This window comes from Sphaerodactylus townsendi, linkage group LG03 (genome assembly GCF_021028975.2).
Source record: "Sphaerodactylus townsendi isolate TG3544 linkage group LG03, MPM_Stown_v2.3, whole genome shotgun sequence".
Classification (NCBI taxonomy): Eukaryota; Metazoa; Chordata; class Lepidosauria; order Squamata; family Sphaerodactylidae; genus Sphaerodactylus; species Sphaerodactylus townsendi.
The window spans coordinates 82,615,777-82,687,865 of NC_059427.1; the positions used below are offsets into that span (position 1 = coordinate 82,615,777).

The 72,089-nt window shown below is 41.5% G+C and overlaps 1 protein-coding gene across 4 annotated transcripts; it reads right to left on the reverse strand.

Moving 5' to 3' along the window:
- Window positions 1-469: 469 nt before the first annotated feature.
- RUFY1 (RUN and FYVE domain containing 1) lies at window positions 470-35,037 on the reverse strand. 4 transcript variants are annotated; one of them, XM_048490157.1, is made up of 18 exons: window positions 34,459-35,037; window positions 28,062-28,232; window positions 27,060-27,177; window positions 22,486-22,587; window positions 22,165-22,288; window positions 20,768-20,829; window positions 20,188-20,253; window positions 16,871-16,940; window positions 16,082-16,183; window positions 15,517-15,633; window positions 13,830-13,997; window positions 12,424-12,521; window positions 11,018-11,137; window positions 5,658-5,787; window positions 4,729-4,823; window positions 3,450-3,498; window positions 2,795-2,872; window positions 470-1,199 (listed from the first exon to the last, which is right to left on the reverse strand). In XM_048490157.1, exons 1-18 carry the CDS (start codon window positions 34,727-34,729, stop codon window positions 1,056-1,058), a joined length of 2,085 nt encoding a protein of 694 aa, XP_048346114.1. In that variant the 5' UTR covers window positions 34,730-35,037; the 3' UTR covers window positions 470-1,055. The 4 variants fall into 4 exon arrangements, with proteins under 4 accessions (XP_048346114.1, XP_048346113.1, XP_048346116.1 ...); XM_048490156.1 differs by having other exon boundaries at window positions 28,062-28,235; XM_048490159.1 differs by having other exon boundaries at window positions 28,062-28,235; window positions 34,508-34,639.
- Window positions 35,038-72,089: the final 37,052 nt, after the last annotated feature.

Below are 72,089 nucleotides of genomic sequence, written 5' to 3' on the forward strand. Positions count from 1 at the left end.
ATCTTACCCATTTCCCTCTTCTGGGCCAACTGGATATTTTTTATCACAGTACCACATCAGATGTAAATCTCAATTATTTTTCAAACTTTCTGTCTATGAATGTGTCAAAGCTTGACTTCCATCTTACTTTCTCCCACGTCCCTGCTTTCAGCTAATCTCAGGTTTATCTAACTCTGCAAAGCAGAATGCATACTATCAGCATTATATTAGTACTAGACTGCACACAATGGAGCAGGAGTGGCATATTATGCAAACACCCCCCCCCCCAATCACACAACCCATTTCACATGTCTGTAAATATTGTATTTGTTGCTTTCAAGAGCGTGTAGCTTGTATTTGTTTGCTTCCATTGCACATACCTTACCAGATGGGCAAGACTCTTCATACTTCAAATCAGTATTATACTAGCTGCAGGTTTTATCTGTAAGAGTTCCTTATGGATAACTATTTGCAAGAAGGTGTGGATCAATTCTATTTAAGCATTTTTATTCTGTAATTACTATCTGTATTTTATATGCTCTTCAGAAACACTGGAATCTATACATTCAGGCACATTCATTTCTATATTGCTTTAAAAATGTTATTCATGGTGACTAACTTGAAAATGTTGACATTTTTATCGTTAACTACATACAAATCTAGAGGCATTTTCAAGTGAAATTATTCCAACCCATGAGAAGTATATAGTGTTCAGAAAAGTAATTTTTGTTTTAGAGATCGAATGTACAAATGTAAAGTACAAAGTTACATGGAAACAAAATAGTTCTCTTATACTGAGGAAAGCTAGAAGTGTAACTGTGCACCTCAGACTTTCAGTACATTGAGCACATTTTATTTCTGGCACTTGGTCTATGCAAAATATTTAACTTTCATAACTCTGTAAGCTAATTTTATTACAAATTACATCTTCCCTTGTCCCATTGTAATGTAGCAAACATTAGTTCTGTAAGAAAGCTGTTTGATGCATAAAGAATGGTGAAACCGTGATCCCCCTAAAGCCCATTAAACATTTGGCTATTTGTCCAGTCTTGATTTCCTTGAAACAAATCAACATCTTATGAAGCATTTGATGAACATCTCTGAAGCAGTAAAGTGTGACAAGTATCACAGACGCGCACAGGTTTTGGATAGGATGGAAGTGCAAGTTCATTGCTGGAACAAGTACTGCAAAAGATGTCGCCACAGTTTCGACAATGGTGCTGCAGGAAAATTACAAACAGGATTAAAAACAAGAAATTAGAACACTCTCAGAAGAGCCTACCCAAGTCAAGGAAATCAGTTGTGCTTAAATGTCACAAAAATAAATGAAACAAGTTAATCATGCCCAGAAATGTAACTGACTTTTTGGGTTGCTGGGCATGACAGCTTTGGAGACAAAAACAACACAAAAGCTTCAGATCAGGGATTGAAACTGGAGATGAATTCTCTGTAAAAAAACCTCAACTCCCAGTCCATGGACTCCAATGAAATTCATTTCACAGTAAATACACCTTGGTTTGTACCCTAGTAACCTATTGTGTGTTCCCTACAGCAGGACCATCCTAAACACAATAACTTAGAGAACCAGGCAAAGCGTTCTCATTGAACTTGACAACTACTACTTCAGTACATTTGGAGCCCAACCCCATTGTTCATTGACAGCTCTAAATCCAACAAAAAAACTTGTCATGCAAAGGCCACACACTGGAAATATTCCAGTATGATACTGCTGAGTTATGGAATGCTTCAAGTTGTCTACATGTATGAATCAATGCAGTCACCTGGAACTTTTATTCAGGCAGCTGTTGACATAGAGAATGCCACACACTAGACCTGTTTTGCCCCAGGAAATCCAGTGCAAAATTTACACCCCTTTGTGGATAGTGCTCACATGCTGGATGATTTTTGTTGGCTTCTATAGGGCAAGATTGCACTGGTAAGACAAGCTAAGATGCTGCTTCTATTCAGTTACTGAAAGCTGGGAGAAGGGGAAATCCTGAAAAGAGAATGGGGCCCAGTTTATGGAGCACAGGCTTAAAAAGCACCAATGCTATGCTTAGTTTAAATCGTTCAATACAAGACAGAAATGCCTTAATAAGCAAACACTTCCTGCTTTCAGTGCCTTCACTAAGATGACTGTTCCTGTCATCTCTACTGAAAGACTGGCACTTATCTCATTTACTTTTGGACAGCCATGCTTGCCTGCATCATGGATTAGAAGGAGCAATCTTTGGTGTAAGGATCTCTCCCCATCCAAGAAAGTTTATTTGTGGGATCACAGAGGTTGTGTGGTTTAACAGCCATGGGAGTTTGGCGGGGGTGGGGGGGAAGCAGGCTTCACTGAAGAGGGGGAAACACTACAAAATGTTCTGTCCACCACCTTCCATCTGCACTGTTCCCACAGGTCTATTATTCCTCACAAATCCTGCAACTCTGGGGATCAACTATCTAGGGATCAAAATGTACTACTGGAGGGAAGGGGAAAGTTCCATATCCATCAATATTTTCCACTGATAGACTGCTAGATCCAACCCAAAGATTTGCAACAATGCAATTGATGAAATTATTGGTAAGCGCTATTGTAAGTACTTGCTAGTTGTCAAACCAGGGATCCAGACTTAACAGTGATGCTTGCAACTCTACATTTGACTGGTATCGCCCATTAGTTAAAAGAATTAGACCTTGGGCCCAAGTCAACTTTCACCCAGTTCATCATGCCCTAAACTCTGTTGAAATTCTACTCTTTGCTAGGAATTATGCCTTGAAGATTGTCCTGTTTCATTTAGTATAGGTTGCTCTGATCCATTAACGTTACCTTCCTCCTAGAAATGGAGAACTCTTTCTCACATTGTTTGCAGTGGGTTGCTTCATCATCTTTTAGCCAGGTATGGCCCTAATTTTTCAACAAACAAAAAAATTGTTTTCAGTATTTAACTTTAAACATACAATACAACAATAGTAAGAGGTTAAAAGGCAATTTAGGCAATACTATCTCCTAGCTGCCTCCGAAAGCCAGCCACAGGCAGGAGCATTTAGCTTTCTTGAGAGATAGGGCCAAATAAGTAGATTCCAGTCCAGTAGCACCTTAGAGACTAGCAACATTTGGGGGGTATCTGACAAAAGAAATCTCTGACTTTCAAAACTTCATGTCCCCCAAATCTTATTGTTCTCACAAGTGGCTACTGGAATGGTATCTAGCTGTTCTACTGTAGACAAACATGGTTACCCTCTCAAACCATCTTCATGGAAGGTCAAATAATAGTGTCAGTCTATAGTTATTTCGTGATTGTTAGAGAAATTCACATTTGAAAGACAGGAGGGATCAAGTAGTAACAAAACATGCTTTTAGGGCAAGGTTGATAACATTGCAGCCTCCAGTATCTTGAACTGCCATGTGCTATAGGGAAAGATGCAAATAAAATAGTAGATGTAAGGAAAGGTGGATCTTATGGCTCTTAAATTTAGAATACCTTTAATGCTTTATTTACTTCTTTAATATCTTCCATCTTAAGTTTGGACCTGAAAAAGGAAGCACCTGTGTTACTATTAAGCATGGTATTTAAAGTACTTCTGTTGTCAAGTGAAGTTCTTCTTTCAAAAAAGGGAATCTACCGCCAATGGAAGATTCCTTCCTTAGCAGAAAAGAGCCAATCTTTATTAAAATCCTTCAAATTATTTCCATATTGCAGGTAAGAGATATAACTTTTCAATTCGTATGTAGTCATTAAAAAAGGTCTCAATTTTCTGAAATATCCTAAACAATAAAAGGCTAATAGATGGAACGTTGTGACGACAAACCCCCACAAAGGACTCATTTGGAACAAAGCCATCTGAATCCTGCACGGAGATTGGCCCATCCTCCCATGCTTCCTTTCTCACCTTTTCTCCAGGCTGCCTGATGCCTCCAAACCTTTTTAATGGTTCTTTGGGTGCCTGGCACTTCCCAGGTCTGCTCCTGGCACTGTCCTGCCCCCTCCCCCCAGACGTCCCCATCACTGCCTGGGCTTGCCAGATGCCTCCCGTTGCTTTCCCGGCCCGCCACATGCCCCTACTACTGCCATGGCCCACTGGACTCCTCCTGGCACTTCCCCAGCCCATCAAATGCCCCTGCTGCTGCCCCGGACCACTGGACACCTCCCGCTGCTTTTCCAACTCCCCCAACAACATGCCCACTATCTCCAGCCCCCTCCCCATTTCCCCTCTCTTAACCCTCTTACTGCTGGCAGCAAACAGAGAGGTAAGTTGGGGGGGCGGAAAAGCAGCTGCAGTGGGGGGGGGAGAGAAGGCAGGCAGGTAAGGCAGTGCACCTCCCCCATATCCCCACTAGAGTCCATTTTATCAGGCCATAAAATGGGCTTGGCTTCCAGTTTCTAGAATAAAACACATTTCAAACTTAGGACCAAAAGGTGCCTTGCAAACAACCCTTGCTTATATTACAGAGGTCAAGAAACCTCTTGCTCGCCATGCCGCAGTTTTGCTAATTAGCAAAGATTCTACTGCATGTGGGAATCCTCCTTCTCATCCACAGTGTGTCTGCCCAACCTCCACCCATTTGCTACAGGAAACCCTGGTGAAGCTGCAGCAAACACAATTGGCCTTCCAGCATAAATGAAATCATTAACGTATACCAAATTGTGTAGATTTCTTTGTCCATTATTTTCTTGCTGATATGTAAATTGGTCAATAATACAACCTCTTTAGTAATGAGAGATTTTTCAATATTGACAAGAATTATTAGGACATAGTTACTGGCTAAGGTGAAGTCCCATTTCTTGAAGGGCTTGTTCCTGTTCTTCACAGTTTTTTTCAAGCTGCTGCTTCTCTTCTTGCAGTTTCCGTAATTCCTATTAAAAAGACCCACAAAAAGAAAAAGCTGTATATTCTAATTAGGAAGGCATATTTTTCTTCCTCTTCGGATTACAGCAAGCAGAAGGAATCATTCAATTACATTACAATAAAGTAATACATCACCGCTAGGACCAGTGAACACTGGATGGCTATTCATAGAAAGCTCTTGTGACATTTTGGAGGACTAACCAAGTAGGGCAGCTACATCACTGTATCCAATAGTGAAGCGTCTGATCCCCAAGCCAGGTGATAACGGCCACAAAAACCAGGCCTGATGGAGTAGAGGTTGCATTCAAATTAAGTTTTATGCCAATGGAAGCAGTTTCTGTCACTGGCACCGAACTGGAATGGAATGAGTAGCAAATTTGGGAGTCTGCAGCAAGAAGGGGGACTTGGCAAAATTTTGTTGTAGCACTGAACTAGTGATAGTCTACAGGCGGTGAGTCCTGATACAACTGGTCAGTCATTTCATTGAGGGTATTAATTTCTAGGCTTGGAAGTCCTGAACAGCATATTTAGTATCTGAATTTGATGAAGCCTTTAAATTTTTTAAAAATAAGCTTATCAAAGCATCTGTAAAAGAGAATGAAGACCTTAAAACAAACACATTCATTAGATTATTTGTTGTTTCAAGTTGCTGAATACTGAAAGTTATTTGCAGTTCATCATCAGCAACTGAGTTTTCCTGAACCAGTAACTTACCATGATAAAACCTTTAGCCTTGAAAGACAAAATTATCCAGCAGCTAGTTACTTGCTGAAAGGTACACACACACAAGAACATTGCTCCCCATTATTTCCCGGTTAATATTTGGTTTCCAAGCCATGTACCTTTTTCAGCCCTTCCACCTGCTGCAGTTCTGTTTTGAGCAAGGTGGTAGTGTCCTTTTCCTGATGCAACTGTTGTTGCAGCATCTGTCTTTGTTCTTTCTCAGATTTTAATTCTTTTTCAAGAGTAGAACTGTTAATAATAGTAAAGGAGTTCGTTAGAAACAAAGTTAGTTTCCCACCAGTACTAATGCTGAATTGGATATTCTAAAAAATTCCTAGTGAGCTATAAAAGTATGAGTAGCATACTTTTTCTTGTGTCACTGAAGAAGCATTTTCCATGCATGTGTACAAAACAGCTGAGGACCAGGAAACTGCTTGAGGCAATCCCTCACCCTCTTCTCTCATTGGTGCCTGCCATGCACTGGTCAGACCCCTTTAAAATGCACAACAAGACATGCATGTTCATGGAGGCCTCCATCCTTTAGCATCCTTACAATGAGAACTACACTGGCTACACTTTAAAAACATTTTTAAGTGAAATACTTGTACTGTCTGTAGATAGCCTCCATGGTCAACTGTCAGAGTGGACAATTCTACAGAGCCACAAATAAGAAGTGTTAAGAATTCTCATCCCTTGTGCTAATAAGTGCTAATAATTCTCATCCCTTGGTTGCAAGGAACCTTTCACTGGAGAGAGAACTAAATTTTCTTACTGGTTAATAACTTTTAGCCAGAGATGGGAAGTGGCCTGGAAAAATCTAGAATTCTATTTTATAGAAACAGCAAAAGACCAAATTCTTATGAAATCTGAACTTTAACCATTCAATGGAAAAATGCTCGTCCATTTTTTGTGCACGCAGACTGGTGCCTGTCTTTATAGTGAGTTCCTTTACTCTGAGAACAGAGTGAAAACGGGTTCAATTTTGTACCAGATATAATTTAGTCTAGACAAGTCCAGTAACCATTTGGACTATCTCTTTGGTGCTGATCAGCCAATTAGAGACATTAGATTTTGGCAATCAGTTTGTGCATTTTCAGTCTAGTGCTCTAAGATGATCTAGAAGCTAGGTGACTGTGTGTGGTGGATGCTTCATGAGCTCTTGCCCTTCAAAGGTATGTGTGTCTTAGGGAAGCAGATTCTGTTCCCTTTTCCTGAGTCCCCACCACACGTAGAAAGCAGGAAGCATTCATTTTTTGCATTGCTGTCTGTAATAAAGTAGGCTTCCCATCTATCTCCTGGTTTTAAACGACAAATGAGTGACAGCTTGCAACATGAAAGATCTTTTCTGAAACCTGTTCCTACTGCCTGGGAAGCCTTATAGATAGCAAAAAATCAAACCAAACCAAAATAAATGCACCTAATCCACATATTAGAGTTGCTGAGGACACAAAGTCAGGTACAGTTTTGTTTAGAATTATATGACAAGGTGTGACAAAACAAACCTACACTGAAACTATGCAACCTTAGCTAATCAAAATGGTTTCTCAAGCCAGTTCAACACTTTGCTAGGCGAAGAATGTGTTTAAAATATATTTACAAAACAAAAACACACCCAGCAATAAATAACTGCTTCAAGTTTACATATCAGTCCTGGAAATAAGAGAATCTATCGCTCAGGTGTTTGAAAAGTAAAGCTAGTTGTTTCTTTGGTACATTTTGCATGTTCTGTTTATGCTGACATGTGAGGTGGTGGTGGATTCTTAAGAGTTTTTTGCATTAGCTGGATGAGTTTAAGAGGTTTTACTGTCCAACCTTACACAGGAGTTACGGACCTTCATAGACCTGGTCCTAGCATGAAAAACAATTGGCTAATTCGGGTGCTGTGTGGTTTCCGGGCTGTATGGCCGTGTTCTAGCAGCATTCTCTCCTGACGTTTCGCCTGCATCTGTGGCTGGCATCTTCAGAGGATCTGATGTTGGAAAAGCAAGTGGAGTATATATCTGTCCAGGGTGTGTGGGGAGTGTCCAGGGTGGGTGGGGAAACCTTGTCTATGAGTAACAAAGGCGGCAACCAGGTCAATAGTTGAGGGCATCTGAATAGAAGTATGAGTAACAATGAAGACTATAGCCTGGGAGTAACCCTGTAGATAGCAAGGTCACTGGTGGGAGCATCTGAATAGAAGTATCCTGGCCTGTTTCTTTTGTCTATGGTCATCCTGTGTTTGTGTGGAGCTGGTTTGACACAGTCTTGACCCTAGTATTTTTCAACACTGGCAGCCAAGTTCTGTTCATTTTCAGAGTTTCTTCCTTCCTGTTAAAATTGTCCATGTGCTTATGGATTTCAATTGCTTCTCTCTGTGGAAGGTCTGATCGTAGTGGCTTTCAGAGTGGTCCAGAATTTCTGTTTTTTCAAATAATATTCTATGTCCAGGTTGGTTTATCATGTGTTCTGCTATTGCTGATTTTTCTGGCTGAAATAGTCTGCAGTGCCTTTCGGTGTTCTTTTGATACGTGTCTGTGCCATGCGTTATGGTTCCTATGCAGACTTGTCCACAGCGTAGCATGGTATGCGATAGACTCCTGCAGTGAAGCTAGAGGATCCCTCTTTTATCCTTTGCTGAACGTAGCATCTGTTGAATTTTCTTAGTGGGTCTGTGGTAGATTGTTTGTAGGCTTTGCAGCTTCATCAGTTTTCCTATGCCATCAGTGGTCCCTTTGATGTATGGTAAGAACACCTTCCCTCTAGATGGCTCTTTGTCTTTGTTCATGTGGCTTGTTCTTGGTCTTGCAGCCATTCTGATTTCTGTATTAGAGTAACCATTAGCCTGTAGGAGCCCTGTTTAGTTGATTCGGTGCATCTTGTAGGAGTTGAGGTTCACAGATTCTGTTTGGCGCCGATGTACCTCAAGGTTTTTATGGTGCTCCTTTTTTGCCCTGGATGGCATTTCGAGTTTTTGTGTAGATATCTGTCTGTGTGAGTAGGTTTTCTGTATACTGTGTGTCCCAATTGCTGGTTTGGTTTGCGGATGACTAAAACATCTAAAAATGGTAGTTTTCCTTCATTTTCTTTCTCCATAGTAAATTGGATGTTTGGGTGGATCTTGTTGATATGGTCCAGGAACTTGTTTAGTTCTTCTTCTCCGTGGCTCCAAATGGTGAATGTGTCATCCACATAACGGAACCATATGGTGGGCTTTTTTGGTGCTGTTTTCAGGGCTTGCTTCTCAAAATGTTCCATATAAAAATTAGCTATTACAGGGCTAAGAGGGCTACCCATGGCTACCCCATCTTTCTGTTCATAGTATTCATTATCCCACTGGAAGTAGCTGGTAGTGAGACAATGTTGAAACAGGGCTGTGATGTCTTTTGGGAATTTCTGGTTAATGAGTGTCATGGTGTCTGCTATGGGGACCTTGGTGAATAGGGACACCACATCAAAACTGATCAGTTTGTCATTGGTGTTGAGTTTGAGTTTGCTGAACACACAGTATACAGAAAACCTGCTCACACAGACAGATATCTACACAAAAACTCCAATCACCATCCAGGGCAAAAAAGGAGCACCATAAAAACCTTGGTACATCGCGCAAACAGAATCTGTGAACCTCACCTCCTACAAGATGAACTGAATCACCTAAACAGGGCTCTACAGGCTAATGGTTACTCTAATACAGAAATCAGAAGGGCTGCAAGACCAAGAACAAGCCACATGAACAAAGATAAAGAGCCATCTAGAGGGAAGGTGTTCTTACCATACATCAAGGGAACCACTGATCGCATAGGAAGCAGATGAAGAAGCACAACCTACAAACAATCCTACAGACCCACTAAGAAAATTCAGCAGATGCTGCGTTCAGCAAAGGGATAAGAGGGATCCTCTCCCAGCTGCTGCAAGGAGTCTACTCGCATACCATGCAGCTGTGGACAAGTCTACGCCGGAACCACCAAGCGCATGGCGCACAGACGCGTATCAAAAGAACACTTACGGCACTGCAGACTATTTCAGCCAGAAAAAATCAGCAATAGCCAGAACACATGATAAACCAACCTGGACATGAGAATATTATTTGAAAAAAACAGAAATTCCTGGACCACTCTGAAAGCCACTACATCCCAGACTACACAGAGAAGCAATTTGAAATCCATAAGCACATGGACAATTTTAACAGGAAGGAAGAAAGCTCTGAAAATGTGGAGAACAGCTGCCAGTGTTGAAAAATACTGAGGGTCAGAGATTTGTGTCAAACCAGCTCCACACAAGCACAGGATGACCATAGACAAAGAGAAACGGGCCAGGATGCTTCTATTCCCAGATGCTCCCACCAGTGACCTTGCTATCTACAGGGTTACTCCCAGGCTATAGTCTTCATTGTTACTCATACTTCTATTCAGATGCCCTCAACTATTGACCGCAGTTTGCCGCCTTTGTTACTCATAGACAAGGTTTCCCCCCCCACCCTGGACCCTCCCCACACACCCTGGACAGATATATACTCCACTTGCTTTTCCAACATCAGATCCTCTGAAGATGCCAGCCACAGATGCAGGCGAAACGTCAGGAGAGAATGCTGCTAGAACACGGCCATACAGCCCGGAAACCACACAGCACCCAAGTGATTCCGGCCGTGAAAGCCTTCGACAATAAATTGGCTAATTCAATTCTTTGGTAAATAAAGCAACAGGTATAACAATACAATTATCTAAGTTCACCATACAGCCACATTTAATATACTCTATCCTGTTCTGTCCTAGAAAAACATATTGTAGCACTGCATAAGGTGCAGCATCTCAAATGTTTCTCACAGGAAAGGTTACATGCTTGGTTTAAGGGGAAGAATGACAGAGATTTACAAAATGATGAACTGTATGGAGGGATTCTGACTACTCTTCTGTTCTCAGAACAGTGTTCCTATTGAAATCAGCAGTGAAGTTACTAGCATTTTGACACATCCAATAATAACTGCTTCTGAGCTAAGAAACTACTACGAAAGTGCAACTGCAAAACAATCTTCATCCCTACTTGCTCCACAGTTTGCATACTTTCTACATAGTGTCACAATTCATTTAAGGTATGAATAAATGGATTATAGAAATTATAAGGGTGGATTCAACCAGCTTTTCTGTTGGTGAAGGATGAAGAGTCCCCTTCAATCTCCCCAAAAGGTTATGATGGGAATCATGGGCCTTACACAGACAAAAGCCATTTGGGATGGGGGTTGTAGTAATGGAGGAAAGACAGGCAAGATTCAAAAAGCTGGTTCCAGCCAACCTGTCAATGACAAGCAAGTGCAGCACACCCCTCTGCAATTACTGGAATAAATTCATTTTTGGTACACAGGCAACATATCAAAGTAGATTACAGATTCTGTACAAGTTTCTTAGTTGTAAGTGGTACCTGTTCCTATTAATTCTAAACCCACTCATGAGTCAAGGTGGGATCAACACATCAATTTTTTGAAGACTACAGAATGTAAGAGTACCATTTGCTATCCAGCTGGGTTAGTTGTTGTTTCAGGGACTCAGTTTTACCACCCATCTCTTGTTTTAACTGTATATTTTTCTCTTCTGCCACCTGCCTGGCTTTTTCTGTACGTTGCAATCTAAAGCAAAACAAGAGAGAGAGAGATATACTAGTTGTAACCACTACATAGAGGTATTTGAGGTTTTGCCCTTCAACAAAAGCACTTCCTGTGAACCCCTTTCCCCTTGCTCTTAGTCCTAAAGCATGAGTTACTACTGAGTAGGTCAACCTTCTCAATATTCTTTCATACAGATGTGTTACTAAGGTTAGGTTGGTTCCAGCAGCAAAAAAGAGGTGTGATCTTGTCAATTTCTCCCTCTTCATTGCTCACACTGTTCCTGAAAGTCTACTGTTCCCCATGGGTAGCATTCTGGGGAGTTCAGTGGGCTGCAGCAAGTAGATGAATGGGTGAAAACTTCTCCCCTCTTCTGCTGGTGGATTTGGATCACCTAGTGTCTGATCCAGTGAGCTGCGCTGTTAACTGGTATCAGTCAAACTCCTACTACACATGATACGATTTATTAATGCCCAATCCAAATTTACAGTTCGTCTTGTCCTAGTTCAGAGGATCCCAAGCTTCACGATCCCCTTCTAGACTTTGTTTTCATCAAACTACCTCCGGTCCCATCTCTTCAGTGCCCACATGACTGGGAAACTCACACAGAATAAAACAGGTACGTAGGACTGACAGAAAAGTCATACGCATGGACTGTAGTTCAAGGTTGCTAAACTGATTACCCTGAACACCATGTGGCCAAGCTTGCTTAATGGAAGAGTCACATAGAACAAAGTTCAGATGTTTGAGAGCCACAGGACATGAACAAATATTACACATACATTTTTATTATTACATGAACATTTTGTTACCAACCTTTTAAATAAATAAGAAATATATAGGTGTAATAATAAAAAATCGTGTGTGTAATTTTTATTAATATTAAATGAGACTGCCAAAAATAAAAAAGGGGTAAAAACTGATACTGTTAATGACAGTCACTGGCTATTGCTGCTAGTGGAAATATGGAGAGCCCCCATCTTTGCTGTGAGTTGTTTAAAATTCAGCTGATATTTTGTCAAGGCTGTACAAATTACAGGGGCTACAGGGCCTTGGACACTGCCTCCAGTCCCCACACCCAAGCTCTTGCTGCCCCTTCCAGCCTCCCTGCCCCACAGCAAAGGCAGCAGCATAGTCAGGGGGAAAGGATAGGCACAGAGGGAGAAACGTCAGGAGAGGGGGAGACCCGCTCCACTGACCAGCCTTCCTGGCTGCAAGCCACACGTTATGTGGCAAAGAGCTGCATGCGGCTCATGAGCCACACAGTTTGGCCACCCCTGTTATAGAGTTTCAGACTGGAAGTGATATACCTGTCTTCCATTTGCTTTATAGAAGACATCATTTGATGTGTTTTGCCTTCAAAGGAGGATATTGCTTCTTTTTTCTGTTGCAATGAACTTTCTGCATTCTGAAGGAAAAGCATTAAAGTAAGTTAACTTCAATTCATCATTCTATCATTCAAAAACCAAACCATTAATGGAACAGACTTTATTTGCACATTAGTAAAACAGATTAGACACAAGATTTGTTAGATCTTATATTAACAAATTTTTCAATGCTGGAGCATAACTGTGCATCTCTTCCAAAAGAACAACGTGGTAAGAATTAAGAAACTGGCAGTATCCTAAAAATGTGGATGAAAAACCCAGAATTACTGGAGAAAGGAAACTAGAGAATTACTAGATAAAGATTAAGGGTTGGAACCAACATTCCGTCAGTAGATTTCTGATGATGGAGCAAACGCTCCCCGCCCCCCAACTGGAGCTGCTGTGGAAGGGAGAAATCAGAAATGTTCCCTTCCATTGACAAAAGTGCCATCAATCAGCATAAAATAACCTTACGAGTCAACCTAAGTTGAAATGTTAACATTTTACAAAAGGTTAAATCCAAACAAATATAAAGAAATATGGGATTTATACCCAACACATGCCATAGTCTGACTGGAAGATGTATCACATGGGCCTTTAATGTGATTTAAAGTGCATCACAGAGAGAAACAAAAGGGAACATTAATGGGGTTCTCTTACTGATGCTCAGTACTATCTATTATCTCAGCAAGAAGCAGAAAAGCACACATGCATGCTATGCCAACTACCTTACCTGATTTTAAAAAAAACAGGCTAAGGAAGGTGACGGACATCTATATTTCCCCTAGAAACTGCTTCAATCCCTGCTGCAAGTTGCCAAGCGACTAAATACCATCACTGAGCATTCAGCTGTTTTAACCATATTGTGCCTTTAGAATCTTGGTAGGAGAAAGGAAGTTTTAGTTCTCCTTCCTCTGGCCACCAACAGCAAGAGTAAATGAACTCATACTCATAACAAACTTCTGTGCGTATAAACACATGAAAAACATTTAAGGCCAGTATGTGCATTTATACTGCTGGGTGCACATAAAAAGGCAGGGAGTCTGCAAAGTGTCCAAACAGGATGCTAAATCGTCTAAGTACTTTTGAACAAGATGGGAGGATGTAGACAGATAGACGGTGTTGGACTGGAAGGACTTAGGTTCAAAACTCTGTTTAGTCACAAAACCAGTGGGAACCTTCAGACAAGTTATTCTCAGCTTCAGTTCTCCACTTATGAAACAGGCATAGTGGTGAACCTTATCTCACAGGGCTGTGAAAGGGCCAAAAAGCACAAAATAACATACATGTTCAAAAAGTTTTAAACACAATCAATATATGAATTCTCTCGGTTTACTTCATGCATTTACCTGAGATTTATGGAACATCTGTAAATTAATAGCTTTAACTTCCTCCAGCTGTTGACGAAGGGCAACCAGAGTATCCTGTTTCTCATGTGTATCTTTCTCTAGAAGTTTCATGGCAATTTCCATTTCTATTTTCATTCCAATTTGCAGTTCCAGCTCTTTTTCTAATTCCTTCAAAATACCAATGCAAAGCATAAATATAAAACATTTCTGCTTCACTATAAAGACTTGTGCCATATGTTGGGTCACAAACACAAGTTATATTTTTTTCTGTATTATATAACAGATTTTGTAACTGATGTATAATGGACAGGAACTAAAAAAAATCACCAGATGGCTTCTTCACGCACACTGAACTTTTCAGGCAGCCCAGCTCCATAATGGCTGTATTGAAGGCATCCATGAAGTTTGGGGACAGCATCCAAAAGTGCAAAAAAACAAAAAACTAGCACAGCCATGGACTTGCAGGCATGGATACCCACAGTGCTCTCTGCATCCTGGTCAGGAGACACCGGTCATGTATTGTCCCACCCCACTAGGAGATAATTCTTATTACATTTACAGGTCTGCTAAGTAAGCTAATATTTACCCACACATTCAACTTTCTGCTTTTTGACACACATACCAAGCAATATTCTTAAGCCCCACAGAGAGTTCCTGTCTCATGCATTAATGATACAGCCTGGGATCCCACAGCATCGTTCCCATCATCCATTCCAGCTGCTGCAGAAGCTTTCCTCTGCTGTGGTGCTCACTTCCTCTGCCAACAGTTCTTCTATGTATACATGGTCAATTTTTTTCAAGTAGCCCCTGTGCTTGTAGAAGTGCTGGGTGGAGGAAGTAAGAGTCTAAATGGCAGAATGCGTCTGCAGCAGCTGCCGACAAGTGTGAGGGAAACAATGTCATTGGATTGAAGCCACGGTGTGCATGCATAAAAAACAGCTCTTGTATCTTAAGCTCCCTCTACCGTCCCTCTTCACCTTCCCTTCCAAGTGGCTCCCTTTTCCAAGCTGTGGTGAACTCAAAATATTGTAATGGATACAAGTTGAGACACAGGAGATCAAGCCATCTTCTTGGTGGTCCCCTCCCACTAGCTGAGCTAGGCTCGGAGTGCTCTTCTCAGAGCCCTGTGTGTGTGTATGAAAAAAACACAAACAGGTATTTCCAGTTCTTAGAAAAGTCCTTGCTTGTACTGATGCTATGTGCAAGTGTAATGCTGAAGATCCTTAACACAGACGCAGTCCCCAGTAAGTTTAGAATCTACTCCTGACAGTAGTGCTGTGCAAAAACATGTGGAGAGGTTGCATGCATGGCAAGGCGCTATAATGTCATATCCCTATGTACACAGCTGGCATTCTTAACTACTTTCCCTGTGAGGAAGGTAAGATTTAGGGCTGGGCTGAGACAGACTTGCTCAGTGTTGCGAAGTAAACTTAATGGCTAATCAGGAACTTGAATCCAAATCTTCCTGGCTGACTCTCTGTACATTAGAACACACTGGCTAATGTTCAAGCTTGTCCTGGATATTTCTTACTTAAGCTTTATGCCACACCCTGTACGGATCTTCTTTCTTCTCCACCTCCAAGTAAAGCAACTAATGGCCAATATTTCACCAGGTTTTAGACCTGGAACACTGAAACACCAGCTATTGTTCACACTTCATTCTAATCTAGACAATATAGTATCTCACCATTCGGATTTTTTTCTCTTCTTTCATTTGTTTCCAGACATCGCTGTACATTTCATCCAGGCCTTGACGTGTCTGCTTATATGTTTCCAGCTCAACTTTGGTGTCCTGCTTAGTTACCTATAATAAAAACCATTATTAATTACTTTTCCCCACATTGTTTAAAATATACACACATATATATAAAAGAGAGAGGGAGAGATTTGGAACATTTTAAAAGGATATTTGTGCATAGTCTCAGGCCTCTTCTCCTTAAGAGAAGTTAGATGACTTTTTAAAAAAAAGGTAAGCTGGAATTCCTATATATTTTACTTCATTTGTGCCTTGCCTTTCTCCCCAGTGAGGATGCAAAACAATTTAAATTGTTCTCCTTTCTTCCATTTTATTCTCACAAAAACCCTGTGAAATAGTTCAGGTGCTGTGTGTGTGACAGGCTCAAGATTACTCAGCAAACCATCAAGGCAGAGGGAGATTTCAACTTGGGTCTCCCAGATCCTAGTCTGACACTTGACCTATGACACCACCACATTCTTCATGCAGGTCAGGATTATATATATATATATCTAACCTCAACATGCTTTTCACTTCGTTCACGGATTAATTCATTTTCCTTTTTCAGCTCTTGCTGTTCTTCGTGAAGTGCCTTGATCCGGTCTGTTGCTGCCGTCAGCTGGCAAAAAAGGGGGGGAGGGAAGACGAGAAGATGATAATGGTAGAAAGAAACAGGCTTGTACTGCCTGGATGAACTTAAAACCAATTCAACTGTGGCAAATCCTGGCAAGATAATAATAAACAATTCAACTGTCAAGACACACATGTTTGATTACATTGTTATTACTTAGTACTGATACTTTCCACAACATTATGCTTTTACATTTTAAAAAAAGTATTGGCAATTGATCCAACCACACTGTTCTGAAGACTTAATGGGGCTTAAGAGTTTGGAACCCTGAGCAGCAATTCCCACTGAATTCCCTCTCCCACTTTAGGGTTCCACTGTACCTCCCAGTGCTGTTTCAAGAAGCTGCAGATCCTGGACCAAAACTGGGGAGGGGAACTCTACGAACAGCTGCCCAAGAGGGAAGTTGGCAGGTTCTACCCCCCAAAGCCCACATATACGCTTTCAGTCAGAAAGCAAGCAGAAGAAGCAGAACTTCTTGCCCCAGTGAAAGCTTAGTTTCCACATGCAATTGGCCGGTTGTATAGAACAGGGGAACTCTTTGGCTTTCTCCCACTATGAATTTGTTCTGCCCAAATTCTTGTTAGAACTATTTCATTATACTCTTGACTTCAGCAATGAGATTGTTTCAAACTAATAAAGGAAATAGTTGAGGAAGAAAACTGGGTTACCGCACACCTCTTCTTGGAGCTTTGAATTAGTTTTTTCTAAGCATTCTATCTTGGTCTGGAGGTCTCCAACAGTGCAACTGCAGCAAAAGACCAATATGTATTTACTACCAACCATTCACACTGAAAATCTAAGCAGTCATCACTTTTCTTTTCCAGTGCCTACAATTTCTCATCTGATGCATACGTACCTCTGGAGTATTTATACATTGGGAACATGTAACAAAATTCCTCCTAGAAGATTCATACATTTTATGTTTGCATATGAGCATTCTTGTAAGTGGTCTACAGATTTAGTCCAATAAACTTGTCCTCAAACAATATGCATTTGAAAGCCCAGGGTAATGTAAGCCGATAATTCTTTCATGGTTTATTTGAATATAGATTACTTAAAGATCTCAGAACAGCAAGGATTCCCTCTCTAAGGGCCAAGGATTAAAAGATCTGTGGCTACGCCAATATATTGGTCAGCCAGAGAAAAGAGAACAGGAGGCCATGATGAGTGCAGTGGCCACCCACAGAAATAGGGCGATACTAGAGATTGTATGTGCATATATCTTAGTTCTTCAATTTAAGGATAAGCTTAATTCCATTATTTAACTTAATATAGCTGGATTGCAAGAGGACAATCCAGAAATGCTATGGGTATCACTTATAGATTGGTCATACAAATCTGAATTTAATGCAAGTCACATAAGCAGATTTTAAGGCTGCCCGCTTCAATGCAATTCCCAATCCTGTGCCAGAAAAAGATACTAAACACCAGCATTTGCTGAATAGCTGCCATTCGGCAGTTCTCACAATAAATAAGCAGTGGGACCGGTATTTTAACGGTCTTTAAAAAAAATTTCATTGTACGTTATACAGCTGAAGTACATATGATAGGTTGGATCAAGTTTGTAGCAGGAGCTGGCACAGTACATCTTTCCCCACTTTCATTATGCAGCCTGTTATTTGTCACAAAAATTCTCTCTGAGAGATAGGGAGAGTTTTGCATGTAACATGTACTAAAGTACAGTGTGCTGCAGTGATGAGGGAAAATCAATCACATTGCTTCCTTCCTCCCTCCCTCTTGTGCCAACAGCATGGTGTAGTGGTTAAGAGCGGTGGACTCCAATCTGGTGAACTGGATTTGTTTTCCCTGCTCCTCCACAAGAAGCCTGCTGGGTGACCTTGGGCTAATGCTAGTCCGTTCTCTCTGAACAATCTCAGACCCACCTACCTCACAAAGTGTCTGTTGAGGGGAAGGTAAGGTGATTATAAGTTGCTTTGAGTCTCCTCAAACATAGAGAAAAGTGGAGTATAACATCCAGCTCTTGTTCTTCTCATTCCATAAGCTTTTCTATTGGATCCAACCAGTGAAAATCAAAGCAAACTGAGGAGCTCCCAGAGCATCTCATCAAACTGGATGAATAGGCAGTGATGTAGCAAATAAAGTTCAAAAAATAAATATAAAACAATGCACTTCAGGGCAAAAATAATTATGAAAAAAAACCCCACCATTAATAACTCAATGAAAATGTTGACTCTTTGTGACAGAGGTGAAAAAAGCAACTTATGTGCTATGCTGGTATCATAATGCCAATGGCTAGATCCTGCAGAGGATTTCTGCTGACAAGGAGAGGCAATGGTTCATTGTTGTTCCTGGAGGTTCCCTGTTCTCAAAGACCATAATTTTGAACTGCCTGAGTGGGGGGTGGGTGTGTAAACAAATCTCACTTTGCTGACAATCAAGCAGAAACCAAACCCTATATAGATATATGCTGCTTCACAGTTGTGGTTATCCCATCTTAGAAAATGATGCTGTAGAGCTGGAAAGGGTGATGAAAAACTAGTGAGAATGATCAAGAGGTTGGAATACCTTCCTTATAAGGTATTCTAAATGCTTTGGGGGTTTCTGTTTCAATAAAATGTGACCAAAGGGGAATCATGATAGAAATTTATAAATTACACATGGTGTAGATAGAGTAGATGGAGAGAACAGCTTATTTTCCCAAAAAACAATAACTTTGGTATATCCAGTGAAACTTATGGGCACTAAATTCAGAATAGACAAAAAGAAAGCACCTTTTCAAGGAGTGCATAATTAACTTGTGGAATTCAATTACCCCAGGTGATGGTCACTAGATGGGGAAGCTTTAAAAACCTACTAACCCATTCATGGAGGGAAGGTCTTTCAGTGGTTAATAGCCATGATGACTTTCAGTTTAGAAGGAAGAATTTCCTTTGAATGCTGGCAGCCTTTGGGGGGTAGGAGGGGTGGGGAAAAGGAGACTTTGGTCTCTGTGATCCTTTTAGATATCTGGTCAGCCACTATGGATTCTTGACAAAATAGATGCTTGGTCTGGCCAATCAAGGCTTTATGTTTTTATTATTTGGCATTCTGCCATTGTGTTGCCTGGTCCCCACTTGATATAAAGCCAAGTGGTTTTCTACCTGTCCCCAAAACTGCATCTGCTACACAACTCAGGCTTGTGGTACATTTACAGTTAAAGTTTATTTTTCCCCAAGTGAAATAAAAAAAATGTTTAAAGTAAACTTCTAATATATGTAATTAGATGCAAAACAGCAACCCTAGATCAAAAATAGAGGAACAGTGACAGATATGAGGGGAAGGTACTAGGTTGTCAGAATGGGGTGATCAAAGGCAAGGTGAAGACTGCAGAAAAAAAAATTGGCAGTTCCCTCATAGCATATTGTATCAAGCTGCCACAGCTGAATTTTGGTGTTCATGGAACCCATGCCATTCCAATATTTGTATTTTTTTAAAATCGGCAGTTGGTAGGTTTGCTCATATATTCCCAACCGCAAGAGCCCCATCCCTCTCAGTCAATCTGGCCTGCAGCAGGAGAGGGAATACCCAGATCTTGACTGAGGGAATTGATTTTTTTCTTAAACATCCAAGATAGAGAAAGATCTACAGCAGCTGCAGCTGCTACAAAAGAGAAGATTGAGAAAAAGCAGCCCTGCATGTCTAATTAATATTTTGGACTCCCCCTTTCTTTTATTACTGGGCACTGTTGGTATTTGTCATTGTTCTGAATGCCTGAAGGGTACTACAGATCCTGTATATCTGAGCTGTGCTATATTTATAGCCACTATGATTTAGTTTTAATTGTAGTTGTAAAGTTGTTCCGTTCATATTAAATGTTTGTTAACATGAATGTTGTTACCTTGTTGAAGCAATTTTACATTTGTTTAGCAAGCCACAAGAGTGTTGTCATTTTATTGATTTTAAATTCCCCCCAAGTCTCTAATAGAGATTTATGTAGCCAGCAATCTGCTAGGTTACATTTACACAGCAGGAAAACAACAGACAAATCCTACCTTAGATGGCGGTTAAGTTCTTCCACATAATGTTTCTGATCAAGCACAGCAGTAATCCCTCCATCTCTGTTTTTAAAACAAAAATTAATTTTTCCCCTTCAGAAGTGCCTGTCCTTGTAAGTTGTGCATTTATAGTATGCAAAGGCTTTTAATCAATACACTACATACATTATGAAACTATATATGCCCTTCCCTTACATGGAACACATGTGGTCTCAACAAGATGAGAACCAGATATACAAAGACAAGGAATGGCACATTCAGAGCCAATAAAACTGATCCAGTACCATGAAAGTTAAACTGAGGAAGTAAGTCAGTTAAATTGAGGAAGTTTGATTCTTGAAGTGCTGGGGAAACAGTGGAAATCTGGCAGTCAAAACTAGTACATACATACTCCACACACACACACACACACACACACACATGATTGACTTTTTACTCCTTTTTTTTTACCAAGATCCATTTTGGATTTAATTTTCCCCTTGCCAAGAGGAATCATCCAAGCCTAATAGTGCTAACTTTACATTTCAAAGGTTTTCTACTGAACAATCATTAAAAATGGAAGATAAACTATACATACTGTTTGCCATCATCAGTGTTTTGTGTATCCTTAAGGTACAGGGAGAAATCAATCACTGCAACCTGAAAAGATCAAATTAAACTTACTACTACTTCTTTAATTCAATCAAGTTAATAACACTGTAGTTAGAACCCTGACACAATTAGCTGTGTGTTACTTTTTTTACATTCAATTCATGTTAATAAAATTCAACTCTAGGCAGCAGATTAGATTGTCACAGTAAATTCTTTAGCTTGAGAGTCTAGATGGTTCACTCCCAAAGCCAGTCATTGATCTGCAAAATCCACAGCAGTGAAGACCATTAAGCCCATAAATTGGGACAGAACAAAGAAGGCAATTTTTCACACATTCAGTGCTCGCCTAAAGGATAGTCAGGAAACCCAGTGGTTGAATTCAACCAAGAGCCATAATATTCAACCAGCCACAGAAAGGAATTGGAACAACATCTGCCCACAAGGCCAATGGAACAACATGCTCCTATTTCTGGGAGGACATTATTCCAGGTTTTTTTTTTCAACACAGAAAGCTTGTCACATGGAGAAAGCTTTGAACAAAGATCACCAAGGAGCTTTCTCCATGAGGTAAAATGTTCTATCAGTCTTTGTAGTAGTAGAAGCTTTCTTGCTCCGGTGGAAATTCACCTTTAGCCAAACAGATCTGTAGAACTGGTTCTGGAGGGTTTTCCGGGCTGTGTGGCTGTGGTCTGGTGGATTTTGTTCCTAACGTTTCGCCTGCATCTGTGGCTGGCATCTTCAGAGGTGTATCACAGAGAAAAGTCTGTTACACACTGTGTCTAAGTGAGAAGGGAAAGTTTAGTGTGGTATATTGTCCATGTCCTAGGGTGGGGAACCAATCATTAAGTGTTTGGGTGGAACTTGCTATGCAAAGGTGTGGTTGAGTGCATTGTATTGCCGGTGGGGTTATCAGTCCATTTTTTAAGTACTGGGAGTGATGAAGAAGAGACATTAAAAATTAGCAAAGCCTGGCTCCCAGGACTTAAAAAATGACAATATACCACACTAAACTTTCCCTTCTCACTTAGACACAGTGTGTAACAGACTTTTCTCTGTGATACACCTCTGGAGATGCCAGCCACAGATGCAGGCGAAACGTTAGGAACAAAATCTACCAGACCACGGCCACACAGCCTGGAAAACCCACCAGAACCAGTTGAATCTGGCCGTGAATGCCTTTGAAGATCTGTAGAAGTCACAGCAGCACTCATGAAATGCTGCATGTTCTAAAATATAACATATTACTATTTGCCATAGTGTAAATATAAGATATTTGGATCAGCAACTGAGTACAACAGGACTGTATATATCTTAAGCAACATTATTTTGGCTTAACTGGAATGCAAATTAGAAGCATTATTTAATTTAAGGGGTGATTGTCACCTGGGAATCCAAGTCTTCTCCTTTTAAACAGAGGTTTGCATCAATGACATTTAGCCCCACCAGAAGACCTACAATCACTGCTCCTTCTTCTTCCATCATCAAGGCATCAGGCTCATAAAATTCACTAAGGAAAAAAGTGTAACAAGTAAATCTTCTGTGCTTCAACACCTACCATGGCAGAAAATTCATGTAAGAATTGTTTATTAAAGACTGTTTCCAAGTCAATACTCCCATGCATTATTCAGAAACATTTACTTTAAATCCTTTCCATTCTGTATAATGAACGATGTCCTTCTGAAATAAAACATAAATTAAAAATACCTTAACAGATTCTTGTGGTCCAAGAGAACTTTTAGGTAGTCTGCTAGTTTCTTTTGCATGACGGCAAGATAAAGCCAAGCTCTGCCTCTTCCTATTGGAGTCCTACAAAAACACCAGACAACATCAATCACACTAGTCACACAGCACATTACATCTGACAATTTAGCATACAGCACCCTTTTTAGAAACACAGAAAGAAAAATTACATATTTAGGCCTTTAATTTTTTTTGCAATGCCTCACAGTTAACTGAAAAACTTAAATACAGTATAATTAGGCTTGTATTGTAATTAGCTTGCCAGGTTTACCACTAACCCTGCCAGTTCTCTGCTGCTCTGCCCTCTCACAGCAAAGAAAATGGGACAGGGGAAATGATGTGGACACAGCTATGTTCTTTTCAGTCATCATATCTGTGACACACTAGGAAATTTCCAAATCTCTATAGTCTTTACCATGGAGAATTCCTAAAATGTCACATGATGCTTCCCTTCTCCATCCCCTGCATCTCAAAACCTCACTGATTGCCAGGCATGGACTATTACAACTGAGAGATATTTGTTACATGTTCTGTAAGGGATATATAATTTCGGGCAGGGAAAGCACAGGTGCAATATGTAGACAGTCCATACCTGAGTTCAGTGGGACCTTCAGCCTAGTATCCAGCTTCAGAAACAGAGACTTAAAGAGCAGGATTGCTTGCTATCATTCATAAAATTTCAGATTAGGTATTTTATTCTTTATTACATTTCTAGCCCCACCCTTTTAAATATTTCCTAACAGTGCAAACCTATGCAGAGTTACTCCAGCCTAAATCCACTGAAGTCAGTGGACTTACCTGGGCCCATTCAGAAATAGCTGCCCTATCATAGAATGCTTGGTTTAGAGTAACTGGCAGCTACTTTGTAGACCAGGGGTCCCCAAACTATGGCCCGGGGGCCAAATGTGGCCCCCTGAAGGCATTTATCTGGCCTGCCAGGCATGGCAGCGATGGCTCCATTCATGTGCAGTGGGGGCTCGAGGGAGAGGAGGAACTGGCCCCAAAGGCCGTTGATTGCAGTTACATGATGGCACCCCCAAATCTCCATGCATTTTCTGACCCAGAGTTAGAAACCTTACATGTGGCAACGCCTGCTCCGCCCTTCCCACTCAGCTACTCCATGTGTTGCTCTCAGGCTTTCTGTTCCGCCTCACTCCCATTGGCATCAGCCAGGCTGGCGAATCACTCGCTGGCTGCTAGGGAGGAAAGAACCCAGGAAGATACCTGATCCTGGGTTAGATGGAATGCTTCATTGGGAAAGTTCTGCTTTTTTTTACAGGGGAAGGTATTCCACAGCCTCCCGACAATATTTGGAGCCCACCCTGTACTTGACATACTTTGGTCACTGTTCTAAAAATAGACCATGACAGAAAGGCTGAAAGGTGAAATCAAACATTTTACAATCATTTGTGCATAGGAATTTGTTCATAGTTTTTTTTAGTCCGGCCCTCCAACAGTCTGAGGGACAGTGAACTGGCCCCCTGTTTAAAAAGTTTGGGGACCCCTGTTGTAGACTGTTGCTTCTTCCCATGGTAGCCATTTTGTGGTGCATCATTACATTACCTCAAAATTTCAAAAGCAGTGGCGTATCTGCCTAGGGACAGGGGGTACCCTATGTCCTCGGGTGCCCCCATTTGGTCACATGGGGGGACAACATTTCAGGGTCGTTGGTGTGTTTTTTGAATTTTTTAGTGTTTTTTCATGTTTTGGCCTGCAAGGGACGCATTTTTAAAGCTAGCAGCACCAAAATTTCAGGGTGCCATCCAGAGACTGTCCAGATGATACCACCCTTTGGGGGGGGTCCACCCTGAACCACCCTGAAAGTCTGGTGCCTCTATCTTCAAAAATGTGCAGCCTGCCTACACAACTCAAAAATTCCACATTGGCTACAATGGAGCAAAGTCACTGCAAAACAAAGAATCGTGGGCAAATTTCTCGGGGTTCCTGTCAGGGGTATATTTTTAAAGATAGTGACACCAAAATTTCAGGGTATCATTGGGTAACTATTCTTATGATGCCACCCAAGTTTGGTGAAGTTAGGTTCAGGAGGACCAAAGTTATGGTCCCTCAAATGGGTAGCCCCCATCTCCTGTGAGCTCTCATTGAAAACAATGGGGATGGGGGCACCCCCTTTGGGGGCCATAACTTTGCTTCCCCTGAACCAAACATCACAAAACTCGGGTAGTATCATCAGAGCAGTCCTGAAGGATGATGCCCTGAAATCTTGGTGCCGCTAGCTTTAAAAATGCGCTCCCTACAGGCTGAAAAACATCAAAAATACCCCCCCCCCATACCTTGCATTTGTTTATGTTTGGGCAGGACATAATCGGACAATTTTTCTCCAAATGTGCCCAAATTTCAGCCAAATCTGATATTTGTTTCATCTGAATCTCCAACCCTCGAAAGTGATGCTGTTTCAGCTTCACTTTCAATTTTGTTTCAACCGGGGACCCCAGATTCTCCCTTTAAGGCAGATTTAAAAGAAGAATCTGAGCTCCCTAGTTTAAACACCATTGAAAGTGATGCTGTTTGGGGGTGGATTCCACTGGAGGTGTTTTGTGAGAGATGATGCTGACATTTGTTTGGTAAATGTTTTGCTGGGGGTAATTTATGAGAGATTTACATGCTTAATACCCAGTTGCACTGGCTTGGAGTTGTTTCTCAAGCTAACAACCTACCTCATAGGGTTTTTGTGATTAGGACATTAGGAAACGAGTTGGTGGGAGAGAGCCATGTATGTTTTGCTGGGAGTGGGAGGTGTTTTGTGAGCTGGTGCAAAAAAATCATTGTTTGGTCATGGTGGGGGAGGGTGGCTGCCCATACGCCGGGGGGGGGGGGGGCACTCAGGTTTTGTCCACAGGCTCCAGTTTGCCTAGGTACGCCTCTGTTCAAAAGTGCTCTCAGACTCAACCTTTGCTTATCACATACCTCCTAGCTGTACCGAGACCCATTTTTGATGCTGACAGATGGATCACGTCATAAATTGAACAAAAGGTCTCATAATCCACTGATAACTGAAGATTTTAAAATTCAGAATACTACAATATATGGTTATTTATAGAGTATACTGAATACCTTAACAGCTTTTTAGGATAAGCTTATCGCCTAACAAAAATTGTTCACATTGTGGCAAAAGTATACTGCAATTTACACACAACTTACGACAATGCCACTATGAGCTCAATTTTGGAAATAAGCTGTGAATTTTATTACGGTTATTTTATTAAATTTATTTATTGCAAGATGAGCCACCACAAAACCTTCACTGATTTGCAAAGATAAGCAGGCAGACAGGATATATCTACTCTGGAAGGATATGGCTGATAAAAAAGGAAACAACAAAGGAAAAAAGGAATTATACTGAAATATGGTGTACACCTATGCTATGAGCCAGTGTGATATAGCAGTTAAGAGCAGGTGGATTCTAATCTGGAGAACTGAGTTTGCTTCCCCAGTCTTCCGCATGAGCAGCAGAGTCTGATTTGGTGAATCAGATTTGTTTCCCCATTGCTACACATTCCTGCTGAGTGACCTTGGTCTAGTCACAGTTCTTCAGTCCCACCTACAAAGTGTGTGTTGTGGGGAGAGGAAGGAGAAAGGACTTTGTAAGCTGCCTTGTATCTCCTCACAGAAGAGAAAGGGGAGGGATATATATCCAAACTTTTATTCTATACAAAAATTAGAATTTTGTACTATATAATACTTGGATTGCAGTGCAACAAGGAAACCTTATATTTGGAGTTTTATGAAAGTGTGTCTACCATACAATAGTTGGGCAGCCCAATCCAGAGGGGAAGGGGCAAATCCTCCTTTGGAGAAATGCCCATTCTGCTGGCGCTAGGGTCAGATGCGCTGGCAGAGGGGCAACTTACCTAGGTGGCCAGGCACCATGTGGCTCCATGATGCCTGACCTGGAAGTTGCTCTTGTGCCCAGGCCCTCCAGGACAAATCACTGTGCTGGAATGGTTGAGGGCGTTACCGACCTTAGTTGGCCTCCACTGCCTGATGGTCCCTGTGTGCTGGGAGAGTTTTGAGGAGAGTTTTTTCTTTTACTTTTTTGGGCTTCCTGCACCATGGGAAAGCCCTTTGGAGCGGGCAGGGTGGCATCAGAGTGGCACCGTCCCTGCTTGTTTGCCAGCTCTAGATTGCACTGTAAATGTAATAATTATTTTTTTAAATTTTATTTTAAATTATTGTAAATTTATTTCTCAACCTACTAAACCTCACGTCTCATTTTGTTTCATGTTATGAACACCACTTGACAATCCCCTTGTGATAAATAAATGGAGAATGCTTTTTATTAGATACAACCACGCAGAATGGAACCTTCATGTATCACAGGTAACCAAATCTTAGGTTAGAAGGGCCTACTGTCCTCATGTCCAGCTTGAATACTTTCCACTAGCACCTGACTATTTTTTGTTGATAAAGTAATTTTTATGTATCCAACAAATAACCTACAAAACATCACATAGGTATGGAAATAACATAAGGTCTTGGTATCCTGTTCCTTTCAACAATTTTTCTCTCCAACTTACTTCAATTCTGGCAGATTTCTGACACTTGTTGCTAAATCTGATGCTTCTGGACAAAGTTTCTCCACCAGTTCCAAAGGTCCAAAGAATGACTTGTGCTGCCCAATAAAACTTTTCTTAGCTAGGGTTAAAAAACCCCCAGAAAATAAGGGAAAAGACAAGGGAATATTTCTTAATGTTAGTTCACTGAATAAAAGCAAATTATTTACTCTGTTCACTAGGCATTTTCATCTCTTTCACACAAGTAAAATTTATTTTGCAATATTATCATAAAACCTACTATGGCTAGAATGATTATTTAGTTTAGAAATAGCGTGATTTCATTATCTGCCCAGTAATACCAGTGCCTATATTCACATGAGTAGGAAGACAGCTGTATCACATGTAGCAAAGACATAATCACATGTGATAATGGCACAATGCTGTTCAACTGTTTCATTTCTGTCCCACAGGATTACAGAACTAGATTCACACAAACAGAAGATCCACTGACAAATATATTAACCAGTTTTACTTTAGCTTCTCTTTCTTCAGCAAGGAAAACGAGAACACATCAAACACATAATCTGGCTATAGGCCTCATAATGAATATAACTTACGGGCAGAAAAATATTGGCTGAACATTAGGAGAAAAATGTTCATAGTTCAGCAATGGAATTGACTGCCTAGGTAGGAGATGAGCTCCCCCTCACTGGCAGTCTTCCTGCAGAGGCTGGACAAACACTTGTCTGGTATGCTATAGGATGATCATGTATTGAGCAGGGGGTTGGACTAGATAGCCAGTATGGCCCTTTCTGACCTTATGATTCTATCACCTCTGTAATGTCCCTTAACTATGTTCTTATGGAATGGTTATTGAAACAAGGTACCAATGAATTAATAGACATACTTAAGCACATCTTCAGTAGGAAGCAGAAATTACTGTGAACATTTTAATATTTGAAATTACATCCAGGAAAAAAAACTACTGGTTTTATAGGCAGAAGAAGAAACTCAAGAACTCACCTCTAAGCCCATGTTTGAGGCAATGCTCCATGACCACAAAAAACTGTTGCAGAGGAGGGAAGTCTGAATCTAAAGTCCTGCCCAAACTTAGAGCTGACTGGATTAAGACTTTAATGCTTAGTTTCATCATGTTCATGAGATTTGAACGTTCTTCCATAGTATGGTATTTGGCTGCTAAACATATTGAGAAACCCACAAAAGAAAGAAAAAAGTAGATTTGTAAGGTTTATTCTTAAGCTAACAACAGGTAACTTATTTTTCAATCTACTAAACTGCATAGCTAACAAAGTTTTAAAAAATGTGTTATACTTCGAACAATGTCTGAATTTAAAAAAAAATAGCAGTATTGCAGAAAAAACAAGCTATTAAATATTAACTGTTTTGTATTAATAAAATTATTCATGTATTATTACTGTTATCACAGCAGGTGTATACAAAGTTATACATTATATATGTATATGTGTACATGTATGTGTACACACACACAAGGTAATTTGTTTCTCAACCTACAAAACTCCACAGCTAACAGTTTTTTAAAAAAGTGTTATGCTTTGAACAATGTCTGAATTTTTTAAAAATTCACAGTATCACAGAAAAACCAAGCTATTAAATATTAACTATTTTTGTAATAATGAAATTATTAATGTATTATTACTGTTATCACAGCAGGTGTATACAAAGTTATACAGTATATATATATGTGCGTACTTGTTTGGTACACTTGGTTTGGTACACTGAGTATGTATATGAATGGGGCATCAGCAGAACTCAGAACTATCAGAGCTTCAGTTTATAAAACACTCTTTAAAAATGCAAGGTAATTTCCACCTGAGATTAAATACCAGTCCCCAGCTCGCCACAAATATATGCAGAACAATTTAGGACAAAGACAAAAGCAAAAAAAGCCTGCTAATCAGCCTCAAGGAAAACATCCAAATCTTTGCAAGAGGCATATCCACTGCAATCCACATTTTGCAAGCCAAGGCAGCCAGTTTAAGATCCAAAGGAGACAAGCCTAAAGAGGAGAGGTACCCTAAGGACACCCTAAGGGAGGGGAGGCATGATTAACTGTAGACTGGAAGAAATAGAGTAATTGCTTTCCTTAGGGATTGTCTTCCTTTCTGGCAGCCTGCTGTTCTCAGTGGTATTACACACTGTCTAGCTCATGCAAACACATACGTATACTTTGTTTGCTCAACGCTCCCCCCAAAGCCGGATCCCCAGGGAAGCTCATCTTTCCCCCACTCTGGCACCCGAGCCCTAAACATCCCCCCCCTTTTCCCCATTGGTTTCTCACCTTCACCTGCGTTACCAGAGCAACACTTCCCTCCCACTCTGACTTCAAAGAGAACCTTCTCATTGGACAAAGGTACTCCAGTCGCTGACGTACAGCGCGCAAACCAATCGAATCACCTGATACACAAACTCCAAAATACCCGGATTGGTCGCAGTCGATAATCTGACCTCTCCTACTTCTAATATTTAGGAAAAGCCTTTAAATTTCACCCCGACCTCCATTCCAATTAGCGCGCGGGAAGAAAAGGCTGGTATTAAAAAGTCTCGTGTTGTAAATATAGAGAGGAAGGTCGACAGAGTAGCGCGGCGCCATATTTTTTTCGGGAGCAGATTCTCGAGGCGGAGGCTGGCTTCTCATGTCTTTTGTCGTGAAAACCTTACCTTTCTCTTCCTTTCATTTCTGCAATCCTAAATATGGTTACTAGGCAACTACCTGTGCGTGAACTATTCAGGGTTGCGCTGTAAATCGTCATTGGGACTTTTCTGGTTTATATCTCAGATTCTAGGACACACTTTACTTTCTCCTGCCCTTCTTTGAATAGCCTTCAGCGTGATTCCACTGAAACCGCGAGCACATTTTCCGGTAAACGTGTTGAGCACCAAAATTTGGTGATAATCTTTGAAGCAAGAGCTGTTCGTGGGTTAATGGGCGGCTGACTCCTCACAATGCAATCGAGCCTTTTCCTGCTAGCACTAATCTATAGATTTCAAAGTGACCTACCTCACATGGTAGTTGTAAGGATTACAGGATACAATTACGAACCCTACATATTAAGCACAAAGGCTGTAACGATTTGCTGTGCTACTATTTCAGATGAAGTTTATTAATTGGGACTATTCTCTAAATAAGGTCATTCACTGCCTACTCCATATTGTTTAATAGCTCCCATGGCTTTAATAGTTGCAGAGCATGCAGACATTCCACAGGTAGTGCTTTGCTATTTCATTTCCAGTGGGGTGTGTGTGTGTGATATAGCGGGATGCTGTGACACTAACTACATGAGGCCTGCCAAAAACGGGGGAGGGGGAAGGAGAACACACATCCAATAATGCATCCTCATAATTCCTCCACTAAATAGGATTAAACCTTGGCTGGTCTTATATAATCAGCAAAGGCCTATTTTGGCTGACAATCTAAAGTATATCCATCCAACTAAAATGGTTATCTGGAAGAGCTGAAGAGGAATTTTTACCATTTTTAAACTGCACAAATCAGAAGAGAAACTAACCTGTATTTTTAAGTGACATGAATGTCATAAGAACATAAGAACTAGCCTGCTGGATCAGACCAGAGTCCATCTAGTCCAGCATTCTGCTACTCGCAGTGGCCCACCAGGTGCCTTTGGGAGCTCACATGCAGGATGTGAAAGCAATGGCCTGCTGCTGCTGCTGCTGCTCCTGAGCACCTGGTCTGCTAAGGCATTTACAATCTGAGATCAAGGAGGATCAAGATTGGTAGCCATAGATTGACTTCTCCTCCATAAATCTGTCCAAACCCTTTTTAAAGCTATCCAGGTTAGTGGCCATCACCACCTCCTGTGGCAGCATATTCCAAACACCAATCACACGTTGCGTGAAGAAGTGTTTCCTTTTATTAGTCCTAATTCTTCCCCCCAGTATTTTCAATGAATGCCCCCTGGTTCTAGTATTGTGTCACCTTTTAAAATCTTTCTGTTCTACCACCCAGTTACAATTTATTTCTACCTAGTTTCCTGATTATCAGTAGTGTTCAGTTCTGACAATGTCACTAGAATTTGGATGACAAATTATAGCTACTGATGGGCTATAGCCATTTTATTAAAGTGTTTCCAAACAGTTCTGTGCGTTGTAAGGACCTGAAGAGTCTACTTATGCAATAGACTTGGTCCCTTATTTTGATATGGCTGATCTGGGCACCTGGATTAATGCCAGAGTAACATCAAGACTAGACTACTCCAATGCACTATACAATGGTCCCCCCTCAAAGCCTATTTGGAAACCAGCTGGAACAGAATACCACAGCTCAGCTATTAGGAGCTACATAGGTCATGCGTATTACTCCCATCCTCCCATCCTGCAAACACTTCATGGACATCACTAGCTGCCTATCAGTTACTGGGCTTAATTTAAGATATTCATTATCCCATACAAAGTCCTTCATGTGTTCTCATTATCTGCGAGACTGCCTGTCTCCCTATGCTCTGCCACAACAACTTCACTTATCAGAGCAGGGTCTTCTGCAGGTGCCAATCTGCAAATGGGCAAAATCAACAACTGTCCACACATATGACTTCTCCATTGTGGCCCAAATTTTGTGGAATGTTTGCCTGAGAAAGTCATGAAGGCTCCCACTATCGTGGCTTTCTGCAAACTATGCAAAATTGAACAATTCTAGAGGGCTTGTCTACTTAGAAGACAAGAAGAGGAAGAATTTGGATTTATATCCCCCCCTTTCTCTCCTGTAGGAGACTCAAAGGGGCCTACTATCTCCTTGCCCTTCCCCCCTCACAACAAACACCCTGTGAGGTAGGTGGGGCTGAGAGCTCCGAGAAGCTGTGACTAGCCCAAGGTCACCCAGCTGGCGTGTGTGGGAGTATACAGGCTAATCTGTATTCCCCAGATAAGCCTCCACAGCTCAGGCAGCAGAGCGGGGAATCAAACCTGGCTCCTCCAAATTAGATACACAAGCTCTTAACCTCCTACGCCACTGCTGCTCCTTAGGCAATAGACTTGGGATATTGAGGCAGGTTACCTATAAGATGGTCTATTCCCATATAAACCTGCCTGCTTACTAAGATCATCTAAGAAGCTATCTCTATCGCATCTGTACATCTGTTGGGGAGTTGGGTGGTACCCAGTCTTGTGTCCTATGGCAGTCCTATGTGCTCCTTCTTTGCTTTCCTTCCATCATCAGGTGAAGATGTTTTTCTTTTGAACAGCTTGTGATATTAAGATTTTAGCAAGCAGCATTTTAGGTTTTATGCGTGTATTTGAGTTTTTATGGTATGATTGCATTGTATTGCGTTTTATTGCTATTGTTTTTATTGTTATTGTGTTATTTATTTTATTGCATTTTGTAAGCCGCCTTGAATATGGCTATAGAAAGGCGCCATATAAATATTTTAAATAAATAAAATAATATAAAAATTAATAAGGGCTGTGGTCTATATTGTTGTATATACCTTCTTGTAACCAGGATTTTTGCTTTAGAAATGGCCATATATGCTGGCATGAACTCATAGTGGCAAAAAGGTAGGAACTGCATAGAGCAGTTCCACCACGGGGGTTGGAGGAGCATCCCTGTCAGCTTGCTGGTCATAGTGCAGCAATCCACTTAGGATGTTGGTTGGCTGTGCTGTTTCTGGCTGTGGCACAGCTTGCTCCTCCCTGAATTGCACTATAAATCTACAATCTGATGTATGCTTACTTTGGAGCAAGTCTACAGGACACAGTGGGATGTATTTTAGAATAAACATACTACACATGGACAAGAAGACAAATAACTGGGTTCTAGATCAAATCAAGCCTGAACTCTCTCTAGCAGCTTAAATGACCAAACTGAGGTTATTGTACTTTGGTCACATTATGTGAAGACAAGATTCACTGGAAAAGGCAATAATGCAAGGAACAGTTGAAGGCAGCAGGGAAAGAGGAAGACCTCTATCAAGAAAACCATAGCCCCAAGTCCGCAAGATCTGAGCAAGGTTAATCATAGGATGTTTTGGATGTCACTAATTCATAGGGTTGCCGTGAGGCAGCTAAAAGCAACGTGACAGAATGTAGCGCGCACGCGCGCACACAAAGTCTTATTTGCACAGTGACACATTTTTAAAAGCCTGACACCATATTTCCCCATCTGCTGGTGTGCTACTTCAGTGTTAAATCAGAAATGTGTGAAGTAGTACATACAAAAAGAAGGTATATTGTTTGGAGTGCAGTGCAAGATTTTTCCAAGGGGAACATGTTGGCCACACTGATTCCAGATTACTCCTGATGTCTCTTTTGCAGAACTGGATATGCTGAAATCAGTGTGGATCATGTCCTGACAAAGACCATGTACCGACATGTGCAAGGCAAGCTTTTCTGTTCTTGTATGTCTGCTGAGCTTAATTAGGCTGTCTCTGATTATGGAATACTAGGCTAATTGAGTTGGCCTTAGCCAGAGCAACACTTTTTCATAACAATCCTTGTTTTTGATACAGAAGAAGCTTTTCAAATAATTAGGCTTGATCCCCCTTCCCCAGGTTATTTAACTAGGTAAGGGGCCAGGCCAGGGTATTACTATGAAAGCTTAAAGCAAATTTATTGGAAAAGGAGAAATATTGCATTCCACCTCTCCTCTTGTGTCTATCATAGCGTTCAAGGAGTTCATTTTTTAAAATAAAAAAATCTCAAGATTTTTTGCTTCTGGTTCCCACTAAAGAACTATAATACTATGTATAGTCACATAACTGACATGGCCTTATTTAGAATTTCAAAATGTTTTCTTAAAGACATTTGGGGACCAATCCTAGACAGGTCTACTCAGAAGCAAGACTCATTTTATTTAATGGACTTAATCCAAAGAAATTGTTCTTAGATCTGGTTGTCCAGATTCAGAATTTTCAATGTTATGCCAAATTTCTACAAAGATTTTTGGTATGTTAATCTCATTGTCAGATTAGTTGCCAACCATAACAATCCTCATTTCGTACCAGTGCATAGCTTTCCAGGATAAGTTAGTAATAACCAAAACAAGTCCAAGATACATTACATAATTCTTGGGGCCAGTTTGAATTTGGGTTCAGTACACCTTAGCTTGTGACTTTACTTTCAAGGCCAATATGCAGTTCTGGACCTTGAGAAGAAGAACAAATCTGAGCATCTGCGGAATATCATTTCTCTAGCACTGGATACCCATAACCAATCCTCACAGTGTGGAGTTCAGTGCCTGGGCCTCTTACTCAAGCAAAATGTATGCTATTCAGGTAGCACTGAACCCTCATGGACTCGAGAAAGTAACCATATACTCATACTCATTAAAGAATTTTCTTTTCAGATGTGCCAAGTCTCTTTGGCCACAAAAAAAGCTACTTGCTCTTTATAATATAATAACACAGTACAAGCAAAAACATAACCATACTTAGTTTGGCTGTGCTGTCATTGCTGACTGGTTTGGGTATGAGTCCTACCAAGGCTGCAGACTTCAGAGCATTTCCATAGCTCACTGCTAAGTTTTCGGATGCCTTCCTGGCAAATGAGACGATAGGAGCAGGCCAGGGCGAGTCTTCGGCCGTTCTCTCCTTGCCATCGCTTCTCAGCTCAGACGTGCTGGGGATCTGGCTACTATCAATAACTTCAAAGTCCTCCTTCTGTTCCGCAGGAGATACTTTGCAATTCTCCCCTTCAGCCATCTTTGACGTGTCATATGACACCAGTCATGAGCAATCGCTTTAAGACGCCAACTTCCTCTTTCGCTGTCCTCCGCAACTTACGGCTCGAGAGAGTTTCCTTTGAATAAGTGTACAAATCGTGCCTTTCCCCCTTTTAAAAGAACTCTGCACTTTTAAAAGTTCTTTACAGTTATCTGTTTATTCTTCTGTAAAATAGTATCACTTGATTTCACTTGCAGTAATCCCCATTAACTTTGGAATCAACTAAGTTAGTCTATCCTAGCAAACTGAAGCACATGTCCAGGGGCACCTGAAAGACTAACGACTTTGTCTTGAATGAGGACTGGAGGGACGTGGGCGGGGTGGGATAAAAGACTCGCACTTCGAGTCTCAAACCAGTTTGAAATACACAGGAAGATGATGAGCTGACTGAGAAACACGAGCCTTCCCTGCCATCTAGTGGGATGATTGGGAACATAGCACAGTTTGTGAAAATATCTTTTATAAGAAAACTGTAGCAAGGGTAGTGGATTTCACAATAAAATATTAAAATGACTCTATATGGGGTGAGGCTATTGACATGCTTGGTGCCAATCTAGAACTAGTCAATGCTGCTCTGAACCATGAGAGTCAGTGTCTTTCAGCTATAGTGTCTTCTTTGGAAACCAGAGCTAAAGATCAAGGTTTCAGTGTAACTCACTATATCAGTTGATGCAGTACAAACACACGCATGCCACTGTACTAATCTCATTAATCTAGATCCTATCATGCACCAAGCTTCAGAAATTCAGTGAGGTACTGTTTGGACTGTCTGTCCGTCCGTCCGTCCGTCCATCCATATGCCCACCTTTGTCCTGACCAACTCAAGACTCCAAGGCTGGTAAACAACAATACCAGAGATTAGGACCAGGAGTAATGGGTTCAAGGTTAAGGAAAAGAGATTCCACCTAAACATCAGGAAAAACTTCATGACAGTAAGGGCTGTTCGACTGTTGAATGCATTACCTCAGCGGGTGGTGGAGTCTCCTTCTTTGGAGATTTTTAAACAGAGCCTGGATGGCCATCAGTTGCAGTGCTTTGATTATGTGTTCCTGCATTGCAAGGGGTTAGACTTGATAGATCTTGTGGTCTCTTCAAACTGTATACAGCCACACAAGACAAAATATGACTATAAAACAAATCAAAATATTTAAACCTGCAATCTGAAAACACTTTATGCAAAGACATGCTTTGTCTGTACTCAGACTGCCCCTAAAGGTCTCTTTGGTCAGACTATGAGAAGATAAGAGTCACTGGAAAATATAATAATGCAAGGAAAAGTCGAAGGCAGCAGGAAAAGAAGAAGATCCAACATGGGATTGATTGACCATCAAGGAAGCCATGGCCCTCAGCTTTGCAAGACATGAACAAGGCTGTTAATGATAGGACATTTTGCAGGTTATTGATTCATAGGGTCACCATGAGTCAGAAGTGACTTGGTGGCACTTAGCAGACACACAGCCTTGCCAGAAAGCCAAGAAGATAGTATCCCATGCATCTCTTCTAAAAGGCTGTTTCACAATCACTAAGAAAGCCTAAGCTTGGGCCATTGCACAACATGCCCTACACCAAGAGTCCCCAACACTGTGCCCTTGGGCAGCATGACAGCTGCTGACACCTTTACATGCATGTTTTTAGAAAGTGGGTAGGGCCTGGTGGGGCTTTTGAACAGCAAGATCACTGAAGGATTGGTTGCACAGTCTTTTAAAACATTGCTTAGGCAGCAGCTGTGTTCACAGTACAACAATCTTCTCTGTGTGGCAGCCATTTTGTAGCTGCCTCCTCTAGCAGCCATTTGGAGGCAGTGATTTTGTTGCTGTACCCACCAATTCAGAATTCCAAAGGTGTCTGCAGGCTCAAAAAATTTGGAAACGCTGACCTAGACAAAGGGGGCACAGAAACAGACTTGTGTGAAGCCAGACATTTGGATTATTACTAGTGGTTTTAATGAAAAAATTCTACTAAAAATTGTTGTGTTTGAAACAAGGTTACTTCACATAAATCTCTGACAACAAATATCTATTCCCTTTGTTTTCTGTCATCAATAGATGATAGATGCTTTTACCTTTGAAACTTCTTTTCTCGTGGCCACATGTTCTTCAGTTTTTTAATCAGTTTGCTTAAAGAAAAGCTTTGAAATGTATATACATGAAAGAAATCAGTTCCTGATTTCTATTTAGTTCCATGGGGTGAAATAATTGGGCTGCAATTTTGGATAAAATCATTCTACATCATGGACAGTAGTGTCACCATGCAAAGGGAGCAGATTCAGCACGGAATCCCTACTTTTACTACATGTGTCAATGTCTACCATTGATTCCTTTGGAAAAAAGTTCTTATGAGCTGCACATAGGAAAAGCAATATAATGTGAGTAAACTTACATAGCACCACCAATGCATGGTGACCTATCGTCTATCCAGGATCTCATGGGAGTTCAATCTGATCCTATTTCTTTAGAACATTTCTGTGCTGCTGCCTCTCCATAGTTCTGCTTGAGGCAGCTTATAGTTAGCCATATAAGAATAAGAAGCCATTGAAGTTAAAGTTTTTATAAGGGCCTTTTGAGGGTTTCATTTTTCTTTTCTGAATTCATCAAAAAGCAGTTACACCTTCAGTTGTTGGTCCAGTTTAACTATTTTTTGCTTATCATAATTTAAAATGTCAAAAAGTGCTTCCACACATGACTGTCTATTTAGCAATTCTTTGATCTTTTAGAAGCTTTATTCTAGTTTCCTAGAAATCTTTCTTTTCACTATTCATTTTTATAAATCCCCTCCCCCAGATATTAAAATTCATACATGGTGGGCATTTTAATCATCCAAATATAGGCAGGCACAGTATGGTGGAGATAGAAATAGACACACTTCCTATGGACTCAGCCTTTCATCATGAAAATCAGACATATGTGATACTGAGTTTCAGATTAGAAGAGGAAAGATTATACATGTTGCACAATCTTCTCCCAGCTTCAAAAGGAAGGGAATGTGTTACTGTCTAAAGATATCTACAATTCATGTGGAGCATCCTTTTTGAAGTTCATTTTTGTTCTTCTTCCTGCACAGTTATCTGTTCTAAGAAGGAACTACTAAGTACTGTGTGGATGTGACAACATTTCCTGGGCTCACACTGACTTGTTTCAACGCTTAAGTGAAACTGCACAGACCATAGACATGCAGCAAATAACAGCTGGGGAATAGCTTACCTTCAAAACTCACAGAAGATCTTTATGAAAATATTCACTTTAAAATGAAACATCAACTGAGGTTCTGCTTTACCCGTCCTGACCCCTTCAGGGATAGGGAGGGATACAAATATGATAAAAATGAATGAATGAATATGTGCCCATAAGGAAACCAGTGTGGTTCCAGGGTCAGGACAGGATATGACAAACTACATGTTACACAGGAGATCAGTTCAATTTTATTTTTAGGGGTTGTGGGAGAAGAGCTGCCAATTTCCTAAAATACCAGCAGGGGGAAGTGATGTTTAGTCTCTGTGTTGCTTTCTTTTATGTAAATTACCCTCCTCCCAGCTATTGTGAGGCTTGTAAGGGGGAAAAATGCAGGAATAATCTGTGGGTCTGCAACCATCTACAAAAATGTTTCTAGGCAGCTTCCAATGAGAAGAAAAACTCAAGAAATTCAGAACAACTGAGGAAAAAAAGCTATATGATCCATCGCTGGACGTCATAATCACATAGCATGGCCAAGCTCTATTAGTGGAAATTTTTACAAGTTACCATCACAGTATGGGGGCCAGTTTTGCTGAAGGTGCTAAATTAAACTTTATATTACCACTCCTTGATCTATCTGAGAACTACAAGTACAAGAAAGCATTATTACTTGATGAAATTCAGCACTGAAACTTATGTTAATATTAGCTTAATCTCATATGTTTTTTGAAATTCAGACATCTAGAATAAAACTAACTTCCTAATTCATTATACCTTTTCCTGGACTAATTTCTCATTAATGCTTTCTGGAATAATATTAATTAGTCCAGAGAAAGGTGAAAAGAAGTAGAATGTAATCTTTTAATTGCATCTAGCTAAGTGTCGAATTTTGCAGCAAACCAAGGAGCAAACAGATAAGGGAGTGTTCGATTAATATTATCAAGTCCCTTGCCTTTTCTTTTATAACTCTTCTGAATGAATGATTACATAACTTAGGGCTTCCCAGAAGATGGCACTGTAGTATATCTTTATTCACATTGGTGCTTATTAACACTTATAGTGGTTAGACCCTGAGCAAGTTCACTGTACAACTTCTTAAGGAAAAGCATACAGTTTTCAAAGACTCTTTGCCCCATGGAGTTCCATATCTACAGAAAAGGGGTTAATTTTTTTTTTCAGTAAAAGCATTTCTTACTTAAAAATATGGTGGTGGGGGAAATTAAACCATCAACCTCTCAGTACTTCGCAGGTCGTTTCCCCACTTACCTGGGTGAGTGGTTGTTGTGTGCTACTCCCAGTGCGCGTCATTTCTGATGTGCACCCGAGCTTCCCCACAACCCTGAGCAAAAAAGGCGCCGTTTCAAAAGGCTCCAGGAATGTCGCGCGCTGAGGGGGCGCGACAGCGGCAGCATCGGGGTGGCTGCGTTGTAGCCGCCCCTGTAATGGGAAGTGACGGGGGACCCCGCGCTACTTGGGGAGAGTAGCGCGCAGCAGCAGGTAAGTGGGGAAACGCTCACAGTCTACCCCTCATTCTAATCTCCGTCCCAATCCACTAAGTTAAATTCATAATGTTATTCAAATTGTACAATAACAGAGACGAGGAGGAACAATATCCAGGGAGATGCTATTAGATCTTCATCTTCAAATGGCATTCTCTTGTATGTCCAGATTTTCTTTCCCAAAGTTTGTCAAAGGTTCAGGCAACCCACATATTTGGTATATTTTACTCTCATGCAGGGCTAATCCAAGCATATATATGCCCTTAGAACAATTACTTAGCTGATATAAATGTGTTTCTTCTTCTTTTGGTACCTATTTAATATTGAATCATTGTGAAAAGCCCAATAGAAAATCACAACAGAGAGATTTGACTCTGAGGTTAGGCATGAAAACACTTATCAGGGAGAGAAATACATTGTTTTGTATAGTATATTAATGCTGCTAGTAGCACAGTAGGAAACTAACATATCAAGAAGAGTCTTCATTAGGTGTTTGTTTTTTTGCAGGGAGAGGCTACCTTGGTACAGAACAGACTGTTATTGTTTTATTTTGCAGAAACTAAATTTTAGAGGTTTTTAGAGATTGTCTTTACATTAGTCTCAGAGTTCATCACAGGATGAATGAAATTCTATTACTATTTTTTACTGATTCGCTATGAAGAGTTTGGTCACACACCTGTATAAAAGACCCATTGTCATCTGAAAATGAGAGATGGTGTCTAGTGAACCCAGGAATGGATCAGAACATCCCAACATTCCTACTTCCCTCAGCCCATTAATCCCTGCCCTGTGATCTTTGTAATAATGTTGGATTCCGGACAGGCATACTGGGTGAAAATGGCGCCTAGGGTGTGACTGGCTCCCTGCACCCCCCATGCCTGACTCCCCCTTTCCTCCCTCCTGCCCCACTTACGGCAGCCAGCAGGGTGGGCAGGGCTTGGCAGCAGGCAACTCAAGTGGGCAGCTGAGGTGGGCACCATGGTGGCAGACTCGTGCCTGCCTTCCCTGGCCTCCCTAGGGAGAACAGGAGCCGGCCTGCAAGGAGACTGGGGAGGGCAGGGCTTGGTGGCAGGTGGCTCAGGTGGGCGGCTCAGGTATGTGCTGCTGCCGCAGGCCAGCTCCTGCCCTCTCCAGCCTCCCTGGGGAGGGCAGGAGCCAGCCTGCAGCTGTGGCAACCAGCTTGGCCGGTTAGCAGCGCCCCGGCACAGAGGGAGTTGCTGGGCGCTGGTTGGATTGCCACACCACATGAGATGCCAGGTGCAAGGATCCAGGCAGCTCCTGGCGCCCCCACATGACCAAATGGCATGTGCCTGGGGATATGGGATGTGACTGGGGCCCCTGATTCCGGGGCCCAAGCAGTGGCGTTCCTGCCTAGGGACAGGGGGTACCTTATGTCCCTCGGGCTGGCCCTCCCCCCATTTAGGGTCAGCTAGCTGGGGGGGGCACCAACATTCTCCAGGGCTGCTTGTGTGTGTTTTTGAATTTTTAAGTGTTTTTTCACGTTCTGGCCTGCAGGGGGCACATTTTTAAGGCTAGTGGCACCAAAATTTCAGGGTACCATCCAGAGACTGTCCTGATGATACCACCCAAATTGGTGATGTTTGGTTCAGGGGAAGCAAAGTTATGGGACTCCCCCCCCCAAGGGGGTGTCCCCATCCCCATTGTTTTCTAATGGGACCTAACCTGGAGATGGGGTTACCCATTTGAGGGGACCATAACTTTGGTCCCCTGAACATAACTTCACCTCAAACTTTGGGTGGGCATCATAAGAATAGTTACCCGGATGATGACCCTGAAATTTTGGTGTCACTAGCTTTAAAATACACTCTTTCCAGGCACCTCTGAAGAAATTTGCCCAAAGATTCCTTTTGTTTTGCAGGTGACTTTGCTCCATTAGGTAGCCAATGGGGAATTTCTGAGTGTGTAGGCAGGCTGCACATTTTTGAAGATAGGAGGTAACTAGACTTTCAGGGTGGTCTCCAGGGAGGGCCTCCTGGTAATAGCATCCAAGCTTGGAGACTTTTGCTTCTGGGGGTTCAATTTTATGGGCCCCCAAAAGGCTTATTTTGTTTCCCCGCTCCTGCACATGAAAGCCTGTGGGCTGAGTTCTCTCAGAACTCTCTCAACTCCCCCCCACCACTCCAGAAGCAAAGCTCACCAAGCTTGGATGCTATTACTCAAGGCCTCTTGGAGCCACCTTGAAAGTCTGGAGCCTCTATCTTCAAAAATGTGCAGCCTGCCTCAGAAATTCCTCATTAGCTACAATGGAGCAAAGTCACTGCAAAACAAAGAATCTTGGGCAAATTTCTTGGGGTGCCTGGAAGGGATGTATTTTTAAAGCTAGTGACACCAAAATTTCAGGGTGTCATCTGTTAACTATTCTTATGATTCCTCCCAGGTTTGGTGAAGTTATGTTCAGGGGGACCAAAGTTATGGTCCCTCAAATGGGTAGCCCCCATCTCAGGTTAGGTCCCATTGAAAACAATGGGGATGAGGGCATTCCATTTGGGCGTCCATAACTTTGCTGCCCCTGAACCAAACATCGCCAAATTCAGGTGGTATCATCAGGGCAGTCTCTGGATGATGCCCTGGAATCATGGTGCTGCTAGCTTTAAAAATGCACTTCCTGCAGGCCGAAAAAACACCAAAAATACCCCCCCAAAACCCAAATACCTTGCATTTGCATTTGTTCATATTTGGGCAGGACATAATCGGACAATTTTTGTCTGATTGTGCCCAAAATTTGCCCAGATTCCAGCCAAATCTGCTATTTGTTTCATCTGAATCTCCAACCCTCAAAAGTGATGCTGTTTCAGGGTGGGGGAGATCTTTACTCACAGCATCACTTTCAATGTTAGCTGCATCTGGACCGGGACCCCAGATTCTCCCTTTAAGATAGATTTAAAAGAAGAATCTGAGCTCCCTAGTTTAAACACCGTTGACAGTGATGCTGTTTGGGGGTGGATTCCACTGGAGGTGTTTTGTGAGAGATGATGCTGACATTTGTTTGGTAAATGTTTTGCTGGGGGTAATTTATGAGAGATTTACATGCTTAATACCCAGTTGCACTGGCTTGGAGTTGTTTCTCAGGCTAACAACCTTCCTCATAGGCTTGTTGTGATTAGGAAATTAGGAAAAGAGTTGGTGGGGAGAGAGCCATGTATGTTTTGCTGGGAGTGGGAGGTGTTTTGTGAAATGGTGCAAAAAATCATTGTTTGGTCATGGTGGGGGAGGGTGGCCGCCCATAGGCTGGGCGGGGGGAGGGGGGTGCCAAACTCAGGTTTTGTCCCCGGGCGCCAGTTTGCCTAGGTACGCCCCTGGACCCAAGGAACAGAAATGGGTACAGCATAGTAGTCTGTACTGGGAGGAAAATCTGGCTGGTGTGAAACAAACACTGGATACAACCTACCATATATTTGAATTCTTCAAATATTGTGTTGCTGAAGTGTTAAAACACCAGAAGTCCCGCAGTTCTTGTATTCTCATAAAAATCCTTATGTTTTATATGAGCCCTTTGGGGGTAGGGCGGTATATAAAACTAATAATAAATAAATAAATAAATAAATAAATAAATAAATAAATAAATAAATAAATAAATAAATATTTTGCTTTAGTACCTTAAAAACAAAACACTATAGTTTGCTTACCTAAGGATCTTTTAAAGTCAAGGTCTGTAGAAAAATCAACCATATTAAGAGAAGCCATTTTAAGAGAATGACTCAGCAAGTTTGTCTGACTTTTACAGAATTGCTTGACATGTGAATATTGATTATAGGGTACCTCTTTATATGACATTTACAACTAATAATTGTGGTAGTACTTATATAAGGGAATTAGGCACCTGAAAATTCTGCTGATTTTCTGTGGGATTTTAGTAGTTCAATTATTTTGTAAACCAGGCCTCCAGTAGCAGGATATCAAGATTCCTTCTTTTAAGTAATACTGTGCAGCTACAGTCCTGGAATGTATACCTCAATTAATTAGACCAAGAAGTCATTATAGTAAAACTTATCTTCTTACTATATAATAGAACAGTGTGATCCCAACAACAAGCAAGAAAAACTGAAGGACTCTGGGAGATGTAGTCTAGAAGGTGCCGTTTCTCATGTACAGAGGGACTGATGGGACTACAACTCCCAGACTCCTTCTCACTTAGCTGGTAACACTTCTTAAAGCTCTAGGGTCCTTGCTTAGCTGTCCTATTCCTTGCTTGAGCCAACTCTTGACTAAATCAGCAGCGAGCCTGGTGCCAGAGGCCAGGACAAAACAGGCCACCCTACCCCAGACAGTTTGCAAGGGAGGGGGAAGGCCTCATGCTGGACTAGATGGACTCTGGTCTGATCCAGCAGGCTCGTTCTTATGTTCTTAGCTGTTGCTTATGGATTTTTCCACCTATGCATCAGAATGGCTGTCTCTGCTTTCCTTGCAAAGCCTTGGGAAATATAGACACTTTTCTAATTGTAAAAAATTGCATGACTACTGGATGTTGTTGCCATGAGTAATGGGATGCTCCTACATTTTTCTAATCAGCTGGGGCATGCCAGTGGAAGAAACAGTTTGTAGTTAAAGACAGGATTAAAGAAGTGTTGGCAACCTGTTTCTTAGGAACTGTATGTATATCTGAGGATACATGACAGTATAACATTAGATGAAACATGATTCTATGTCAGAATATCACATCTGGATAATTTCTGGATTCTTGCCACATTTCATCTTTAAAGTAGAATTTTCTTACTGCATTTTCATGCACCTTCGGACATGAGTGTGGTTTAAGGATCGCAAACATATTTTTCAAGAGGTGCTTTCTTGCAGTTCGGTTGTACTGTTTTATTAGACTTTCAATTGTTCATGAGTTTGGCATCTATACATTCTTGGATTAATTCTTTTATAACTGATGCTCTGCATAGAATTGGTTTATTTTGGTTAATTCCCCACTGAGGATTAGATGTGTGCTTGTCACACCAAATATCCAGGTTTCCTGCAAAACTCCCCACTTCACCAGCGTCGAACACACATTCCTCCCATTTCTGGCACTCCCCCCCCAGCACATGTTATTTTAGAACCTGCATGGAAGTAGACCTTTTAAAAAAATGGGTGGGCAATCTGGAGCAGTAGGGAAGTTGGGGTGTGTGTGTGTGAGTCCGGATCCATTTTTCCAGCCGCTGGTAGTGATGTGGAACCTTCCAGCCAATAAGAATGCAGTGGGCTGTGCACGATGCGCGCGCAGGCTTTTTTTTTTAATTTCGCAGACCAGAGATCCACATGGATATGAAGCAACATGGGGCTGGTTTTGACTGATTGACTCAGTAGAAGGCAATACAAAGCAGTGCTACACATCATATCTACGTGGATCTGCCTACATGGAGGTGCACGTAAACAGGGCTTTGCTTTAATCGCCCATTTCTTCGACTCCGCGTAGAGTTGTTCTGCACATGCTCGCATAGATAGGTTAAAAATAAAAAAAAATCCCGCCCCAACACAACGCAGCAGCCAATCAGGAAAGCCCCTGATCCACCAACAGCGGGGAGTCCTGCATTGCTGCTGTGTTGCTGGGGACAAGGATAGTTTGGGGGCCACAAGCTGCAGTGAGGACCATCAAACCGTGATCAAAAGGTGCCAAATCTTTCCAAACCTGGATGTATCTAGATTCATTTTTTCAGTGGGGAATCAACCTTCATTCTGTTCTATGTTACTAGATCATAAACTGGAACAGTTAACAACAGAACAATAAGAAAGTTTTATATTTCTCATCAAAAAGAAAAACCAAGCCTGAGGTTTATATGTTTTCTGGAAAAACAAATTGTCTTGAATGTCCTATATTAGTTTCATGATCTTTCAATCTTTCTTTCACACTTCAGTGATACAAATCATCTCAGTTAATACACTTTGCCTCCTCAAAGTAAAGTGTATTATTCATATGCACTGCTAATTTCTTTTGCTACAGTGGCTATGCTTACATTGTTAGAAAGGAACAAATGAAATGTGTAAAATGTTCTGGATTTAATAGACTGGAGGGGAAAATGCAAAGATGACAAAACATTGAATCTTAACAGCTGGATACCAATTACTATTCTTTCTTTCAAGCAAACAGAGCAGTGCAGTGGATGGGCTCTTATTGGCCCACTTCAGCAGCCAATTTAATTAGTGATCTCCTTTCTCTTTCAAATAATTCAAATAAGTTTCACCTGTGGTAGGAAAAATTCTCTGCCTTGGTTTCACACAGGGCATTACCCTTTTTCAACATTTCCCAGCTTTCTTATTATAAAATTACACCTGTCTTACTCTTTGATAAATTCAAGAGCCTTTATCTAAGAGGAACCTCAAACAAAACTATAAAACATAAAAAAGATAATCTTGATTTATGCAAATGGATTTTTAGAATCTAAATTGGGAATTAGATGAAAATAGACATTTTCCAACCATTTTTTCTTTGTATGGATGCTGGAGGTGCCTGGCTGCAATCTAGCCTCTGTGTGTTGTACCCAAGAACCCTGAGAAGAATGGAACCTTCTGGCCTTTTGCAGCTGCCTGCAAACCCCCCACCCCTATCAAAAGTTGTCACTGGGAATTTAGAACATTAAGATAAAGGCAAACATAGACCCCTGCGCCAGTACCGAGTCATTACTGACCCATGGGGTGATGTCGTATCATGACGTTCAGGGCATTAGAAAAGAATAAATATAATTTTAGAATAGCATAGGCTAATCTGTTGAAAGTAGGATATCCAACCTCTAGGCGGGGCCTGAAGTTCTCCTGGAATTACAACCAAACTTCAGAAAGCAGCCATTAGTTCCTTTGGCTGAAATGGCAACCTCAGAGGCTGACCTGTAGGGCATCCCTTCCCTGCTGATTTCCATCCCCTCCTCAGATTCTCCTCATCACCCTCAAATCTCAAGGAATTTCTAAAACCAGACTTGGAAACTCTAGGTAGAGGGTATGTGTGTGCGGTTTACAAAATTGCTAAATTACATTCCAGGAATATGGTGACAGTTTATGGTGATGAATGACCTGGGAAGAAGAAGAATCACCCTGTCAAATCTCATCATTCGGAGCAAATTTCAGGTGCCCTGATAGTTTATTACTGGCCCTCCCACAAGCTCTGACTGAATCCCCACTGAAAATACAGATACAACCAGGTTTCAAAAGAAACGGCACCTTTTCATTGAGGTTTCACCCTCCCCATTGCAGCATGTTTCTAGTGAAGACATCTATGTCTATCACGGATTCAAACAAGGTTACACTCCCCACAAACATGCGATCGGCTTGGTTTGCTGTCGTGCCGTGTTGGGGTGGGAACTTTTTTTGCGTGAAAAAACGTGCTAATGTGAGCACGTAAGCACATACACAAAGTATCCCCGTGTATTCAGCTTTCTTTCAGTGGGCACTGTTCTCTCGTATACACGTTTCAGCGATAAATGTTCCCTCATGCACACGGTTCAACGATAGCCTCAGAAACTAAACAAACAAACAAAAAGACTGCATGCAGCGGTACCCGTTCTCTTGTGCACATGTTTCAATGATAGCCTCAGAAACAAAAACAAAGGGCTGCGCGCACATCACGCACAGCCCATCATGCTCTGATTGGCCAGAAGGCCCCGCATCACTCTCTACAGTGTGAAAATTGAATCCACATTCGACCCCCGATCCTCCCCTCCAATCTGAGTTCGGCACGTGTTTTTTTTTAAAAGGTGCACTTCCATGCAGGTTCTTAAAAAACACATGATAAGGGGGAGAGGGAGGGCCAGAACCGGGATGAATCTGTGTTCTGTGGTGGAGCTGTGAAGAGGTTGTCGTGAAACCTGGATATTAATAGGCAGTGGGGATTCGACCTCTGAGTTGTGTACATGACACTTTTTTGTAAAGTGAGAAAAAACTTCTTTAATTTTGTTTTATTGAAGTGATTTTTCAGTAATCATGTTGGAGGGATGTACTTGTATCCCAAGTTTTGATTAACCCAGGAAAGGAACCCCCAAACAGATAAGTCAAAAAATAGTGCAGCTGAGGATATAAGTCTTCATCAAGGTTTTGGTGCTCAGAGGCAGACAGCTACAATTTACAAACTCTATGTCTGGAAACAGATGGGACGTGTCATCTGGCTGCTCTCCAACAACCCAGTCTTGGACCCCATTTCGTAAGAGAGGGATGCATAAACTTTTGTAAGTAAAGATTAGCCAGCAACTGCCTTCATATTCTTTTATTAGTATTCTGTCTTGATTTTTCCTGCTTATAAACTGTTTCCAAATATTTATGCTTTTTCGAATAGACTTTTTGGACTGGATCCTTGAGAAATTTCACTGACCTATCTGTTGGGATGGATGGCAGGATGACCGTAGTGGTTTTAAAACAGATTTATTAACAGCTAACAAAATGAACTATTAGAACAGTTAACAGATAACAGAAGCTCTCCGTCTTAAGTCTCAGTTACAACTGCTTTTCCCAAGTCTCTTAACTTCACCCATCAAATCAAACAAAGGCACACATCACCACAATATCTAGGCAGACTTTTGGGATATGCGTACCTGACATATGAAGCTGACCATTAGTACCCAGTTAGGAAACATTAGTGGTCTATTCTGAGTTGTAGCTTAACAAAGGAATATACAGCAAACAGTAAGGTTGTCAGCCTCCAGGTGGTACCTGAAGATCTCACACTATAACAGTTGATCTCCATCAGTTCCCCTGGAGAGAGTGGCTGCTTTGCAGTGGACTGTTCCTTCCCCACCCCATCCTCTCCAGGCTCCGTCAAATCTCCATGTATTTCCCAACCCATTGCTGGCAACCCTGGCCAACAGCCTTTGTTTTATTTACAGGTCTGCAGCTACAGCTTCTCCTCCCTAACAAATCCTTCCACCATTCTAATCACCTATTCTGTCCCTTGCCTATTGCCAAAAACAAGACTCTTGTGCCCCACAGCTGGCATGAGAGAAGGTGTATGGGAAGGTCTGTAAAGAATAAAAATGTTCTTTGTTCTGGCTGCTGTGTGGAACCTTTTCAGTATTTGAGCACTTATTAATCAGTTAATTGTATTGTTCTTGTTTAGTTTGTACACTGCCCTGAGCCCCTCGGGGGTAGGGCAGTCTACCAAATTGAATACACAAACAAACAAACAAACAAACAAACAAACAAACAAACAAACAAACAAACAAAATCATCATCATCATCATCATCATCATCATCATCATCATCATCATCATCATCATCATCATCATCATCTCCATCTCACACCTTGATAGCTTTTATCATTTGTGCATGTTGGAGGTGAAGGACTTTGCATTGTTTCTTAACCTCAGATTTCAGAGAGTAGACTTGACTAGAGAGTCAGATAGATAGAAGGGTCAAGGCTTTCTCTACCTCTTTGACACTATCCCTTTGATGTGAAGACTGACACTCTCAGGAAAACCTCCTTCCTGCTTCTTCTCACACCTCCACTTGCACGCACACTTCTCCATCTTGCAACTGGAAGGGCAGGATTAAGCTCTTATATCTCCCTCCATCCTAGTTTGTTAGGTTTGATGAGGAAACTATATTTACCCTATCCTGTCCAGAAAGGGAGTTCCTACAACAAATGTCGTGCATTAGTTTGAATAGACAAAAGACTCTGAGTTATTTTTATTCCTGGCTCACACAGAGATAAGATGGAGCTTTGCTGCACATATTAAAGCCTTGAACACTCTACTAACTTACCAGATCTGGAGTCTAACTGGTTCTTAAGGGACCAAGGTTCGTGAATTCCAACAATGATGTGTGTCTTAAAAGATATCACATGAAGAGAAGTCTTCCAAGAGTTGCTATGGCTACTAAACCCCAAAGCAAGTACAGGTAGCCTTGCCTTGAGATCCCATTTCTAGCCCTCTATTTTCTCTATGCTCCAGGTAAAGGAGAGGTATCCAGGAAGATGGATAAGACTCTGCACTGATTAGAAACAATTGCTTTCCCCTTGCCTGGAGGACATGGAAAAGAGGATATAGAAGCACAGCTGCTTTGGTGACCATTGGCCATTGCAATTATTGGAAGCCTTTTTCTACATGATGTTCCCTTAAGTTGCAAACTATGAACTGGGGTTAAACAGATTTAGGCTTAAATTTTGAGTTATGATATTCATGGTTTCCTTACTTAGTTTTTGATTTAGCTTCTTATATAAAAGGTTTAGCTCAGAAGTAAATCAGCCAGCTGAGAAACTCTACAAAAAGCATGTAAGAGGCAAGGCCAGAAGTAGGGGGAAAATAAATGAGAAGAGCATGGAGTGAGAATACTAAAAGGCTTAGATAACTTTGTAACAGTCAAACTTTAATCATTTTCTTTAGAAGAATATAACCAACATTATATGTTGGTTGCGGGGGGTGCTGAACAAAGCACTTGCTTTCAATGGTTTGTTTTATACAAATCCTATGATTTCAGGCTGTTAATTTGCTATAAAGATTCTTTATGAAGAATCCAAGGTAACATTCAGCCATTAGAGTAATCTTTCACCAGCCTACTCCCTGATCCATCTCTAATCCCTCACACAAGTGAACCCTCCTCCTGCTGCCCGAATTGCTGATTCTTGACCACCAAGGAGTTTGCTGCTGTAAAGGGGAGCAGCTCTCTGATGTCAACATTTCACCTATGAAAGAAATCTTAAAGCCAGTTCCATACAAGATGAGTTGTCTCCTGGGCCTGCACCCTCAAAAAGGCAGCTTTGCCTGTAGACCTTTGTGATACAGCAGGGCTGCCAAACCTGACCAGTGGCTTTGGGAGGTGCACTAGTTGCTGATGGAGAAAAGGAAAACTGAGGACTCTCCACTTCCATGAACTTCTTTTGATCATCTCCAACCTATGCTAGTATGCTTCCACAAAAACATCAGAGTCAATTGGCCCTATAAAGAATAGCACATTGATTGTGATAGAAGTTATAGGATAAGAAGGAATCTGACCTCCTGCCTCCAAGAAAGCTGACAAGGAATGGTTTGATTACCTCTGAAAAAGAAACAGGGGAAAAGTGTATTTCTTAGCATAGGCTGGCAAAATGGTGACTCACTGTGGACAAAGGACAATGCAAGAGCTCTAGTGAAGTGTGTGATATTATCTTTCAACTGCTGAATTATAACCATCTTTTGCACCTAAGTATTTCAAATCTGAACAAACAGAAGAAGAATGAAGTGTGTAAAAATTAATTTTAGTAAGCTGAAAGCAAAGATCAGATATTTTAAGAGTTCTTAGAGGAGGTAAGACAAGACCCTTGTAATGACTTAGCAGATGTTTCTTAGAGTTTTTTTGCACATTAAAAACGCCCCGTTGTTGGCACAGGAAATGCCCTGACGCAATGGGGAATTCCCCACAGTACCTGGTGCCACAGTGTGGCTGCCACTCAATTGCCGCCCCGCAGCAGTGGCTTTGCTACAGGACTTTCCAGAACCACAAGGTTGAGGACCTTTTGGAATGCCCCTCAGTTGCTCCAGTGGCTTCCGCTGCAGAGGAAACTCCTCGGCAGCAGGATGAGGCCATTTTTCCTGCCTCGCCACTTTGGCCCACCTCTCCAATGAACGGGCGCCTCCCCCTCCTTGCAGTGGAATAAAAAACATGGAGAGAAAAACCTTGCAAAAACCTTGAGAAACCTTGCAGAAATGTGGCATGTGAAGCACTGCGAATGGGAGGACCGCTATTCCCTTGCACATACAGGGAGTTTAGATGGGGGGGGGGGCGAGGGTGCTGATTCCCAGCACCTGTCTTGTGCAGAGTCAACTAAATTGCTGAAAATGAGTGGGGGGAGCGGATGGGGGGGGTAGATTCAGCCAATCAGAACACAGGAAATGGAGGTTGCCCCCTCATGCCTAGAAGACATTGCCGAAGACCTAGTGGTGCAAGTGGAGGAGAGCCGAGGAGCAGTGTGAAGTCAACAGCAGGGTAAAGATCACTGTGGCAGCTGTGCTCCTGGATGTAGCACAGAGCATTTTTACTGTGCAAAATCAGCCTTATTTGTGTACCAGTTGAATTAAGTTAAATTGGAGGTTGTGTTCTGAAAGAAGTGAGGCCTCATAACCTATTGAACATTTTAACTATTATCTGTGCCCAGCAAATAGAACACTAGTGGGAGAAGAATGCTGGCTCCTTCACCAAGATCCATCTTTTTCATCATTGCCCCTTGGCTGTCATCTGTCTCACTGTATACAATGTCAAATAAGAACAACTCAATAGCTGTTCTGTGGAAAAATCGTACAGCAATCCCAAAACAACTATTCCAGTCTGAACCATGTTTCAAAAACATTGAAGGACTTGTCAATGCCCTACTCTTTATTGAAGATGATGATGAAGAAGAGTTGGATTTATATCCCCCCTTTCTCTCCTGTGAGGAGACTCAAAGGGGCTTACAATCTCCTTTCCCTTCCCCCCCATAACAAACACCCTGTAAGGTAGGTGAGGCTGAGAGAGCTCAGAAGAACTGTCACTACCTCAAGATCACCCAACTGGCATGTGTGGGAGTGCACAGGCTAATCTGAATTCCCCAGATAAGCCTCCACCGCTCAAGCAGCAGAGCAGGGAATCAAACCAGGTTCCTCCCAGATCAGAATGCACCTGCTCTTAACCACTACGCCACTGCTGCTCCTGCTGGAGACTAGAGCAGATAAAAAGATGAGAAGGGCTCCTGTATCTTTTTCTACAATATGATTCTATCTTATTACACTGGGCTGATGGGAAACTTGATGACCTTTGCTCAAGGGGAGTAGGTTGTCAGTATTGTGATGGATTGCTGGATGACTATAGTGGACTTCAAACAGCTTTATTTAAAGTTAACAATGTGAACTATTAAACAGTGAACACATAACACAAGCTGTACATCTAAACTCCTTCAGGTCTCAGATGCAACAGCTCCCCTAGCCTTAGCTCCACCCATCAATTTAAACTCTTAAAGACAAATATCACCACAGTCAGTAATGTGCAGTTTGTGTGGCTGTCTGTGTGGCTGTTGTTGCTACTTTAGCTTTTGTTTCTAATTAACAAAGTATAGCCAACATTAAAATAGTTATTTGGTAATTTAATTTTTTTTATAAAATACCCATTACAGGAGGGTGAACTTATTTGTAGCTCTGCTCTGTATTAATGACTAAGCTTTAAATATGTATTTTAAGGTTAGACTAGGAAAAGAGATAAGTGATGCTTTGATATCTAATGTCACTTGCATTTTTCTTTTCTCCCTCTATCATGAGTATTCAAAGCCACTGAGTTTCTAAATTGGGGCTTCCTGAGGAGCTGCCATGTTACCCTGCTGTAGCAAACATAAAAAGGTGACACTTGAAGATTAACAAGATCGCTTACAATCACCTTCCCTTCCCTCTCACAGCAGGCACCTTGTGAGGTAGGTGGGGCTGAGAGAGTTCTGAGAGAATTGTGACTAGCCCAAGGTGGCCCAGCAGGCTGCATGTGGAAGAGCAAACCTAGTTCTCTGGATTAAAGTCTGCTGCTCTTTACTGTTACACCATCCACATGGGAGCAAAAAACCAACCACCCAACTTCACACATAAACTTATAGCACCTTATCAATTTAAGGCATCAGATGTCAGAATCCTTTTTAGTAAAAAGGAATGCAGCAAGACAACAAGGTACTGTGCTTGAAATCACCTTGATTACACCAAAATAACTTGAAGAACCTTTAGGGTTGGATGGAAGTCTTTATGCCAAGGCTCAATTATGCCAAGGCTCTTTTTGCTGAGCTTGTTGCATGACTTGCAGGTGCTGCATGCCTGAATTCAGGTTGGGTACTCTCCTTGTACCTGCACTTTGCCCATTCACCTACTAATATTCTGCAAAACAGCCCAAAACTAGGGTTGCAAATTCTGTATAAGGCATAAGATTGGCTGATTATGCACTTAACACAGATGGAGGCAGAGAAGCCAACAAATTAAAGGCTTAAGGATACAAACTGCAATGCCTCCCCTTCTCCTTCAAGGACATTGCTTAGAATTCCTTCATATGGTAAAAATTACTATTCATTTATAATATATTATCTCATTTAAATGCAAGAAGTTCTTAAATTCCCATTGTGAAGTCCAAGATAAACAAGTCAACTGTAGACATCCTTGCCTCTTCAGTCTCTCTAATGTTAAACTAGTCAAGAAGAAATGTGTGTTTTGTTTCTTTGAGTGTTAGGAGTCATGATATTTTGTGGGGATATCTCAAAAACTATTCCTCCATGAATTTATTGAGGTAGCAGTTTTAAGATATCCAGTGGAACTTGTAGCTGGCATGGAATTTTCCAGAAGTGTGTCATTTAAGGAGGAAATGGGTGAGGCACAAAATATATCAGAAATTTTAATGACTTACAGAGAAGTGTTTATGTGGCAAGTGCAACATCTGGCAACAGAATAATGATCCTGTAAAATCTGGATTGTTGGTCTAACTTTTGCATACTTTTTACCAGCAATGTTTTCAAAATAGTTTAGACACGTGCTAAAGATATTTGTATTAAACCTTGTAAATGCATAGTTGGAATTTTGTAAATCCATATAAGAATGGGGACATTTCCAAACTGGTTTGTCAAAGCAGTTGATCAACTGCTTTGCTCCTTCCTCTGCATATTTCTTTGGATAAGACTTTCATCTGTTTTTCAAGCCAGATGTTAGAAACAAAGTATACCAGATTATTGACCTTTATTCTCCTCCCTGCAAGCCGTTTAAATAACTTTTTCAGAACGAGAAATTTGTTAAGAAGCTGGAGGTAGTTACAGGACCATAAACCAACAGCAAACAAAACCTAATTCCCTAGTGAGTATGTGCTCCTCATTTTTAAAATGGACTACTTCAAAATATTGCATCTGTGGCTGGCATCTTCAGAGGATCTGATAGTTGGAAAGGAAAGCAAGTGGAGTATATATACCTTGAGTAAAAGTCAATAGGTGAGGGCATCTGAATAGGAGTGGCCTGGCAAGTGAGTAACAATGAAGTGTAGCATGTGAGTAACAATGGAGATAGCAAGGTCAATAGGTGAGGCATCTGAATAGAAGTAGTCTGGCCTTTGTTCTTTTTGATTGTCTGTAGTCATCCTGTGTCTGTGTCTGTGTCGCGTTCTTTGATTCATGTCTGAGCGCTGCAAATGAAAGGCACTGCAGACTATTTCAGCCAGAAAAATCAGCAATAGCAAAACACATAATAAACCAACCTGGACACAGAATATTATTTGAAAACACAGAAATTCTGGACCACTCTGACAACCACTACGTCAGACTACACAGAGAAGCCATTAAAATCCACAATCACATGGACAATTTCAACAGAAAGGAAGAAACCATGAAAATGAACAGAATTTGGCTGCCAGTTTGAAAAACACTAGAGTCAAGACAGTGACTAATCAGCTCCGCACAGACACAGGAGCAGGAAAAGAGATGCAGGAAAAGACTTAAACATTAGGAGGAACGTCCTGACAGTCAGGGCTGTTCAATATTGGAATGCACTACCTCGGAATGTGGTGGAGTCTCCAGAGAAGGGCAACGAGGATGATTGAAGGACTGGAGCACCTTCCTTATGAGGAGAAGCAACTTGACAATACTTAACACACACACAGAAATATATTTAGCACTGTTCCTTTAATTCCCATTGTAATCCTTTTCTGTCCAACTAAACCTTTACTAATTGGGAACGTCTTTTTGCCTTTTTCTTGAATAGCCCAGTTTATCCCAGGCTTGTCACAACCTGGAAACTGAGCAGGGTTGCCACAGTTGATACTTGAATGGGAGAACACCAAGGAAGTCTGGAGTTGCTATGTGAAGGCAGGCCATGGTAAACCACCTCTGCTCATCTCTTGCCTGGAATGACCTGTGCCTGGGATAGTCATGAGTCAGTTGCAACTCAGCCTTTTTTAATGATTGATAACAATGGATGCAGTTATGTTTCTAAATTATGGCTCTAGATTTTCACACCTTCAGATTTTTTAAAATGGTAATGCTCTGTGTGCTGGTTGACTGAATTTAAAGGGTGACCATGTTTATTTTTTAAAAAAATCTTTACATTTTCACATTTTTCTCTACTTAAGTACCATTTGATGGTTTTGTATAACATTATGGTGATTAAGAAGGAAGAATTAATGTGTGGTGGCAGAGACCACCAAAACATCAAGGTCCTCCCTGGATTTTACTCCTCTTTTCCTAATATGGGCTATCTTCAGAAAAGTTCACGATACTTCAGATATCTGAATGGTAAGAAAACATTGGATTGTTTACTAAGAGTAACCTTCATGAAATCAATATTCAGCACCACTGGAGTTCATGCTCAAGCCCCATGCTCCTTTAATTAGGCAATGGAAGTAAACAGCCTGTTGTCAAAACTTCTAATGATTAGCATGTTCCATCCATGGCATTTAGCAGAACTAATTGTTTTGTCCTCAGAGTTTTGGCTTTCCAGTTATTGTTGACTGCAAGTTTGCTCCAACATGTGGCCTCTTTTCTTTTCAATTAACCTTCCCTTTGAACATCTCAGATCTATGTGGTTTCAATAGTTTTGTTTTTATATAGCTAGAATGTACTCAAGAGAGGTTGTGAGAATAAAAGGACTGTTTCTGTGTGGATGAGGAATGGAATATTAGTTGCTGGCACTTTTACTTGTAGTAGCTACGCCAATAAATCCAAGCCTATATAATGCCAGGGGGGCTAAATACTTGTGAAAGGTTGCCCATGGCTGGGTACCTTATTAGTAATGTTCTGAAACTAGGGTTCTCTGTCCAGATACTCTCAAACAGCTGAGATTTTAAAATTTTATTAAAAGAAAAGAAACAATAAAATCAGTTTTCTCTCAGCTCTAGACCATTCTAAGTATTAAAAAAATACATATTGACTAATCAAGACCATTTGATCAGTAATTAACCAACTGGGCATTGAATAGAGTTGAATCTTCTAGGCGATGGAGATGACCCACACCTGAGCATTCTTGGAAATGAAGCCCTATCCGTCCAGTTTAGAATGTGGCCTTGTAAAAGCCAATTCCGTTATCTAAAGAATAACACCACAAACTAAACACAAAAACAGTTTACAGCTTTAGCAAGGCCAAATGATTGCATTGTGAATGACCTAGAAAAACCAAGTGGTTGTTCAAAGGGATCAATATACAAGGTAAATGATCTTTAAGTATATTTAAAGGAATATATACACTTTCTTCACAGTACTATCTATCAATTAATAATGCCGTACATTTCTATCCTGAACCCCAGCTGATATACTCTCAGGGCATCTCGCAGCATATTCCATACAACATGCAAAAACAAAATAAACTCTGCAAGCAATTATAAAGAGAATTACTCACAAGCAAGTCCCATGCTATTCAGTGGAGCTTACTCCGAGGAAAGGCCTTTTACAATTGCAGCCTATGCTTATTAAAATCTGCCATAACTAAAATAATAAATCAGTAATATCAAAACGGAGACTTCCTATCAAAAATTAAAAGCAAAAATCAAAGCAGTATTACAGGAAAAAGAACAGCAGAGTAAAACCAGGCAAACAAATTCTGCTCGTGGTAGAGATCCAAATGATTAAATAAACTTCAAAACAAGTTGCTGAGGGGAGGGGCATACTGCATCTGGGGTGCCACATTTCAAAAAATTGGCCTGACTCACCTACCCTCTATTACTCAGAGCAAGACTTGAAAAGAGGAAAAATGACTAGTGGAATATAATATTGCTGAAATTATGTATATAAATTATCATTACCTTTGATGATATATTATATATTATAATATATCCCTGATAATTACCGTTGATTATATATATATAATTATTAGAATTTATACTGAGATTATCTTGAATGTGATGTCATGTTAGTTGTTGAGAGGAGGGGCATTCCACATCTGAAAAGGTCCTCCTGACTTACATAACCTCTGTTACTTGAAGCAAGGTGTGAGATATTGAACTTAGCTGGTGGGCAGGAAAGTGGGAAAAGGTAGTCCTAGTTATGCACTCAACTTTTAGTTTCCCTACTGTGAGCAAATGTGGCATCATGTGTACATAAGGGGGTGCCTGAACACTCTTTGTAGGGCAACTCTGCCCCCTTTCTGTCCTTTAAGTAACTACTACTGCCAGTCAGATGACTAATCACCAGCCAATGCAGCCAGTGGTGAGATCCAAAAATTTTAGTAACAGGTTCCCATGGTGGTGGGATTCAAACAATGGCGTAGCACCAATGGGGCTGGGCGGGGGCGTGGCCGGGCATTCCAGGGGCGGGGCATTAATAATTTCTCTGTTACTGTAAAAAACTCTTACTGTAAAAAAAAGTTCCTAATTTCCAGCTGGTATCTTTCTGTCCATAATTTAAACTCATTATAGCAAGTCCTATCGTCTGCTGCCAACAGAAACAACTACTTCTCCTCTAATTGACTGCCTGTCAAATACTTAATACTTTCAAATACTTATTTTTGTTTCTAGAAATCAAAAGAAGGATACTTTCCTTAAACAAGGAACTTCACCATATTTCTAAAACACTTTTTAAAAACAGCCCAACAGGGAGAATTATCCCTTCTACCTTCGCTAACCAGCCACATAGGAAACAACAGGGCTTTATGATTTTTGGACCTAATGGAATTTCTAACGGAAAAGCGAACCCAATTAGTAACCCCCTCTCGGCACACACAAATAATTAGTAACCCACTCTCGGGAACTGGTGAGAACCTGCTGGATCCCACCTCTGAATGCAGCTATCTGAAGATTAGTGAGATGTTAGAAAGTTAGACACTTAGTTAGAAGTTAGTTAGTTAGTTAGTTAGTTAGAAAGACCAGACACTTTGTCTATTGTATTTTGTAACAGTTGCTGTTTCTGACCTGTACTTAGAATACACTGGATGAAATCAGTGAATGGATAACTGAACAAATCTTCCCTTTCAAGGGACAGCAATATTTGGTGCCCCAAACTGAAGCTGAAGAAAGGTGCTGGAGAGGTGATCTGCACCCTTATTTGCAGAGCCAAAACTAATAGCATTCCCAAATTCTCAACTTGCATCTCTAGGGGAAGTGCAACCCCATCTAGGACAGGCTGATTTCTCAGTCCCTGATTGGCCATATTATTATATTGCAGGAAACTGGAAACTCATTGACACAAGTGAGACCTTTTCTATATCTCTGCTTGGTCAATGAGGCAAACTTACTCTTTATTGCATAACAGTAATGTTAACAAGCAATAACATGTTTTATAAGAACAGAATAAGAAAATAGTTAGTGGTACAGTTAACACTTTTCATATTTACATGTATTTACAAACCATTATTTTCTTTTGGTTCAGACACCTTTGAGCTTACATCATCCTGGATAAAACATCAGCAACCACATTTTCATTCCTAAAGATACAAACAATGTCAAAATCAGTCTTGTAAAAGCAAACTCCATTGGAACAGTACTGCCCTTATTGTTGTGGAGAATAACTGATTCACAGGGTAAATGTTTGTCCCCACACATAAGGCCTTCGTTTCCCTAGAACCCACACAATAGTTAAACACTCATTTTCCATTGCTGAAAGATGGTCCCCAGCTAGTAGCTTCCTGCTTAAGAATAAAACTGAGGCCCATTCCACACCGGCCATAAACAGCGGTGTGTGACTGGTAAAAACACCTTGTGGGGGAAAACTTCACACAGCTGCTGCTGCTGGTGCGAAGCTGCACTGACCCATTTCCCCCACAACAGCGTTTTCTTGACTCGTTAAATGAGTGAGTCTTTTAGAAAACAGCGGCGTCCACCCGGTGCCGAGAAAAGGGCACTAGGTGGAAGCTGCTGTTTTTTGGGGCGCCGCTTAAAGAAAACCTCACCTCCTCTTCCCTGCATAGCTCCACGGGGACCAGGGGACACGCCTCCTGCCCTCTGACCCCTGAAGTGTGGCCAGGGCCATGGGGGCATGTCTCCTCATTCCAAAGGAGCTAGACAGGGAAGAGGAGGTAAGTTTTTTTTTAAAAGCAGTGCGCCACAAGTGTGTGAAGGTCCTCAAAGCTCACCGGTGTTATGTGCACTGGTGCCCCACTGCTCCCCGGGCCCATGTGGAAGGGGCCTGAGTGTGTCTGTCCATCAGGGTGACCCTGACTCAGTCTCCTTAGAAGCATCTGTGGTTACATTGAATGGTTTTGAAAAGTCAGGTGCCAGTACTACAACTTTAGATATTATTAGCTTTTTTAACCTTTGGAATGCCATTTGGTATTCTGCTGCCCAGTTCACAATGTCTGGTAGAGCCTTTTTAGTCAGGCTAGAGAATGAAGCTGCGATACCACTAAATTAGGGATGAACTGCCTATAGAAGCCAATCAAACCAAAAAAGAATCTCACTTACCATTTGGCCAAAGGCAGTAGTCACTCCTTGATAGCTTCTAAGTTAACTGGTGTGCCTCTGCTTTATCTCATGACCATCAATACTCCATGAATAATACTTGTGTCTTTGGAGAAATGCTATAATTAATTCAAATTTGTCCTCCTTACAGTACAATGCTTTCAGTGCTCTTTTAAGGCCAATAGGCCAATACTGCTTCATCTTCATAAAGCGGGACTGAAATGTGTCTTCCAACAAGGTTTTTTCGGGTATGTTTGTGTGAAGTTCATGTTATGAAGATGACCAACATATCATTAATATAGAAGTTAAATAGAAGTTGGGCCAGTATAATCCTTGTTTAACACATTTCCCAGTTTCAGAAGCACTGGAAAGATAACCCTGAGGGTTACAATGAACTTTGAGTAAAGTCCCTTCATGTAATGTGTAGATTAGGTAGAGCAGACATCGGTCGAGTGAAAAGGCCTCCAATTTTTCCCGCAGTTTAGCTCGAGGCACAAAATCAAAAGCTGCTTTAAAATCTGTGAAAGAAGCATAAACAGAAATTGTTCTGCAAGAGGAAATATTTTCAATGAGATGATGGAGTACTAGGCATTGATCAATGGTAGATCAGTCTTCCCTGAAGCCAGCTTGCTTTTCTATAAGTATGTTTTCTTTTTCCAGGTTTAGCCCTGTTGGCCTCTAGGCCAGTGGTGGGATCCAAAAATTTTAATAACAGGTTCCGATAGTGGTGGGATTCAAACAGTGGCGCTGCCGCACACACGCACCTCCAGTCCCTATTGGGCAGGGAGGTTGCTTTAGTAACCCCTTCTCGGCACTCAGAAAAAATTAGTAACCACTTCTAGAGTAGCAGTGGCGTAGGAGGTTAAGAGCTCATGTATCTAATCTGGAGGAACCGGGTTTGATTCCCCGCTCTGCCGCCTGAGCTGTGGAGGCTTATCTGGGGAATTCAGATTAGCCTGTGCACTCCCTCACACGCCAGCTGGGTAACCTTGGGCTAGTCACAGCTTCTCCGAGCTCTCTCAGCCCCACCTACCTCACAGGGTGTTTGTTGTGAGGGGGAAAGGGCAAGGAGATTGTAAGCCCCTTTGAGTCTCCTGCAGGAGAGAAAGGGGGGATATAAATCCAAACTCCTCCGCTCCTCCTCCTCCCCCTCTCCTCCTCCTCCTCCTCCTGCTCCTCCTCCCCCTCCTCCTGCTGCTGCGGCTGCTGCTGCGGCTGCTGCTGCTGCTGGTTGGATCCCACCTCTACTCTAGGCTTCTAGATTTGTAATGTATATCAGGGCCTTTTGCCACAGCAACATGTGGCCGAGCCCCACTAGTACTTATATATAGTTATAATTATATATAGTTATATAGTGTTATAGTGTTGTTATATAGCCGTGATGGCGAACCTATGACACTCCAGATGTTCATGGACTACAATTTCCATCAGCCCCTGCCACCATACATACATACACACACATACACACACACACACACAGACACACATATACACACACACACACATATACATACACACACATAATGTTATATATAAAACTAAAACTATATATCTATATATATATAACACTGTATAACTATATATAACACTATATAACACTATATAACTATATTAACTATATTAACTATATATAACTATAACTCTCTCTATATACAGTGTTATATATAATTATTTATAGATATAGACTTTGTGGTAGTTATACAGCAGACTCAGACTAGCACTCAGAGGTTTACGTGTAAAATAAGGTGCCTGACATCTAGAAAGAATGGAGTATTCACCAAACTCCTTTTTCCATTCAAACTTCCTGAAACTACAGGATTACTTGAATGAGAAATCACTGAGGAATACTCTGCAGAGGAAGGCACTGGCAAACCGCCTTTGCTTCTCTCTTGATTTGAAAGTTCCTTGCTAGGGTTGCCATTAGTCTCATGTGACTTGATGTCGCTTATGTATGTACTCCAAAAATTCACAGCCCAATCCAGATGGAAGGGGGGGAACCTAAAGAGGAAACTGTGGAGGGCTGTGCCAACTCGTTTGCCCCTTCCCCTCATCTGCATAAGGGGCAGCCCTGCTGGCACGTGGGCAAATGTGCTGGTGGCTGGCTGCTTCTCTGCTCTGTGGCGCCAAAACCTGGAAGTCCCTGGTGTTGTGGAACTGTGCTGGAGTCCTAAGAAGAAAACAGCGTGGGAGAGCATGCCAAGGTTTTCGTGGGGATAGGGTTGGTATTAATCAGCTTCTACAGGTGTTCCAGCCTAGGAATGCCAGCCCCTGGGTTCTCAGACTAGTGTGGCGTAAGCCACTGAAGTCAATGGTGTAATTTGGACAGTGGGAGAGATTTCAAGTTTCCCTTTCTGCTGTGCCCCCAAAAAGCCCCTTTAGGAGACAGCATGGTGCTTCCTTGGCCACGCTGCCTGTGCCTGCAATGGTGATCACTATAGTGCGGTCAGACTAGATCCAAAATGTTTACGCTAAAGGAGGGTAGATTTCAGCTGACATTAGGAGAAACTGCCAAATGACAAGAACAGTTTGACAGTGGCACCAATTACATGGGGATGAATGGAGGTCTGGACAACTAGTGCGGACTGGGCAACCATCTGTTGCAAATGCTGTACCTTTGAATTTCTTGCTCTGAATAAATGGTTGGACTAGATGACCTCCAAGTACTCCAAGCTTTAATAATCAGTTCTATATGATAACAGCAATGTATTCCCATAGTTACATTTTATGTTTGTAAATATGAAACTTTTTCTTCTGTAGCTGCTTAGCTATATTCCTCTACTGATTTAGTCTGTATGGTGTTTGTTATTCAAGCCTGAAAATCCTCCAGGGACAAAACTGGAACACAATTGAAGTAGAACAACCTGCTCTGAATTAAATTAATGCTAGATCATTTTGTCACATGATATCTTGTCTTCCAACTTGTAAGCAAGGAAAGGGTTATCGTATTGCAATTGCTACTGCATTTGGAAAATCAAATTGACTCCTTCTGCAAAAATTTGCACTGCAGGGGTAGAATTGTACCTGTATTAAATCTGGGAATAAGAATATATACAAAGTCCTGCCTGTCTAGTAGCAGGTGCTTTCTTTTCTTCAAGTCCAGATGGTTTAATAAGGGGCAATCCTATTTCATAGTTACAGCTAAACTTGTTTTTCATTTTTCATGGTAGCGTTTGCAAATGTTCTGTTAAAATGGTGTGTTTGTAGGACTACAGATGGACAAAATTGCACTGCGCTAGCTTTATTACGTATTTTTCTAAGGAAATAAAATAATTTTGTGCTGCATTATTTTGTACACTACTATTTTTTTGTTCTGGTTTATGCAAAATACTGTCTTAGCTCTGAACTGTTCAAAACCAAAGTATGCAAGATTGCCTTTTATTCTGCTTATCCTAGCCACTCCAACTCCTCTGCTGTCTCACATGATTATCCTTGGTTCTTTGCTTCTCTTTCCTATATTTTTTCCTAAGTTCCAAACAGTAGAGTGTGAACTCATTAATGCAAGGATCTGTCCTTCTTTATAAAACTCATCATCTCTATTGATAGCTGTGTATGAATGATAACTGAAGATTACACTTAGTTACAGGTTAGTTCCCTGGTTCTGCTCTAGTGATACCCCTGAGCCGAGGCTGTGTGACATAGTTACAGTCTTTTATGCACTCCCAGCAGCGTACTAGGAAGCACAGCAATAGTGGTAGAAATAAGCCACAACTTAGCAACAGCGACAGGGAGCCCTGTAGTGCAGAGCGTTTAGCTGCAGTACTGCTGTCAAAGCTCTGCTCACAACCACGCTGTAAACATAATGTGCTTAGTAAATGTTGTGATGTGACATCATCACATGGGTCAGTAATGACCTGGTGCTTGCATCTTTACCTTTAGCAACAGGGCTAGGAATTCCATATCACTTCTGCTGCTAGCTACCAATCACAGTGTTGCATCTCTGTGACTCTTCCATTAGGGTGGCATTAGGGAACAGGCAATGGCACAAGCACTGTGATGATGTTCTCCTACCCAATCCACATCCTCTCTTGCTTGCCGTGCACAAATGCCTCACCTGGATTCGTCCACCTTGTCTCCCTTGTCATGCACCTCTTCTGTAACTGCAAGTGATACGTGCACTGAAGTATCCTCTGGTAGGGATTTGAATCCTTTCCGCAGTTGCAAACACTGGCCAAAAGAAAAAAAAGCAACACTAGCAGTGTTAAAATAATCTTTTTTTTTCTGGGGAAAATAGCTTATGCCAAAATAGAAGGAAGGGCAGTCATTCCAACTGCAACAGTCAGCTGATTGGGAGGTAGGCCTACATGACAAACCCATACGGTTTGAGTTCTGCTGTGCAAACGACTCAGTATTGAAAATCATGCATGCAACATAGAGTCAATATAAGTGAAAAAACTGTTTACAACTTTACAATAACAGCGAACTCTCTAGAGGCAGTACTATGAGTTCTCTGGTCGCTCGATAGGAAAGAGTAGGGCAACAGGAAACATGAGATATGTGTTGGAGTCCCGGCCCTAGTACAGGGTCCAGGTGGCAAAGCTTGTCTTCTGGCAACAGTAATTTTGGATGGGAAAGGAAGGTTCCCACTCCAGAGAACTACAGCCGCACAAAGCAATTGCAAACTTAACTCATGATGGAACTCTTGCAACCTATGAATGTCCCTTTCCTTCCATCACTGTCTCTCCATATTAGGTTAAACAGCATTACTATAATTGCTTATGTAGTCTGGAAAAACACAGGAGACTGACTAGGAAAAAGGTGAAAACTACCCCACAGAAGTACAATTGCTGCTGCAGGCCTTGCTTGAGGTCTGTATAGCACTGGATGGGTGGGGGAGCCTTCTGGCCTTTTCCTATTGTGGCAGATACTGGTCAGCCTATTTTCTCTCTTTGAAACTGGCAGCTGCCTCCCAGTAATGCTTGGACACAGATGCTTCCTGGAGCATCTGGAGTTCATGGAGAACTAGATGGAGTCTAAAAGTCCTATCCTATTGAGGGCCCCCCAAATCATGTTGTGGAGCTTGTGTGGGGCTGCTTTGCCCCCTCCAACATGCAAGGGGCACCTACCCCTTGTGGAGGGGGCAAAGGTACTGGTGGCCAGCCACTTCGCAGCACTATGGTGGTGACACCCGGAAGTTGGGGCTGCTGCGGAGCTGCACTGGCATCTGATTGGAGTGGGGGGGGGGGGCAGGGGGCGGGAGGGCAGGCCAGTCTGTTCTTGGGGCAGAGTTAATACTAGGCTTTTTCTGCTCAAGTAGATGGCTGGAGATCTGGGATTACAACTGATCCACTGGTGACAGAGATCAGTTAACCTGGAGACAATGGCTTCTTTGGAAGATGGACATATACCATTAAAGTCCCATCCCTCCCTAAACTGCACCTTCCTCAAGGTCCACTCCAAAATCTCCAGGTATTTCCCAACTCAGAGGTGGCAATCCCATTATTTAATCATTAAACCTTCAGGTCCAATATTAACACAAGTGAAAATTTCCCTTTGGAAGGCGCTTATGCTTAATTTTTCTCTTCAAAATCATAACCAACTGATAGATATTTCATCTATGCTTTGTCTCCCTTTCCTAAACCATTGTATCTGCCTCAACTCTTCTTGGTGCCCCCTAGAGACTGGCATCCCTGGTCCTATGGAGCCTGACTTCAGTCTTGTTTGTTTATAAGTTATTGTACAGCCTCTGTTTTCTTTTGTTAGATCAGTCACAACATTTACAACCGTTTTAGATTCGGATTCTTTGATTTGGTTGAAATGAAGGACAAATCATGGTCTACTGATTTTGGACATCACAGCAAACTGTGATTACAACTGAACATACTGACAGGGAAATCGCACAGAAGAGTGGAGAAGGGTGATTTCTAATGAGCTTCTCTTTCCTAAATACACCACCAGCATGGCTTGCTAGTTCTCAGAAAGTTTGGCATCTTCCTTGCAGGATCAAGGACTTAGAAGGGTGTAACTCTGCCAGACTGTAATGCCAGTCTTAATCTGGCAAAGGTGCTTTCAGTCACTGACATATATCTCATTAACTATTAATATCAAGACTTTAGAAACAGACCTTGGGATTGGAAATTGGAACTCTAGCTTAAATAAATTTGCTTAATGCCCTTTAAGTCAAGGAAAGTATGCTAATTAATTTCCCAGTAAGTGAGCAGCATGCCAAAAAGATGTTTTTCCCCTTACATCTTGACTTCTACATGAAGGACATCTATCTTATTGACAGTCTTCCTCTAACGGGACACCAGCACTCTGGTGTTTTGAAGATTCTGTAAGTTCATCATATATTTCCAGAAGTGAATCAAATTGTGCCCAAACTGAATCAATAGTCTAACTGGCGACAGTATTCTCACCAGACGAAACTCCCTATCATTTCTGCAGAAATTTTTAGATGAACCATAAAGAATTCCTAGTATTTACAGCAACTTGGAAAAAACAACTTGTCCCTTTTAACAGGCTTAATTTGTGGAATGGGCAGCTGAAGCTTGTCATAGCACAGAAATAAACAACATCACAAGATGACATCCCATTAAATAGAGGTAAGGCATTTTATTTCCAAGAGGAGAGCTGGCGTATAAATATTTTAGTAAAAACAAATAATATTTAAGTAATATGTGTTGTCAGGGTTATTCTTCCTAAAAATGTCCTCCTTATGACCCTACTGCCCATGATTTCGAAGCTTAATACAACAAATTAAGTCAAATATTTGTCTAGAACAAACAACCCAAAGACAAATATTTTGTCAACACAAAATATGAATAAAAAAGGGCCACCAGTGAGTTCATAACAGTCTTTGCACAGTACTAGAATACAAGATTAAAACTAAACACTTCCAATCCAAGTGTAATGTCTGTTAGGATTTGCAAGTGTCTGTCACAATCCTGACAACAAGGGGTTAACTGTGTGCATGTTAATTAGCTAGTGAGGTCAGTGTCTTGCTATCAGTTCATTGATTAGTCATTGGGCAGTTAATCCGACATTGTTTATGTGAGGCAGAGCACGTAGGTCAGAGGTTATAAAGTTAACTATGTTTCTTTGTCTCACAGACACTCTCTCACACTGAGCACAATGCTCACACACTGTTCTTTTTCTTTGTACCTGTAAGATGGATTCACCTTAAGAAGTGAATGCCTAGGCCACATGTGGGCTCACATGTGCCTAAATTCTGCAACTAAGTTTGTACTAGAATAGTAAGGATTTATTGTGTTTATTCCATGTGTACCCTACCCTGATTTAGTTAAGTAAAGTTTCATTTTTATAATCACAGCAAAAGTCTCCTGGTCTTTCCTCTCACTCTGCTTATTACTCAAACAATTCCCCAACAATGTCACTTTGGCAGTGCACCTCTGCACACACTTTATGTCTACTGGGTAGAGCTGCTGAAGGGAGAAAAGCAAGCCTAGACCACCCTCTCCAGCAGCACTGGTGTCTGGGTAGGCTACAGCACCATCCTTAGCATCTTCACTTTGGGAACCACCAGAAAATTAGGGTTGCCAACCTCTAGGTGGAGGCTGGAGAACTTCTGGAATTACAATTGATTTCCAAACCACATATGTTATTTATTATTCATTGAGTTCTGACATTTATTTCACTTCTCCTAGAGGAAATGGCTGCTTAGGAAAAATGGACTGTATGGCATTATACCCTGCTGGGGTCCCTCCTGTCCCTGAACCCCACTCTTTCAGGCTCCACCCTCAAATTTCTGAACCTGCAGTTGGTAGCCCTACTCAGCAATGAGGTTCGAAGGGGCAAGGGGTAGACTCTTGTCCTTTCCATAGCTTATTTTTTAAATTATAAATATAAACAGGACAGAAAAAAGAAAAGAAAGAATCAAGACAAATGTTACAATTGTATCGAAGACTAAGGAAAAAGGAAATTGCACACATAATTATTATACAGAATAATCTAATAAACAATAGACATTTAATTATAATAGCTGTTATTACAAATGACAAATGATATAATGAGGAACATGAAATAATGCTTGTAATAATCTAACAAAAATCCTAAGATACATTATTCAACATATGGTAAGTCTGATAAGGATATTAGACCATGGCAAATTATGTATGGAATGCTTACCTTGGAATTCTCTGCGCTGTGAGCTTGCAGTGGGCGCTCCTTTACTTTCTCTGTTTACACACAAGGCACTCCCTCCTGGGTGCGCAGTTTTTCTGCAGAGAACTCTCTAGACCAGATTCTCTTAACTCTGCTCTTCCACTTATTCTTAAAAGCACAAATCGTAAACACACTTATTTTTTAAGGCACAGATCTCATTACATTCAGTAGTCAACAGTGCTGGCTTAGCCTTTAAACTGCACTATTACTTTCCCAAAAATAATCCCCCCAAGTGAAAGAGATGCCCATGTTACTAATTAGCAGAGGCGTTTCTAGGCAAACTGGAGCCCGGGGACAAAACCTGAGTTTGGCACCCCCCCAGTATGGGTGGCCACCCTCCCCCTCCACGACCAAACAATGATTTTTTGCACCAGTTCACAAAACACCTCCCACTCCCAGCAAATCATACATGGCTCTCTCCCACCAACTCTTTTCCTAATTTCCTAATCACAGCAACCCTATGAGGTAGGTTGTTAGCTTGAGAAACAACTCCAAGCCAGTGCAACTGGGTATTAAGCATGTAAATCTCTTACAAATCACCCCCAGCAAAACATTTACCAAACAAATGTCAGCATCATCTCTCACAAAACACCTCCAGTGGAATCCACCCCCAAACAGCATCACTTTCAATGGTGTTTAAACTAGGGAGCTCAGATTCTTCTTTAAAATCCACCTTAAAGGGATAATCTGGTGTCCCCAGTTAAAACAACATTGAAAGTGATGCTGTTTTGGGGTGGATTAAACTTGTAATCAGATCAGCAGTTTCCTGGGCCAAAACAGGAGGCCAGACAGGAAGCTCAGAGGAATCAACCACAGGTCATGAGCTGAAAAAGGTTTACATGAAAAAGGTTAGAGAAATAATGATACCAACTGAGGGGAAATGGACGAATTACTCAAACCATTAACCAAATGCCAGAATTGTTTAGAATTATTCATTGTAGTTTCGTGTAAAAGTTGATTCCACTTGACTTATGCAAGATACTGCTGCTTGTTTTGAATAAATATGTCCCAGTTTGGCCTCTGAGTTCTGCAGAGGCAAATTTATTGGTGGTCCCTGGCCTCTGCCTGGTGGAACGCTCTTCCAGATGTTAGGGCCCTCGGGACCTTGGTGAGTTCTGCAGGGCCTGCAAAACTGAGCTGTTCCACTGGGCCTTTGGGGAGGCTGGCCACGGATTGTCTGCCCCCTCCTGATGCCCCATGTATCATCTGGTTTCCATCTGCGGCGATCTGCCGATCCCCTCCCATGAGGGCAGGAGGTAGAGAGTTTGGGGCTCAGATGCCATCCCCAATATGGTTTATCCGAGTTATGATGCTACTACTGTTTTAATGGATTTTAATGCACTTTTGATTTATATTGTTTTATTATGTTTTATCACTACTTGTTGTTGGTTTTATTGTACACTGCCCTGAGCCTTTCGAGGGTAGGGCAGTCTATTAAATTTAATAATAATAATAATAATAATAATAATAATAATAATAATAATAATAATAATAATAATAATAATAATGATGATGATGATGATGATGATGATGATGATGATGATGTCAATACAGTTTTAGATTGCAAAGACAGGCAAAATCTCCATGGGACCTAGAACTTTGAAATTTTCTGTAAAGTGACCTTAGTTGGTGATTAATTTTAATGCATTCCTTGTCACACCAAGAAAGGGTAAATAAAGTTTTACTTTGAAGAGTATCAACTAATTGAATAATTAAATTATCAAACTGATCAATCCCCAATTCTGGGCTATTTGCATTAATTATTTCCATTCTCAAATTAGAGATAGAAGGCAAATTTACAAAGGCCTTAAAAAAGATCTGCTTGTATTGACCATGGCAGACGCAAATGAAATTCTTTATTTTTAGGTTGATCATTAGAAGTAGGCTCCACAGCCACAGAAAAAAACTAAGGGAAGTTGGTCACTCAAACTATAGTCATCAATACTAAACCAAGAAATTGAACCCAAGATATGAGGAGAGACCAGAACATAATCTATCACACTGCATCCATTAATAGAGGCATAAGTAAAACCATCCGCCTTATCAAAGTTACTCATACCATTCAGCTAAAGTTTGTTAAAGCACAAAGCAAATTTGGCTAAACAAAGGCTCACAAAGTTACTAGTCTGGTCTTTAGATTGATGAGCAACAGGGGTAATGAAGATCGTATTGCTTCGGTATCATCAACCATATTATCTAATAAGAAAAAAAACAATTGCCTCAGTAAGGAGATAATCGCCGGCCGCCCTTCCCACCAGAATAACCGCGCCACCAACCCAAAACGCTGAGCTGGTTTTCAGCCCATCCCCACCGAGGCCCGCCAGTTCATCTTCGGTGCGCGACCGCAGCATCACAGATGTTTACATTTCCCACGACGCGCCGCCAGCCAATCTGGCTGATGGTCAGGGCGTATTGTGCGCGGTTCACCTGATTAGTCCGCGGCGCCGATTTCGCCATTTATCCGACCTACCGGCCCTGTTGCCGAATAACGTTTCTAACGGGATCGGAAACCGGCGACAACATTTGAACCATTGCACCCAATACCCGCCTACCGGTTTCGCTATGAAAAGCCGGCGTCACGGCGTCCCGCCCGCCGCTGGGAAGTGGAGGGCATTCGCATTTCGTTTTGTTCTACAGCCAGGCGTTAATGACAGCGGCGGCTTCGCAGCCCCGCCTTTCCTCCATGCCACGGTGAAAGAGGCTGAGAAGCCGGCCATTACCGTGAGCATAAACACCCCCATGGTAAGAGGCGCGTTACCTTCTGCGACTATCTTCAGGGTTAATTCTGGGAGTATAAAGCACCGCACGGAGTTCTCTATCCCAGCCTGCTCGGGGCCATAGCGTTTCGGCAGTTCTTTCGCCGCGACAACCCTTTACCGAAAGTGGAGGGGAAGGCGGGTTGCAGAATACCAGCCGCCGAGTCAAACGCCTCCGCCAGCATGCATGTACGTTTCGGCTGGGATATGCCGCGGGGTCCACCGGTTGGTAGAGTGGTGGCCTGGGCTGCCAGTCTCCTAACAAACAACACGATAAACCATGCAAACGGCACTCAAGCTCCGGCAACGGTACAGCGAAACCAGTAATCATGCACCATAGCTGCGGTCGAGCCCCGTGAAGGCGAAGAAACGGCGACGCACAGCCCATGAATAGCGAAGAAACGAGAACGGCGCAACTACGCAAACAGAAGGCAGAATTTCGAGCCCTTCACATATACCACGAAAGGTGCGGTAAGAAATGGGAAGAAACCGACGCATACACTTTCGCCATTTGATTTCAGACCGAGGGTCTGACGCCTACCCTGAAAGCATAAAGTCCAACCGAGGACCACCCAGCTTCTCGAACCCCGCCTGCGGCCCTTTGGAAACCCAACCAAGAGCGAAACGTCAAAGGGCCGAGATGGATGCTGCCGCCATGAGTCGCCGCCGCAAGTAGTGGGGAAGGCCATGGGTAACTCCTGGCATCTTCAGTGGGATAACGCATGCGCGAGGGGAACGGCGGCTTGATATAGGAGGAGAGGTTGTTCCAGGTCCTTAACAAAATATAATGGTTTCAACCAGTAGAAATATAAACATTAACAATAATACAGAGAGGTTCCCTAAACGAATATTAATGGCTTGAGCTATTGGGAGCAGCTGGGCAAAATTGATGACTCAATATGATTAGAGACTAAGATAGTAAAACCACCAGAGGGATGACCATATTTTTTGGTTCTGAAAGCTGGAAGACAATATACTGAATAACCAGTAAGGCTTAGATCAATTGTTGACCATGTTTCCTGGAGAAGGATCGGGTCAAATTTTCTCAAGTATACACGAAAGCTAGGATTATTGATCTTTTGGTTCCAGTCATCAATATTCCAAGATAGAAATTTTTGTCTCTCTGTGCTTTTTAAGTCAGTTGTCCAATCTCAAGGATACAATATTAGATACGGTATTTTGAATACAGTCATTTCTAGAATTGACTACCTTAGATAGGGCTGGAAACAGAGTTATATCATTCCTAGATCCATTCAAGAGATCCTTCCACTCAGGTCATTCTGATTTGTGGCTGAGTGATAGATATCGACCTTTAGTGGGAGCTTGGTTAAAACCACAGGAGGGAAAGGACAAGAGCTAGGAGATCATAAAGGCAGATTTACTTGCAAACATGGTGCTTCTTTAGCTGGGTTAATCAGATCAGGAGACTTCATAAGGTTGATAAATTTAAGTTTAGTTTCTTCCAATCTATCAACCACATTTTTCTGCTCATCCGGTGATAAAGATGTGAAGTCATCAACAGCCTCTTGTTCTAAGTTTG

Bases quoted from the DNA above. Each gene is read 5' to 3' on its own strand.
- RUFY1 (XM_048490156.1), bottom strand. From the start codon at position 34,729: ATGGCTGAAGGGGAGAATTGCAAAGTATCTCCTGCGGAACAGAAGGAG. The intron at 16,184-16,870 runs GTGTGCGGTAAC...CTTTTTTGCCAG, and splicing joins ATTCAAAGCTCCAAGAAGAG to CTGACGGCAGCAACAGACCG. The intron at 4,824-5,657 runs GTACATGGCTTG...TCTTTTTAATAG, and splicing joins AGGTGGAAGGGCTGAAAAAG to GAATTACGGAAACTGCAAGA.